Genomic DNA, 68,786 nt, shown 5'->3' with positions numbered 1-68,786 from the left:
ACATAACTGGTCCTGCACCACTTGTTTTACAGACATAAATTCTCAAATTGTGAGGCTTTTTGAGGAAAGGTTTTCTAAGTAATCAGACTAGAGGTGGGCAACGTAAATTGTAGCTCAAACTGCACATATATGTTTGTTTTGAATTTTCGTATATGACTTCTTGCTTACAGTGAATTTTATTATTGGCTTATTGCTTTCAAACTATGTGTACTTTTATGGACACAAAAAGTTGCACTCAAAAACACCAGACACATTCATTCACCGTTATCTTCACTACCCAAACTGGCCCATATCCTGTTCATTTTTCTCCGTCTATCTTGACAGCCCTCGAAAACACATCCTGTTTAGTCATTCACACACTCCTTTTTTATCAAACGTTTTTCATCCATGTCTGGCTACATCTGCACATTTGTTATTTTGAAGTGACATCTACCAAACAGCTTTTTGCATTTTTTGCATGGTGGTCACTAGTGCGTTGCTGTGCTGTTGCTAGGGTGTTGCTATGCAGATGCCAAGCTCTTCTGAGTGGTTGCTAGTGGGTTCTAAGTGGTTTCTAGAATGTTGCTATGCAGATGCTAAGCTCTTCTGGGGTTTTAGTGCGTGGCTATGTCGTTTCTAGGGGGTTGCTATATACGTGCTAATCTCTTCCAAATGGTTTTTATTGCGTTGCTATGCCATTGGGTTCTAAGTGGTTACTAGCATATTGCTAAGCAGAGTCTATGTTATTCTGAGTGGTTTTTAGTCCTAAACCATTACTAGGGGGTCTGAGTGGTTGCTAGGCTGTTTCTATGAGGATGCTAAGCATCCTAGTTTATAGTGCATTGCTATCCCATTGTTAGGGGGTTCTGGGTGGTTGCTAGGGTGTTGCTATGCAGATGCTAATCTCTTCTGGGTGTTTTTAGTTTGTTACTCTACCATTGTTTAGGTGTTGCTATGCATATGCTAAGCTCTTCTTAGTGGTATTTTTGCATTGCTATTCTGTTGCTGGTGGGTTAAAATGGTTTCTAGAGTGTTGCTATGCAGATACTAAGCCCTTCGTTTGTTTTTAGTGCGTTGCTATGTCATTGCTAGGGGGTTGCTATGTTGGTGCTAATCTCTTCCGAGTGGTTTTTATTATGTTGCTATGCCATTGGGTTCTAAGTGGTTACTAGTTTTTTGCTAAGCAGATTCTAAATTCTTCTGAGTGGTTTTTAGTGCTAAACCATTGCTAGGGGGTCTGAGTGGTTGCTAGGCTGTTTCTATCCAGATGCTAAGCTCTTCTGAGTGGCTTTTAATGCATTGCTATATCATTAGTAGGGGGTTGTTATGCAGATGCTAAGTACTTCTGAGTGGTTTATAGTGCATTCGTTGCCATGCCATTGCTAGGGGGTTCTGGGTGGTTGCTAGGGTGTTGCTATGCAGACACTAAGCTCTTCTTTGTTTTTAGTGTGTTGCTGTGTCATTGCTAGGGGGTCGCTCTGTAGGTGCTAATCTCTTCTGAGCTGTTTTTATTTTTACATTTTTAAACCCAACGGTTGGGTTTGTCCATATTTGACCAAACCATGGGTTGAAACAGCCCAGCATTTTTTTCTAAAACTGAAACAATATTCACTGCATACACTAAAGTTAAATTTTATGAGGGTGCAATTATAGGTTGCTTCCTTGTGGTATGTTCCTGAAGGCTGCGTTCTTTGCCGCCAGATCTTATGACTGATAATGTACTAATGTACTCTATACTCTCTTCACACCTTTATAAGGTCTGCCCTCTCTCTCTCTCTCTCTTTCTCCTTGTTTATTTTTCTTGGCAGAATTCCAAGTATTTTCTTCCCTCTCTTCATCCACAAAATGCATTCCCAGAGGCCCTCCCCCGACTCTGATTGTGTTGTTAGGCAACCTGAGATCTTGCGCTGACCTGACCAATCAGGAGCTTTGTTTGTTTTTAAATGTGAGATGAGTTTTTGATTCTAGTTCTAAAAAACGTTTGCTTTTGCATCTATTTTTAGAACCTTTAGAACTGTGATGAAACATTACACACCCTCTTACAATGTGATTAAGGCAGTGCTGTGATTATGTTAATGTGGTTATGCTTATAGAGTAAACATAATCACAGTGGAGTACGCATTTTACACGCATAGATACGGTGTAATCACATTTTTCCCACTCTGACCAAAGTACACATGCGCTAATGATGGATGATGTGTTACATGCATGCACAGGTTTGAAAACATGGAACAGACGAAGTCACACAAATCTAATTTTTGTTGCCTGTTTGAACAAAGCCTAATTTTAATGGGTTCCAGATGTCGCCATACATGAATGCTCTGTTGTTAGCTTTATTTGCATGCATATGTGGGATATCATGTTGGTTTTAAGGTCCTATAAGGAGAAACAAGCACTGAATGGTTTAAAAAGTGCTCAAGGAACAGGTTATGTTAGTTTAGTTGTGAATGTGCCATCAGTTTATTATTAATCAAATCACTGCACATGCCACTAGATGGTGATAACAGTTATGGGCGAAGTGTGTGGCGAGAACGAAGCTGCTGTTGCTAGGTGATCCATCTGCACCTGTTCGTCATGTTACATGGCTGTTCATCACTAATGCTCGTATCTATTAATCTAGTAAATGACCACTTTTATCAATTTTATTCAGCTTATGTGCTAGTTTATACCATTGTTTAAGTGTCTATGATTCCAAGACATGCAGTATATAGTACAGAAGCATGTTTTTTAAATGATTATCCATGATTTGTCTTGTATGCTACGTGTTTGAAAAATAGATTTACGAACAACGGATTAGGTAAAACCGAGTACAAGGATGTCTGAATCATAATTGCACCTCAAAATCAAGAAAATGATTTTAAAAAATGTTAATGTTGTTTTTTGTTTGTTTGTTTTTTTAAAGAAAATGAAGGTTATTTTAGGATTTTTAGCATTGTGATTTTTTGTGACAATTAAGGACATTATCTCATTACTTTATTGCTAATATATACTGTTTAAACTGTACAGTATTACTGTACAGATGCTTAGTATTCATTTATGCAGATTTAAACAAAATCATTTTTTGTTAGATTAATGGTGAGAATTACCATTGAAAGTAATGGGAATGCTTACAGTAATGAAAAATAATTATCATGCAAAATCATAAAAATGTTAATAGTCCTAAAAATAGGCTTGATTTTCTTTATATAAAGCATAAATCATCTTTTAAATCATCAAAGTTCTGACCTCTTTCCGTTCTCAAAACGGCATCAATTCAAACTTCTTGTTGATTTGATCTTTAAAACAGATAACAGTGCCATGACTTCTCGATCTTCACTTCTGCTTTGCATTGCAAATTTGCATGCAGGAACAGTTAAATGTTTTATAGTTACAGTTACAACATTTTTAGATTTTGGAGGATCCTTCTTATTTTAGACAATTGGGAGTTCAAACAGAGAGGCTGTTAAAACTGGTCATGAAATGGTTAACCAGAACCCAGCCCCCAAGAGCTCTAATTACTTTCATCCAGTCCTGTAAGGAAGTATGTTTGCGAAAGATTACAGGAGCCCTTCTTGACCGTGCATGTGCAGGGTTTCGTTCTGCGCCCTCATTTGAGAAGTCATAGTTGGTTTAACCACCGTGAAATTACCTCAGTGCAGATCTAAGTTCTCTGCAGAAGATGTTCCTCACTTTCTCATCTGTCTTTGTCCCTGTTTCTACATCTTTTTCGAGCTGCTGTCCCTCCCCCAGTCAGTCCTCCATGTTTCTGTCTCTTGTCTCGGCTCCGCTTGCCATGCAGATGGTTCTTTGTTGGAGCCTCACAAAGGGGCTGAGGTCAGTATGGCCTAAAACAGACGCATAAACCCCATCACATCAACTTTAGCTGCCCCATGGCTCTCTGCTTGCATACTTTTGATGTTTGCAAAAGCAAGCATCACTCAAGGTTTAAGCAAACCCCTAACCCTAACTAAACTTTGATATGTAACTCGTTCTTTTGTTCTCAAAACATGTCTTGTCGAATAATGATTCCCCTAAATGATTAACGTGATCAAAACTTTGCTGAAAACTATACACAATCTATAACATACCTTCTCTTGTCTGATCGCTAGTTACTTTTTAAGCAAGTAAAAGGCCTTTTGGTATAATTGTAAAAACGTCCACCTTCAGCTCGTGGTTCACATGTCTTTTTGCTGTGAATTTTTATTGATTTTTAGTGAACTTAAAGGGTTAGTTGACTTAGTTCACCCCAAAATGAAAATTCTGTCATTAAATACTCACCCTCATGTCGTTCCAAACCTGTAAGACCTTCGTTCACCTTCAGAACACAAATTAATATATTTTTGATAAAATCCGATGGCTTAGTGAGGCCTCCATTGACAGGAAGATAATTAACACTTTCAGATGCCCAGAAAGCTACTAAAGACATATTTAAAACAGTTCATGTGACTACAGTGGTTCAACCTTAATGTCATAAAGCGACAAGAATACTTTTTGTGTGCCATAAAAACAAAATAATGACTTTATTCAACAATATCTAGTGATCGGCGATTTCAAAACACTGCTTCATGAAGCTTTGAAGCTTTACCATTCTTTTGTTTCAAATCAGTGGATCAAACTGCCAAAGTCACGCCCCCCAGTGGTGAACCATTGAAATTTTGAAATGTTTCGAAACACTTTTGACTTGCTTGTTTACTGAAATCATGTGACTTTGGCAGTTTGATATGCGCTCCGAACCACTGATTCGAAACAAAAGATTGGTAAAGCTTCGAAGCTTCATGAAGCAGTGTTTTGAAATCGCCCATCACTAGATATTGTTAAATAAAGTCATTCTTTTGTATTTTTGGCACACAAAAAGTATTCTCATCGCTTCATAACATTAAGGTTGAACCACTGTAGTCACATTAACTGTTTTAAATATGTCTTTAGTAGCTTTCTGGGCATCTGAAAGTGTTAATTTTCTTGTTATAACAAGAACTGTTATAACATTCTCATTGATTTACATTACAAACTATCAGAATTTCATCTTACTTTTGGCCATTTAAATACACCAAATTGCATATTTTTGCTCAGTTTGGGCCTTAGAATAAAACTGAAGTGTTTCTCTCCTTGAGTATGAGCTTCATATTCTGTATGAGCCATAAAGCTTGATGCATCAAATATGATAGGCAACAAAAAACACATATGCAAACTTTTTAACTTATTTTTCTGAACATTATTTCATATGTCAGGCTTAAAAGACCTGTTTAATAAGGCTAGTTTCTAATTAATCTGACCCCAATCAGAAACATTTATTCGGGACTGTTTACATAAGACTTGAAACTTGTTCTTACGTTCATACTCAGATTGATAGATTGCCAGGGAACAGAATAGGTTTTTTAAAGATGGACTATTTATAACTTGATATACGCTTTCTTAAAACCACACTGTGGTTTTAAGAAAGCGTATATCAAGTTATAAATAGTCGAACAAGTTTCAAGTCTTATGTAAACAAAAACAGTGACAACAGTTCAAAAACAGTGACAACAATGATTTACTTACATTTTAGCATGCAAACAACTATGCACAACTGACTAGTGAGATTTGCTAGAGTTGCACATCACTGGCAAACACCATTCATTTCTTCAGAAAATGTAAACATCTAGTTTAACAGTTAACCTTGCAGCATGGATTGATGAAATGATTTGATATTGTATAGTAGGTGATGGTTGCACACTGGGCAATAACTTCTGAGCAGCTCTGGCTGTGTATAAAGACTTCTTTGTCCTCTATAAACCAATGTGTATATGGCAGCTCTTGTGGGTTGCATTTAGGATTAGCTCAACACTGCATCTGCCAGTGTTTCTCTGGAAAACTACATGTTTCAATGAGCAAATCTTGCAGTTTGCAGATAATTTAATTGGTAAAGTATGAATATCTCTTTGTATATGTTTAAACTTGCATTCGTCCCAAATCAAATCCAATGGGAAAAATGTCAGCTGCTGCTTGAAGGAAATGCTAATTTGCCATCTGGATTATTGGGCATTTGTTTAATTCCCTTGTGCAAGATCATCTGCTGCAAACGAAACAGATCTGCAAGGATGAAACCTCTCTGGTTACTTCTCAAACTGTTAAAATATCCAATGAGATGCAGAATCTAGATAACTGTACCACACTAACATACATTAGGCATGCACATGTAGGAACATGAGACCACCTTCATTTTGACTATGACCTGCTAAGACCTGCAGACCGCTGGAAAACCGTCTAGCGAGGAGTGGCTTCGCTGATGAGATCATCCTCCTGAATATGGGTGAAGCACAGCCGCATCTCATCACAGGTAAGGGGGAATTAGATGGGAGGGAACTGCTTAGAAGACCCTCCCTGTTGGGAAAGAATGGAAATTTCCACTGGAAAAGAAAGCAAGTAATCAAGTCTCTTAGACTGTAGATTATAATGCAGCAGCTTTGGTAAAACTGCATCTTTATATTCCATTCAGATAGAACTTTATTGTACTGTAAGCAATTGTATTTACACTGTTGGTCAAAAGTTTGGAATTTTTTAATGTCTTTGAAAAAAAAGACATGTCTCTTTTGCTTACTAAGGCTCAAAAATACAGTTAAAACAATAATATTGTGAAAAATTACATTTAAAAATTCTTTTCTACCTGAATATATTTTAAAGTGTAATTTATTCCTGTAATCAAAGCTGAATTTTCAGCATTGTTACTCCAGTCTTCAGTGTCACATGATCCTTCATTTTTTGTGGAAACCATTATAGATTTTTTTCAGAATTCTTTGAGTTTAAAAGAACAGCATTTATTTGAAATAGAAAACTTTTGAAACATTATAAATGTCTTTATTGTCAATTTTGAACAATTTAATGTATCCTTGTTAATTAAAAGTAAAATTAATCTTGTTAAATAATCTTTCTTACCCCAGTTCTGAATTTTATCACAGTTTCCACAAAAATATTAAGCAGCAAAAACTTGTTTCTTGAGCAGCAAATCAGCAAATTAGAATGATTTCTGAAGGTTGTGACACTGAAGACTGGAGTAATGATGCTGAAAATTCAGCAAAATATATATTTAAATAGAAAACAGTTATTTTAAATTGTAATAATATTTCACAATATTGCTGTTTTTACTGAATTTTTAATCAAATGCAGCCTTGGTGAGCAGAAGAGACTTCTTTCAAAAACATTTTTAAAAAAAAATCTTAATTATTCCAAACTATTAGCCGGTAGTGTAGGTTAAGTAATTAGAACAGCACCTAACCCAAAATATTAAACTTTAACATGCAACTCATCCTGTGCACTGGACATGACTGATTTCCTCCAATTAAGTTATTGTGAAGAGGTGTGCTATTATAATCAGACTATGACTTTAGCCTATAATAGTCAAAAAAACGTGCAACAAAAAGAAAAAAACATTACTTTAACTGCCCTTGCTCTGTAATTCATTCATCTACATCTTGTAGTCTTTGTTATGTTAACTGCCAGTCCAGTGGACACACTTACTGGAATACCCAGCATGCCTCATTGAGCGTCACTATTCAGGACGGGGAGCAAATTGGCCACATTCCACAGCATCATGCCCTATTAGAAAGTCTGTGCTTGGATAGAGGACACAAAGGACTGACCCTGGAGTTTTACAGTGTACACACTGAGGATGAATGAGAGACGCAAATAAAATTTGCTTGGACAAAAGTGCAGGTTAAATGTGACCCTGTCCAATTGTAATTGATTCATGCAGATTTGGGAGGATTTTATTTGATTTATTCACAACATTTTGTTTCCAATACATTTTTAAATATATATATATATAAACATATGTATTGTTTTTTAAGAATAGCCAATTTCATATGCAGATGCAAAACTGACCAAAAAGCTGATTTTCACCAGGTACACACACGGCTATGAGAAAGCGTTTCAGAGTGGTAAGGGTTCCCGCTGTTCAAGACAAAAGCACACAGTTGGAACACTGAGCCCTCCCTCTGATTTTTCCAATTACGGTGACCTTTTCTTCCCTAATCCTGACCCCTGATCTTTGACAAACTCCTCCTCAAACTACCCTAAAGCCCTGAAATTCCAAGAGTCAGGTTGCAGCCTTTTGTCTCGAAAATTCAGGTGCATCTGCAAATTACTTACCTCACTGACCAAAGAGGAAGTCACAGACTCAACTTTTAAAAACAGGTCTCTATAGTAACCACAGATATATGGGGGTTTCCTGAGGTTACTATGGAGGCTGGAGTTTGACCATGTGTGACTATGTCATTTCTGACTCAAATATATAATTGCTATACAAGTCAGTGAATCACATTGCAGAACTTAAAGGTGCAGTAAGCAATTTCTGAGAAACGCTATTGATATTTGAAATCAGCTAATCAAACACGCCCCTACCCAAAAGGATCACACCCATATCTTGATAGCTCCGCCCCCAAATTCATGCTATGCAACACAGGCACCTCACCCTTTTATGTGTGGACACGCCCCTTACTGCTGATTGGCTACAAGTGTGTTTTGGTGCTCAGTCTGATCCACTTTCAACTGCGTTTCTCAGAATTCACTTAATAAAATGCCATTCGCAACCCATTTTATTTTCATATCTGACATAATGAACAGGAATATTCAAATAAAGAAATGTAGGTGGGACTTGATTTTATTCATCAGAGATTTGTAACGTCATCTAAATGAAAGTCGTTTCAGAGGCGGAGCAAGTTCTTTTTTTTATTTGGAATGACATGCACTGATAAAATGTGCATAATAAGATCAGAAACATGCTTTAAGATGCTAAGTAGGGTGGATTTTGATTTTATCTCGGATTTTACTGAAAATCAAGAAAGAACTGCAGCCTTTTTGATATCCAAGAAAGTAAGAAAGAAAGAAAGAAGAAAGAGTAACCATTCACACGGCATGAAAGAAAATGTGAGGATTAGAGGACCATGTTGGTTTTTTTCTTCTTCTTCCCATCTCTGGTTATTCCGAGGCTTTCCTTCATCAAAGAGTGCACTAAAAAAACAGCAGGCAATCGCTGGAATTGTTCCAGTATCCATGGAAACAAATCTAGCTCGTGGGCAGGCTGTGGGTATACTAGAAGGGGAAAAAAAACTACAGGAAATGACCTAACAAAGACTCTCTCCTCTCCGATTGCTCCCATTTTCCAGTTGCAGGGAATGAGTAATGCTTGGACAAGAAGTGTTTTCTTTAAAAAAAAAATCGTCTGTTTCTTGTCTGGATTTCTACGGCAGACACATCGTGGGCTTCCAGCAGCAGGCTGTTTCGGTGTGTGTTACATATGGTCTTCATTTCCCCAATGAAAGAGCCTCTATGTGCATGTGTTCCACTGAGTTTATGTCCAAGGCTTTATGTGATTGAATTAATTTTCTGTCAGTCTTACGAGTCTCCACCCACTCTGACAAACTGCCAAACTGCAAATCAATCCAAACACAAGCCCTTAAGACCTCCTCAGATTAAGAATGCATGTAACTCTTTCATCTCTGGGACTAATTACATCCACCTTTCAATCTGAAGATTTTGGATAGTTGTGATATTTGGCATTGCAGTTATTATAAAAATGTTCATTTCATGTATGCATGCAGATGGGATTATGATCTGGGATTAGTGCTTGGATGCAGATGGATGAGTACATTTATTTTATATTATTTTTTAAAAAGATGGTGGGTTGAAAACTTTGCTTTGCTTGCACCAACATCTGCTCAACCAATGGCGTGAGTTTGCGGCAGGACTATCAGTTTTTCTGACCAATGGCAGACAGGGAAAGTGGTGTATTTCCATTTTTTTTTTAAATGAAATGATTGATATTTTTACATTTTCACTTTACTTTGAATGGGATAACAGTTAAAAACTGTTATTTTACCCAGAGCGATAAAAATGTTGGGTTAAAAACAACAAAGTTGGGTTGAAAATGGACAAACCCAGTGATTGGGTTGTTTTAACCCAGCAGTTGGGTTAAATGTTTGCCCAACGTGCTGGGCAGTTTTATTTAGCCCAACTATTGTTTAAAAATGACTATGGCTGGCTTAAAATGAACCCAAAATAAGTTGGGAATTAAAAATCAGACACATAATTACTAGAGGCAACAATAATAATCAAAAGGTGGACATTTATTAAAGCAGTAAACCCCAAGAAGCCGTGGTTTACAGTAAATTTATAACAGCTAAGAGAGCTATTGTTAAAAAACAAAAAACCCTTAGCTGTTATAAATTCACTGTAAACCACCGCTTCACGGGGCTTATTGCTTTTATAAAACGGTTACCACACAATACAAATATTAACGCCAAAAAAATATGTATCAATGCAATTTTCATGAAGTAAAATCATTAATCATCAATCGTCTTCCTTCCGCTGGAAAAAAATAGTCCTTGACTGTGAACAGCAACAGAAGTTACATTATTAAGCCATTAGATGGCGGCAAATATTGTCTTTATGAGTCACTCAGTCGAAAAGACTTTTATATTGAAACTAGTTAACACGGAACAAGACGCAAATGACAAATCCTTTGACTAGCACTGTCAGTGTCCGCATGGCACGGGAAAACCCATTAAATGTTAAAAGGATAAGATCACAGTGGACATTCAAACAGATTTTTATTATGAACATAGGACTGACCTGAAGGAAAATGCTAAATTTGAATGCAGGTAATACGCTCGGTCACTCTATCTCTCTCACAATACTCTTCTACATAATACAGCTTCAATGAACAAAATCAATAGAGAACAAACATATGTTTACGTTGCGAAGAGTGGTTGCTAAGACTGACGCAGCAACAATACTCACTTAGTGGCGCAGTGATACTTATGCAATGCGGTCTGTTGTATGTTTTCGGGAATTTTACAACGCGGCTCAACCAATCAGAATCAAGGGCCGGAACTATCCGTTTTATAATAATATATTAAAAAGCAATTTAATAAATGTATATTGTTTAATTATTATTTATTAAACATATTAATAAATGTTAATTTATTAAACATAAATAAATGTTAATTTCTAACATATTTTGGGTTAATTTTAAGCAAGCAATACAGTAATTTTTAAACTATAGTTGAGTTAAATAAAACTATCCAGCAGGTTGGGCAAACATTTAACCCAACCGTTGGGTTTGTCCATTTTCAACCCAACTTGGGTTGTTTTCAACCCAGCATTAAAGGCTTGTTTAGCAAAAAAGCTAATGAAATTGAATCATGCAATCAGAAGATCCACACTCAACAAGAAAATAAGTATTCAACAAAGGTCAAAATAAATGAGAAGTATATTTTGAAAATGTTATATCAGCAAAATGTTATGGGTTATAGACTTCATCAGAGTATATTTGAAAAACACTATACATTGTGTAATAATTTTTTTTGCCAAAGTTCAGATAGAAGTAAAATCACAAAGTACTTCTACAAAACAAATTTACCTCACCTCTTAATGGAAAACTAGTCTGAATGAAGCAATTAAATCACTGTTTTCAGCTTCTCATTTACATCGGAGCCAAAGCTGAGGTTTAAATCAGTGTTCTAGTACTGCATAATACTCCATCTGATAAAACAAAGACTACATGCTGACCCCTCACAGAGCACACCATAGTCCCACACCATCTGTGACCACCAAGTGGTACGGCAGGTCTGATGAGATTCAAATGGGGAGGGGGGTTTTTATCTCTGTGTGTTTGAAAGAAATCCCTGATAAAAGTTCCACCTCTATGGACATTTTTGACTAAAATTGTCTGAAGAACTATAAGATGTGTTGTTTATTGAGACAAACAGGGTTTGTAGTTTAGTATATTAGAGTACATGCTCCTTTTGAGGAATTACAGATGTGAGGCAGGGTCTGACTCATTTGACCCCTTGAAAGGGGAACATTATTAACCACAACCTGTAATCTGTTCCTTGTGCAACAGGCTACTTTCCCTGTGACAGAGAAGCCCGATGTGTGTTGGCTTATCTTTTGAGCAATAAATCAGTGGGTTATCTGTGCTGAGATGTTTGATGGTGTGGAATAGTCATGTTAGCATCTTAGTGTGACTTCTTATTATGAATGAAACAGCTGCCTGGTGCGTCTCCATCTGGGGCACAATGGCCTCTGAATACAACATGCTAATGAAACTGTGGCTGTAAACAAAGCCCCCAAAGAAGCTTGAATTCATCTATGCAAGCTTGGAGGCAGGTTCCAACCACACAAAACAACTATCAAGAGATGACGTCAAAAGAAAGGTCAAGGAAAATAGAAAAAGATTTGTGTGGTTTGCAAAGAGAATGGGAAATAATGACAACCAACACAAAATATATAACATAAAAATACACCAGCTCTTTCTCAAAAGCGAGAGAAGAAGAAAAACGTTAATTAACTTACAAATTATTTAGGCCTATATTATTGATAAACTTTTCCAGTTTACTATAACTGCAACAACTCTCTTTAAATTTACATAGTGAATGAGGAACCAAAACAAAGAATGGTGCCAGAAATTTAGATTTACATCACCAGAATGGCTTGAATTGATCATGACCTTTTCGACACACTCAAAACAGTATTTTTAAAAGACCGGGTAAAGGGTAAAATTAAATATTCCACCAATAAGACAAGACGAGCGCATTACAAGAAGGGGCGGGACTTTATGAAACAATTGACAGTGGCTTCTCCAATCACATCGAAGAAAGGATTTACGTTGCTACACTTCTGTCCAATCAAATGTCAGTGAGGTTGACGCTGCGCTCAACGCGCCTTTCAGTTCTCAGGTTCTGGCAGTTTTGATTCACTCTTCCTCCTCACGTCCGACCGTCTCCTACCTCATCCCACCACTTCTAACGCTTTTTTCGGACATTTTTCTTTAAAACATCTCTATAAACCACCATGGCTGATACCGCTGTTGACACGACCACCACCCCCGAGGTCACCGCAAAGGTAAGTTCACTTGAAAATGATGTATTTGATGTAATTGGGCTTATTTAGAAATTAAACCAGAGAAAAAAAAAAGCAAACAGCTATAGGTTATTAATAGCGGTATCTGTTATTCTTACTGTGAAAATGTTAAATTAGTATTCTCCCTACACCAGTATGATATGTTCCGTTTATTCGTGGTTCGCGCCGAGGCGTGTTTAAATGTAACGGTTAAAAGCAGAACCACTACGAACATTTAATTCAAGAGTAAGTCGTTAAAAAACAAGGCAAACCTCTGAGGACCGAATTCGACATATATTCCCATATGTAATTATATCCAATTAACGTTAAGTATGGGGTTTCGGGGGGAGTGAATTGGTGAACCATCTGCCAGTTTTTTTTTTTCTTTCCTTCTTTGAAATTTGTGTGTGTGTGTGCAAAGTCAAGGCTCTTGATCTCTGCCGCTCGAATAGGCGGGAATATCGCCGCCGCGTGCTGTAAATCGTTTGCGCCTCCCGCCCCCAGTCTCCCGAGCACGTTGTCTTGGCGCGCGCTCTGCCTCCTTTTGTTTCCAGCTCGGCTCGTGTGCGCGCATGCGCGTGCACGACCCCTATCGGGGAATAAAAGGGGCAATGGGCAAGACGGTGCGAAATAACCTTAAGTGACCTCGACATGTGTGTCTGAACAATAGATTTAATTCACGAAGGCGTGAACTTAAATTGATTGTCTATATAATAGATCTATTGTGGTGCTTTTTTCAGAGAATGAACACTGTCAACATTACAAAAAATAAAGACTTCCACTCAGTAATTCACGTTAAATTCCGATTAACGATTAGAAAGCGACCCGTTACGACAACAGAATAAATGTGTTCATACTAAGTTTTTATAAAAAAAATGATGGCATAGTTTCTGAAACTGCTTTTAAAACCAAAACCTGAGGTGGTTTTTATGACCCTGGTGTTGGTTTGCCATTTAATGTATTTTAACAGGCAGTCATCCAGCTGGTGTGTGTGGTCTGTGGCTCATCTGTGTGTGTGGGTGGGGAAGAAACTCACAGAAACAAACTTTCCCCTTTACTACCATGAGAAACGCTTATGCCATCAATGTGAAATAAGCACACGCTGCATTGTTTATGTAGTCTGAGGGGGTTTATTTATTAACCAATAAACTTCTGCTTTATTTCAGGACCTGAAAGAAAAGAAAGAGGTTGTTGAAGAGGCAGCGGAGGCCACGAAGGAAAACGGCAGCGAAGACGCACCTGCCAATGGAAATGGAACAGTAAGCGTTGAGTATTTCCCAGCAGGCCTTGTGGCTTTTGTCCCCTAGTTACCCGCTCGCCGCGCAGGTGTTGGAGGGCCCCCTCCCCCTCTTTCATCACGCTGCTCTTTGTTTAGGGTTCGAGAACTGACACAGATGCATATTCTGAGGCTGTGCACATGGTTTCTCAGCACATAACCGACCTTCCCACAAACGTTGGAAATTATCATAATGATACTTAATCGTTGACTTAGTTCATAAATCCCCAAATCATCTGGTGACATAACAAACTTGGTATCGGTTTCACTCACGGTGTTTTCTCTCTACTAGACTACTAATGGTGCTTCACATGAAGAAGAGGAAACCCATGAGGATGAAGAGGGTGGGGATGATGAGGAGGGTGAGTTTGACTTTGACTCATAAACTGTGTGCATTTTTCCACCAGTACAAAAACTGATTAATGACAAACACTTTTGGTTGTCAACAGCAGGAGAGGCAGAGGAGGAGGAAGAGAAGAACGGTGCTGAGGAAGAGGCAGATGAACATCCAGTGAAACGTCCAGCGGAAGAGGAGGTGGGTTTGAGTTTCAGTCCACACACGGACACAAACCCTGACGTTTCCAGCATGTCTAATCTTTGCTTGTCTGCTTACAGGAGGCAGTGGAAACAAAGAAACAGAAGACAGAGGAGAACGGCGACTCCACAGAGGCTGAAGTCAAAGCTTAAAGTTCTCGCTGCCCTTCAGTAGCTCTGTCTGTATGGTCAGTTCGACCTAGTAGAGTTTGTGCTTTTCTGTATATTTCACATGTTCTTTTGCCGCCACAAGATCTTTTATTATTGCACTGAGGCCCATAACATCATCATGACCCTGTCCCCTTTTTGTAAGACCTTATTTATTGGTGTAGGACCAACATTAGAACCCTGTGTTCAAAGAAACGACGGACAGTTTATTTTAGCGCACGTTTAACAAGCACACATTCTACTCTGTTATTTGACCAGCGGATGTACACACAAGCAGCTGAAAGCCTGAGGTTCTGTCATTTTTCATGGGTGACATTTTTCTGATCCACTAAAGACCAAAGATGAGTTTTAAGCAGGGGCTAATAGACAATGTTTAACCTGGTTGTGCTGCTAGAAGTTAATCCCTTGCTTTGGCAGATCAGTTAACATAACAGATGGCTCACATGAATGAGAGGGTTTTCTTAGTCATCGCATCGCCCGCCCCCTTTTCTGAACAGCCTCTAACATGTTAATTAACCCCTTTTTAAATCTTGAAGGTCTTTTGTTCCATATGCATTTAAAAGGATTATATCTTTCTATCCTTATGTACAGTTTTGGGGGTTTTTGTTTTATCATTGTGTTTTATATGGGAAGTGCAGAATGAAAACAATCTATAACAGAACTGTATGCTGGTACTGGTGTTCTTTCAGTCCTTCAAAGCAAAACCTTTTTTTATTATTGTGTTTTGGTTGCTTTTTGACCACTGCTTTGTATAGTTTGGTTCAGGATTATAAATAAAAAAACAGTCGTCTTTTTAAAATGAGTGCCTCTTGGGTCTTTTTTTAAACGTCATGTTGGGGGTTGCAAAACATTTTGAGAGCTGTTTGAAACAAGATTGAACATGCACCAAGTATTTGAAAGTGTGTTGACTTTGAAGTGGTGCTGAAATGTACTCTTGGTAAAAACTAAAAGTAGCTTTTCATACAAGGAAGTCTTGTTACTATTACTTTGGTTTGGCCAAGTTTGAACTCCATTTGTGATCTTACTGCGCCCTCTGCTGGTTAAAGTCTACAAGTTCCCCTGTGGTGAAAACCAAGTTTTTAATGTTGTGTATGTCTATGTGGTGTTTTTAATATGCTTTAAGACAAACCATGTGCAAATTCATAAGTCAACACCATAGACCCTTTTCACATTTCCAAGTTTCTCAGAAGCGGAAGTCGTCATAGTTGTGTAAAATTGGATAGTGGTGAATGAGAGAATACATTAAACATTTTTTTTTATGTTTCCATTTGCTTAAATAGCAAAAGAAAAACAACAACAGTGGTTTCACAACTTTCAAAAACGGGAAAAAATAGAGATTGATAATGGCAGTCAGAAGAGAGAAATATGTCAATTTTATCGTCACTTCCATAGCCACTATTAGAAACAACCTCACAGCAGCGTTAACTATTTTTGTAATTTGATGCAAAGGTAATATACTAAATACTAAGTATAGTCAAAGTCCCTTTAAGACAAGTCATTTCACTCGGCGGCCATCTCTGAAACGGCTCTCGGGAATTCAAGTGCAGCTCCCATCTCTTTGAATAGGGAAACATCAAATTCTCCAAAGCTGTTTGTCAAGCTTTCGAATAAATTTCATATTTGAAATCACCAATGAAATCTGACAACAACTGTCTCATAAATTTTGTTTCTAAATGCTCGAATCATGACAAAAACGGTATTTTTGCGCATGCGCAGTCCTAAACGCGCGTCTCTTCTGTCTCATTTCGGAGGCGCGCGTCTGACTGTCTTCTAACGCCCGCTGCAGTGATGCGATGACTTAACCAATCAGCGATTGGTTCTTATTTTTGAAGGCGGGACTTATTCCGCCATATTGCGTGTTGCACTTTCTCCCATTCAAAACGATATGAGTGACGCGTCTTGTGTTATTGTATAGTCTTTGGTATAGTGTCATTAATGTACATACATTTAAAAAAAAAAAAAAAAATGAAAATATAAAAAACTTTGCAAGATTTACGATGCTGATGAACGTTAAAATGCGTCATCACAAGTCCGTGAAAAGGGTCTATTGCTGAGTATTTTGACTTTAAAACTCCAGTGATCTACAGAGTTTCAAAAACGCGTTGAAATCGCTGGTGTCTTACCTCACAAACTACCTTTTAACCAATCACGTCAATGTTCCAGCGGGCTTTAGCATATCATTAACTATGACCGCTCTGAAGCAAGGTAGTCATGTAACATTACATTAGCAACACATTATTAGCTGTTTGATAATGTAATCAAGCAAAAGGCTAATCATATTAATTACCGTCATGTGTCCAACGTTGTAAAAAGCCATACCATTATATAGTGTTTACCTCAGTAAGTTGACCGAGTGGACCCTGAGCTCGTGCGAGTGAGTGGAGGCGGGGCTAATTAGCATATTCATATATCCGCGTATACTAAATGAAGCAAGGGTGTAGAATTATATTCAAGCTATTTTAAGGCACGAAGAAATTTTTTTCACAGGATTTTTTTTTTTTTTTTTTAAATATGTCATTTTGGTGATCAAAGGTGAGTTTTAAGGGATAAAATTATTAACTACAGGGGGACTTTAAACATGGACTTAATAGAAACTACACCAGTCAATTGGAACAACATCTGCAGCACAAAACCTTCATCCTGTGACATCTGTTTAATTCTCAGAGCATTTACCTGTACAATGCTACTTATTTACATCATTTTCCTTAGTGGAAGATACCATATCTGTACATGCTCGTGTAGATTAGGCAAAGAATGTAATGAATTTCAACTCATTCAGTTCTTTATTCGTCGCTTCTTGATTTGCTTGCTACCTGGTGAACATGAGTTTTTTTTAAAAGTATGAAGTGTCGCATGTATTGCAAAGCAAAACAAACAAAACAAAAAAAAGATGCTTAGCAATACAGGCACACAATTCTGAGCGCTCTGGTGGAGAGTCCATATTTGTTGTCCAGATTTGTTGTAGTCACCAAACAATACATTTGGCTTGTTCTTCCGCACAGGGCCTGTTCCCGTATTGCGATCACTCACGCCCCAGCCTCAACGTCCGCTCTGCCTGATAATGACAAGAACGACGGTCATTACAACGATCACGCCAGACCACAGGAAAGCAGGCATGAGAGCGTGCGTTCCATGACATGGCTCAGTAGGGGAACCATAAATACGTCATTTATGTTTTTCTTACAAATATGTCATTGGAGCGTCCACCAGTGTCAAGCTATGAGCCATGTTACAGTATGGCAAACATGCGAAAGGAATATTGGCACTCATAAAATGTGTGTAGTAGGTAGCTAGTGTTCAAATGATGAGCCTAATCACTTTAAAATACTATGTGCAAAACGAAGAATCAATAGAGACACAGACATTCTCTGTTTTACTGTCATACAGTTTGAAACAGAGGCCTACAGTAAGGCATCAATGCGGCTTTACATGCAAACAAACCGACAGGTGACATCTTCAAACAGTTCATGTTGACAGGATACATTGCTTTGGACATGTGAGAGGGGTTTACTTTTATTAAAAGCAATGAACTTTAACAATTAGCTGACCAAAAACAATATAAAGAGAGCTCAGAGAGCTATAAACAGTTTTGGCTTCCTCCGTTACGAGGAATTGACAGTAAAAAAAAAAAACATTTGACATATGTACACGCCAGATGAAAGTAGTCAGACATCACATGTTCACAAACAGACTTTCTCTCATACACACACTACACAAGCTTGCCTTCATGCAGTCACTGTTTGCAGCATGCTTACGTTAAGAGATCTGAGTGAGATGCATAGTCAAAAAACGCAGCTCTTTTACCCTCTCTCACATCTCCAGGACTGCGTAAAGTGAGGAAGGTTTATCTGAAGCAAGCTCAAAGAGTCTGAGCGGTTTGTTTGTGTGGACGGGGTCCAAAATTAACTTTTTACCATGTTTGCCAACGGCTGTTGACTATTTTTGCACAGTTTATATACAACAGTAGGTCTAAAAGTCTGTATTGTTTTTGCATTCTTTTCTAATTTAAACAATTAGCAAAATTTGAGTGAGATTTATCTGAAATATTTACATAGTAAACTGTATTTGGTTTGTTTATTGACAGCTGACAGCTGCACATAAGATTATTTTATGGGGAAAAAATCATGCTTTGGTAAATCATAAGATGAAAACACAAAATTATGACAATAGGTGAAATTATGACTTAAAAAGTCAAAGTTATGTCATGTAATCATTTCAACTTTTTGTCATAATTTTGACTTTTTAAGTCATAATTTCGATTTTTATGTCATAATTTCAATTTTAATCATAATTTCGACCAAGCATGTCAATTTCAACCTTTTCTCATAATCATTACTTAAGTCATAATTTCGACATAGTATGTCATAATTTAAAATTGTTAAGCATAATTTCGACTTAGTATGTCATTTTTGACTTTTTGTCATAATTTAGAATTTTTAAAGTAATAATTTCAACTAAAGATGTCAGTTATGACTTTTTATCTCATAATTATGACTTTAAGTCAGTTTCAACTTGGTATGTCATATTTTCAACTTTTTATGTCAATTTTGACTTTTTAAGTATGTCAATTTCGACTTTTTCATCTCATAATTATGACTTTTTAAATCATTTTGACTCATATTTTCAACTTTTTGTCATAGTTGCAACTTTTTAAGTCATAATTGTAACCTGTCAATTTCGATTTTTTATTTCATATTTTCGAATGTCATAATTCTGTTAGAATTTTGACTTTTTTTTCATAATTTGATTACATGATATGATTTACCATAGCATGACTTTTTTTTCCCCTTATATGGCGGAAATAGGCTTCCATATGATTTAAACAAAACCAGATGATTATGTTTATCAGGATGATTAGAAAATGACATAATTACTGTATGTATATACAGAATATATACTGTATGTATGTGTTCTAAATCTTAAAACTTTATTTTTATTTTTGTGTAAAAAAAAAAAAAAAAAAAAAATTTTTAAAAAATTTCAGTGTGGTCTCAGACTAAAGGACCCTAATGTATGTATATTTTGTACTTTTGAAAAAAGATTATCCCTTTATCCCTTACATATTTGTGTCATATATGAAAACTGTTCATGGTTCTGTTCCTCAAAAAAAAAAAAAAAAATTGGTGAAATTTGTCTGTAGTGTTGTCTATAGTGTACTGAAGTCAATCAAAAAAAAAATTGGCTTCCTATAAACATCTGACAGCAAGTTTTCCACTAGAGTATAAGTTGTTTGAAGATGCACAACAGTCACTGATCTTTTATTTAGAGGACTGTTGGAATTTCTCTGCTTTGATTCTTGGATATCAAAGAGCTTTAGACTATCGTTCTTACATCATGATTTACATTATGTTGCAAATCAAGAAAGCTACCAAACAACTGTCTGGTAACTCATGTGGTGCTGATGGAGTGTTAATTTTGGACCCGGTGTGTGTGTTCGGTGTGAGAGAACAGATCTAAATGTGCACCAGTAGTGGCTGGGTCTCACTCTGGGGAGGCTCACCCTCGGGTGCTGGCAGATGGTACACCACACACAGTGAGGAGTACAGGCACCCCACAAATGACATCAGACTCGAAAAGTACATCACGCCCTGGGCCCCACCCACCAGCGTTGTCAGTGGGCCCATCGCCACAGAAACCAGGATTTGTGCCAGGAAGTACTGACAGCTGAGCAGGGAGATGTCTACCCCCATTCCTCGCCTGGTCCCGTTCTCTGATGAGCCGCAGAACTGCGAGAAGAACATGTGGACAATCATGACTGAGATCAATGAAATCTGAAGTCACACTGAATGAAGACTAAATGCAGTCAAACAGATAAAAACATTTAGTACTGCAACTTTGAGAAGTTCAATACAAGTTAAACTCCATCATCATGCTGTCGATTTCCACTGACAATAATTTTGGGTGTGAAAACATGCAAAATACATGTGCTGTATTGTACTTACAATGAAGTCTATGGGGAAAAATATTACAGAAGGTTTAAAAGCAGAAATTTGTCACTTATATTGTTGTTAAAGCACTTAAAATAATTCTTCCATGAGCTGTAAAGTTGTATAAAATCATCATTTTATGTGTTGCCAACAAATTATTGCAAATAGTTATGTTATATTCCTATTTATATCCCTATTTGGTGTCCTGCATATTGTCTAAAAGTTACTATGTACACTATAGTCGTGAAAGGAATTTAAAGATTTTATATAATTTTGCACAAACAGGGTTAGTATAAGCAATTTGATCACTAGTCTCATGTGAACACAAATAATGTTTCATCTTGATGATATGCTTTCAAAATAATGTGTATTTTGATGTTTATACTAAAATGCATGTTTGAGTTGTCTTAACTGAAAGCAACTTGCACTGACATATCTTAAAATATGGCAATGTTTTGTCTCAAGATGCACATCAGTAATGCCTTATTTTTCAAAGCACGCTTATTAAAGCTACTTAAAAGGTTAGTTCACTTCAGAGCAGTGCTAGAGCATATGTGGTTAAAAAGAATATAAGGCACGCGTCTGACTGACCAATCGTTTCACTAGATAAGACCCTTACTCCTCGTCTGGGATTGTGTAGCTGCATTGAAACTGCAATTTGGACCTTTAACCCGTTGGTCCCTGTTGAAGTCCACTATATGGAGAAAAATCCTGGAATGTTTTCCTCAAAAACCTTCATTTCTTTTCGACTGAAAAAAGAAAGACATGAACATCTTGGATGACATGAGGGTGAGTAAATTATCAGGAAATTTGAATTCTGAAGTGAACTAATCCTTTAAATGCCCTAATTTAACTAAGCTTAATTTAACTCCTTTTTTTTGTTTGTTTTTTACATCTTATTGTTGTGTGTTTCTGTGCTGCAGATGATCTTCCTCTCACCTGTGGGCTCTGGTAGTATTCACAGAGCAGAGAGTAAGGCAGCGTACAGAGAGAAGAGAAGAGAACTCCGTAGGTGACGCAGAGAGACAGCAGCACATACAGGTTGGTGGAGAGAGTGGCCAGCCCTGTGCCCAAACCAAAGGCCAGATAGGCAAAAAAATACAGTGAACGCAATGAGAAGCGCTCCTCCAGCTTCTCAAGAATGGCTGATGACAAAAGAAAGAAATGCTATTACACAATAGTCTTTGTGCATGGTCAAGTTGTACAGCATCGGTCACACTTTCACCAACCTGAATAAAAAGCAGCACTAAATGCATAGATGCACATCCCCCAGCAGCCCATGGTGACGCCAGAATTGTAGCGCTTGTACTCCTCTGAATCGTGGTGAGCCTTTGGGTCTCCACCAAACACAACCTCCCCCATGAAGTCAGTGTAGAAGAGCAGCATCCCCTCAAACGATAACCAACCTGTGGATTGTGTTTTAGTCCAAATTTACGATGGAAGATGACATAGTTGGACACAAACACTTTTAAAAACACTCTCAAAACACTTGAAATAATTTTAGATTAGCAAGAAACCCCAAGATTATTATTCACAAAATTGTACACATCCTTTTTATAATAATTTTAATAATTTTTACCTATAAATGTATAACATTCCCAGATCTAAAACATCTGATCTTACCACATTTAAATCCATTCCAATCAGTTATTTTATTTTAAGTATTTATTAATAATTTTGTATTTTAGTATTTATATTTTTATTTATTTTCAAATTTATTTAATTTATTCATTTATTATAAGACATTTTTTTATTTTTTATTTGTTTAAATATTTCTATTTAATTTTAATTCATTTTATTTCAGTTTTAGTAGTTTTAGTACTTTAACTTAAACTTGTTTTTTTCAGTTAGTTGCAAGGAAACATTGCAAATTTTTTAATCTAACTGCAAAGTTTTTAATCTAATATTAAAATTTTATTTTAGTATATTTCAGCTTTATTTCGATTTACTTTTATTGTACTGTCAAAAATTATTTTAAAAGTTTTAATTAACAATAATAAACAAAAATAAAATTAATCAGATTTCCCTACAAATCAGTGCAAAAAAAACATGCATATTAGTTAAACATATTTGTTAGCTAATACTTCCATATTTTATTATTTTGCAGTTAAGGATTTTAATCAGCAGTAGGTCTATGCTAACACTTTAGTTTGTTATCAAGATCTTAATATCAGTGCTCTTTAAAACAACAACAAAAAATGCATATAAAATATGAGCCTCAAACATTTTGTATATGGCTAATGAAATTCACAACCTATATTACCCAGGAAATGGTTGGTGCACAGGCTTCGTAAACATGGAGGCATCCTGCAGATGGCGGTACAGAGCAGCTTGATTGACATTTGAGAGTCTGCTCCTTCATGGCTGCCACTGAGGTCACTGTCATAGCGCATTCCATTCAGCAATATGTTTGCCACCTTGGGAAAAGATCAGAGATAAAAAAAAACATGCTAAAATTCAATGCAAAGTTGTATACATACAATGTACATAGTCAAACCTACAGTGCACACTGACCTGTTGACTGAATGTGACAGTGCGTCTACGACCGTTGTCCAAGCCACCACTTGGAACAATTAGCGGGTCCTCCATTAAGGCCAGACTCTGGGGACGCTTCAGTATCCCTGAGGTACTGCCTCTCTGTGACCCCGCCACGGCCTCATTAGGCTGGTCGGCAGGTTCAATGGCTTGCTTTTGCTCATTAGCTTGCAACGCTTCAGTCGCCAGCAACTCTCCGTTAGGCTGTAAGAGTTTGTTTTGCTGTGCAACTTCATTTTCACCAGGCGTTTCACTTTGCCCTTGAGGAGGGGGCGTGTCTCCTGGTGGCAGAGGCAGAGCCACCGCCTCCGGTTCTAATGGCTGAGGAGTCTGCTGTCCGGTGTAGCATTCAATCAATACTCTGTCTATGTAGGAGGTGCCTAAAGAGGAAGCAAACTCATTAATGCCTGTGAGCGAGTTATCCCGACTGATGAAGCTGCCGTATTTGGGTGTCAGAGGACTGATAGGGGAGATGGGGCTGGTGAGGCCTGCGTAGAGACGTGCGTTGGCACTGCTTGAGCGACCCACTGGATCCTGGTAGTGGCAGTTGGAGAACTGGCTGTTATATAGGGCTTCCTCCTCGTCTTCATCGTCCTGGTCTGCAGCAGCTCCAGTAGGTGGCGGTGGGGAGGGTGGCAGAGGAAGGCTGGGGCTTTTGAGGTTTTGGCCGCTTCTCGTTTGAGGCTGGGATTGGGGTAGAGGTCGCTCAGGAATACTCGTGAGGGTCATGGCCGTGGTGGCGGCGAGGGTGATACTGGTGAACAGGTATATGACCCGGAGCTGGCCACCCATTGACCTTCCGAACTCAGTTTTGTCCCAGTTAATGCCACCCACAATGTAACCAAACCCACCTCCAAGGCCTGAGTCAAATGAAAGATGCAATAGTAATGTGATACAGTAGTGTTATTGTTAAATAAAGCTAATACTATTAAAATCATTTTGTGAAATAAAGCTGAAATAAAATAAAATAAAAATATTAGATTAAAAACAACCAAAAATTAGAAATGTTGCCTTCGCAACTATTTGAAACAAGTGTAAGTTGACGTGTAAGTTGAAGACCTAGAATTACTAAAACTAAAAGTGAAATAAAAATAAATATTAAAAATAAATTAATAAAGCTAAATGGAAATATTCAAATAAAAATTATAAAAATGACAAAAGCACAAAACAAAATGACAACTTAAACTAAAACATAAAAATAAAAGCTAATTCACAATATTAATAAATACAATAATAGTATATAAATAATACAAAAATAACACAGATTTTCAAGGAATTAATTTAAATATGTTCAATTAAAATGCGTTAAATGGGTCTATACTTTTATAAGTAACTGAAAACTTAGTAAAATTATTAGCCAAAATAATTAGAAATGTTTCCTTTGCATCTAATTGAAATAAATAAGTTAAAGGGTTAGTTCACCCAAAAATGAAAATTCTGTCATTAATTACTCACCCTCGTGCCATTTTACACCCGTAAGACCTTCGTTAATCTTCGGAACACAAATTAAGATATTTTTGTTTAAATCCGATGGCTCCGTGAGGCCTACATAGGGAGCAATGACATTTCCTCTCTCAAGATCCATAAAGGTACTAAAAACATATTTAAATCAGTTCATGTGAGTACAGTGGTTCAATATTAATATTATAAAGCGACAAGAATATTTTTGGTGCACCAAAAAAAACAAAATAACGACTTATTTAGTGATGGCCGATTTCAAAACACTGCTTCAGGAAGATTCGGAGCGTAATGAATCAGCGTGTCGAATCATGATTCGGATCGCGTGTCAAACCGTCAAACTGCTGAAATCACGTGACTTTGGCGCTCCGAACTGCGGATTTCGACACGCTGATTCATTATGCTCCGAAGCTTCCTGAAGCAGTGTTTTGAAATCGGCCATCACTAAATAATTCATTATTTTGTTTTTTTTGGTACACCAAAAATCTTCTCTTCGCTTTATAATATTAATATTGAACCACTGTACTCACATGAACTGATTTAAATATGTTTTTAGTACCTTTATGGATCTTGAGAGAGGAAATGTCATTGCTCCCTATGTAGGCCTCACGGAGCCATCGGATTTAAACAAAAATATCTCAATTTGTGTTCCGAAGATTAACGAAGGTCTTACGGGTCTGGAACGGCATGAGTGTGAGTAATAAATGACAGAATTTTCATTTTTGGGTGAACTAACCCTTTAAGGTTGAAGTACTAAAATTATTAAAACTAAAACTGGAATAAAAATAAATTAAAGCTAAATAGAAGTAAAATTACAAAAGTACAAAACAAAATTACTAAAAATGAAACAAAAATGAAATTGAAAATATAAAAATAAAAGCTAATTCAAAACTGAAAACATTAGCCAAATTAGTCAAATTAGCCAAACACTATTTGATATTTTAACACTAACGTTATTAGACATATACTGGATTACGAAAAAAAAGTCTATATGAGAAGAACCATGGCTCAACATCTTGCAGCATATGCTAGAAGTTATTTCCAAAACAAAGATATGCTTTAAATGATAATTAACCACAATTAATCTAAAAGTTGTGCTCTAACCTGCCAGAAGAGCATGTATATTTAGACCTCGGTCTTGGTCCTCTGGGCTACACACATCCATCATGTACGCATGACTGGGGTTGTCAGCTGAGTCCGCACTGAAGTCCATCAGAACCACGCCACACACCGTCAGCACGATGCCCCACTTGTGATCAAGGGTTGTGTCTGCCAGAGCTGATCCAATGTCCCTTCCATTCAGCACCAGTGTTAGACCCATCAGAGCCCCTACAAACACAGCAAAAGAACAACATTTATGATCAATTTCTCTAAATAAGAATGCAAGTTTACCAAGTAAGTATATTAAATCAATTGCAAAATAAAAATGAGATTTAAAAAAAAAAAAACTAAAATACAGTAAACTATAAACAGCAAAGAGTTCTAAACAGAAAAACAGAGAAATAGATGCTTGATTGAGCAATTAGTGAAGTTTGCAAGAACTAAATTCAGTACTGCTTACCTATCGCCAGGGCAAAAATAAAAGGTCTCCTGCGGCCAAAGCGAGACGTACATCGGTCACTCCATGCCCCAAGAATTGGTTGCAGTAGAAATCCTGACAATCAGAAAAAGAAGAGAGTGAGCAAAACGTAACTGGCTAAATGACATGCCGGAAACTGCTCGGAATGGGGCGAGTAGAACTGGAGGGGTCGCATTGGTGCCGTGACCCAGGTAAACCTCACTCCCCTAGCCTCAAGAGGCGCACTAGCAACTGATGCTAGCGGCTGCGGTCTTTAGCGTCCTTGTTAGCGTGCCCGACTCCCATGCCGGTGTCATGAGAAGTCGAGTCCCTCCCCCTCAGGAATCAGGTCTCCTTTAGGACCCAGGCAGTAATGCCTGATCAAAAGTTGTTTTCGTGATGTCTTAACTAATTATAGCCTATTTCACTATTGCATGATGTTTATTACATTAAGTGCACAAACAGCATGCTTGAAATATAAAATTAATGCCGATGTATTGCATAACAAAACAAACTGGAAACAGATATTGGAAGCCAAAAACATACCTAATATAATATAAGCTAAGCTAGCAGGCTAATCGGGAATTATAGCCTTTATTTCTTCTGTGGAACTTTTTAGGATATCCAGCTCATTCTTTTCAATATAATGAAAGCGAATGCTTTTACAAAGGCATACAATCGCTTTGTGTGAGGAACAGACCCAAAAACTTGACATCTGCTATAGCTTATGTTCAGGAGAAAAGTATATATTTTTGAGTCTGACTTGTGAACAAGTTGCTTGCTTGAGTTGAATCTTATCTATGAATGATTCATTCACAGATCTGACGGATCCAGTATTTGAAAGATTCTCAATGATCTGGGGCCGCCCGCTTTCATAAGTTGCTTAGATTAGTATTCAAAGTTATGTAGTCGTCTAATTTTTCCTTTAAGACTGCTCATAACTAAAACTAGATCTAATTTGAATCTGAAAAGTAAGACTGATTAAACCTTGACTAACTGCTAGTTGACTAGTTTCAAACACAGTGGCTATTTATGCAACTGGACTCTGGTCACTTTTTTAACTTTAGTTAGTGTGTAATGTTGCTGTTTGAGCATAAACAATGACACTCAAAAGTTCAATGCAAAGGGAGATATTTTCTTTTAACGAATTCTCTGTTTAAGGACTACAACAAATGGCTGGTAGGGACTACAACAAGCTTCTTCCTGGGTTAGTGACATCACTTCCACCGAGAACACGCAACAAAGGTGCGTGAGGCCATGTTTCTCTTTAGAGAAGAGGAAGAGTTGTTGTAGTAGAGTGTTGTCACCATGCTGTCATTTTACGCCGGACTGCTTCACAAACGAGGGTCAATTCAATGCTGGATTTGCACAAAAGATTAACATGACGGCACATGCTAGTCGATGAGTTGACTCAACTCCACAGCAATAAATTTATCCACTAACCATTCAGAAATGTCCAGTTTCATTCTAAAAGTTGTAACTTCTTCCTGAGTCTCTCCATCAGTGTCCGACTCTGGTTTGAACAATGTAAGGCTGAACGTCCACCGTTACTGACAATCCTCATTTTGGCTGCGTGAGATTCTCCAGCTTTGTTGTTGAGCAACCGAAGCGCGAGCTGTTAAAGCTCCGCCCTCTTCTGGAAAGCGGGCTTATATGCATTTAAAGGGACACACACAAAAATGGCGTGTTTTTGCTCACACCCAAATAGGGGCAAATTTGACAAGCTATAATGAATGATCTGTAGGGTATTTTGAGCTGAAACTTCACAGACACATTCTAGAGACACCAGAGACTTACATTACATCTTGTGAAAGGGGCATTATAGGTCCCCTTTAAATCTGTTTTTTATACAAAGATATAACATGGCTTCAGAGGAATTTGAATATAGTGTTATAGACCACTATTATGTACATTTATGCATTTAACAGCATAAATTTGTGGGAATCGAACCAATGTTGTTAGCACCATGATCTACTGTTTGATCTACAGGAACATTCATAATTTGCCTCATTTTTACAATCTTCATTCACTTTTAAATTTTCATATTGAAAAGAGCAGCCAGGATATTCTTCAAAAAAGTCTTCTTTTATATTCCGTAGCAGAATAAAAAGGAACGTTCATTTCTTTTAATATCTACTTACCTAAAATTGGACTGATGAACCACACAAGACTGTAGAACTGATCGGGCAGCCCCATCTGAAGTAACACAGGAGTAACATACGCCGTCTCCATCGCGTAGCTGAACTCGATACCAAACAAAATACAGCCGTTGAAGAGAAGCTCGGGGAAAGTGCGTCTCGGAGGCAGCTCACTCAGGTCGAGCTGTTCCAGGGGGCACGGAGTGTTTGGTGGCGGTGGCGGAGATGGTCTGATCAGTTTCCGTCTCTTCGGGTGCCTCTGGAAGTTGTTGGCTCTGTGACTGAGGTGCCGTGTGGTGGATGATGGGAAACTGGACGTCTTGGACAGAGTGGGTCTCCAAGTGCCATCCTGGGCAATCCCGAACTTCCCCCCTACAGGACTGGACAACAGGGGGTCGCTCGAGGTGCCCATTCCAGGAGATAACATTCTGATCACACTGCAAGGGAAAAAATGTGTTGATGCAAATTTCAAAAGACAAGGAAAAGCAGTCTATCACCAGCTGCACCGAGCGCTCTTAGGTCATGGTGACATTGAGGTAGGACAAGATAAACAACACAATTGCATAAAGCAATGGCGCAAAGCATCACAACAGCGGTTTTATACATCAAATTAGCAGAAAGGTATCGTGAAGAAGCGCCATTGCTTCAAGGAGGTCAGTGATATGACACTTCCCTCGTGCACACGACGCACTGCAACCAATGCGCAGCTCCACTGTCAAGATGCGCAGTGCACGTGTGGTTTCTCTATAGCTGAGGAAGCAAAACGCATAACTGCAGACTCGTTCCTTCACACTTCAGGTTTCTGATTATCTCTATTTTTTCATTCATGCGTGTATAAAAAGCGCACATGATCTTTTGTTTCACAGAAATGTTTAATAATGGATGACAAGGAGGATGCTTGGAGAGCAAAACATCTTTTTATTTTCAGTTGGACCAAACCAGCTGCATTTCAGCGGTGTAATAATCACCCCAATCATTTGCTTTCAAGGTAAAGATTATACAATTGAATCGACTCCACTCGTTTGTTCTTTGTGAGAGGCGTGCGGATGGAAATATTACCTTTATCTGGGATGCTCTTCATGCATTACTGGTTTGCAAACAGCAGACGGAACGGCACATCATGTTGACGCTGCTGTTTAACGTTTCGTCCTTTTTCGTCTTTTCTGGCGCAATCATTTCTCAGCTTTTATCGTGCTCCTCCGGTCTTCCCCTGTTCTCTCATCTCTCCTCGGCTCTCCCCCCGTGACGTCACGGCATCGCCCCTCCCGCGCAAATCTGCAGCATCAGCATCAACTGAAAACTGACACCTGTCAAAAACACTAAAAGACATTCGGACCTTCAAGATGTCATTTATTAATTTATTTATTTAAATTGACGATTTTAATATTAGAAATAGTATACTTTGCGTTTACAAACAAAAACAATCAGCATTTCTTTGGAAATGTTAAATTATGAAGTTTTTTTATTATTTTATTAATTTATTTACATTTTAATCTATTTTATTTTATGTGGAAAGCCCTGTTAGGGACGATATTAAGGAATGGCAAACCAACACCATTCTGAAGTTAATAATTTACTAGCTATATACCGATATTGAGTAAATAGTTTGTTTGTTTTTTCTCTCTAGGTCTGTACTGATTATTAAATGTAAATCACTACAACTTTCAAATGGAGGAAGACAGACTGAAATTATTGACCTTTGATGTAGGTCAATTAGACTAAACCCAGATAGGCTAAACCACACCCTAAATGATCTTATAGAATATGTTAACCTTGATCTTGGGCTCAAATATATATATATTGTAGACTGGAGTGATTCATAGCATACATTTACATTTACACATATAATAAAATAATTTCGGGACGTTGATTAAATATCTAACAAATAATAACAGAGTTGCCATTGTCATATTTATGTAATATGCCCCGCCCCTGGAGCGCATGGTTTGAATTCCAGAAGCTGTGATTGGTCGATACGCGTGTCACTCACGTCATGTCTTACACAAGTGGGCGTGTGTATATAACAGCGGCGCGTTTGTGCGGTTGTGTAAAGTGTGAAAAACAGCTGAAGGAGCAAGAGCGAATTTCACACCTAAAGGCAAAAAATAAACACTAAGAAAATGTCATCCGTAAATTTGACCAGCCTAGGAGCCAACCAACTAAAAAACACCACGTCTGGAGAGGTAATAATTCAACTAACGTTTCAATGTTTCTATAAGTTAGCCTATTACTAGCAGACTATAGTGATGTTCAGATGCAAACGGTCACTGACTGAATCATTTCTAAAACTTAAATAATGAGTACTAAAGTAACCTGGTTATTGAAAACAAGAAATACTACTTTATATTAAAACCATTTAAATGAATATTTCAAAGTGTTTTCATGAAAAACACTTCCTGTTCTGATGTTCACATTGTGTCATCCTTCGATCATGACTTTGTAAACAAATGTAAAGCTCTTCTCACACTGCAGCTGTTAAGATTTAGTTGATGTTTGTGAAGTGATGATCCCTAGGAGGATCAGTTTGCTCTTATTCCTGATGTGATATAAACACATTGACACTCGAGGTCTAAATGACAACTCAGTCACTGCTTGCAGGTGTCAAAAGCAATGAAAACTCATTATGAGTCTTTATAATGTAATGCAACAAAATAATGCTTCAAACCTATGCAGTTATGGGTTTCTTTTGGGGGTTCCTTGTTCTAATTGGGTATATACTTTTAGGTACCTGTACTGCCATGTCAAAATTACTGTTTAAAATACTTTTTAAAATATTAAACGTATTTAATATTATTAATATATGTAATGTTATTTGCCGTCTAAGTAGAGATGCACCGATATATCGGCCAATAATCGGTATCGGCTGATAAAAGCAAATTTTCACACTATCGGCAATCGGCTGATAAAAATGGCGTGTGTAACAATTTTAAATTAATTAGAAAATGAATTTTAAATGAACTGTAGCATGTCACGGCTTCATATGTAATGTCAACTACCCCAAAATGTAAATAAAGTTTGTTTCATCCCCTATGAATTACTGTTTATGAGCTGGAACTAATGAATGAAACTTTTATCTTTTTTGTCTCTTGTCTATTAGATGGTGGAGGTTGGCTCTCTGTGGCGGGAGCAGACAGTCATTCTCTTCTTCTTGCGGAGGTTTGGTTGTCAGGTGTGCCGGTGGATGGCAGCGGAGGTCAGTAAACTGGAGAAAGACCTGAAAGCAAATGGCATCGCTCTGATTGGCATCGGACCTGAAGAGACGGGAGTGAAGGAGTTCAAGGATGGGGGATTCTTCAAGGGCGGTGAGGATTTGACACTGATAGCTTGACTTTATTGTTTAATATTGTTCCTAATTTCTTAGTTTTACACTAATGATGCTCAAATATGCAGTGGGTTATGAAAGTCTGAGACCACAGTGAAAGATCTTGTAGTTACCTTATAAAGACCTGTTCAGACCAAAGACGATAACTATAGCGATAACGATGGGGTTCTATATCGTTCTAAATATAAAAGAATAGCACACCACGATTATAATAATAGAGAAACGATATCGTTGGAATCACTTTTAGAATGATTTTTCCCAGCTGATGAATGATAAAAACATTGACAGCCAATCAGAATCCATCCTGCTGTAAAGAGCTTGAGCATTTCGCGACAGACTACAGAACTGCAGTGCGTGCTTATAATAAACAGAACGATATCGTCCGCTGGTGTGGACGCTGATGTAGTTATAGTTATAGTTATCTTTATATAACAGTTATCTTTCTTGGATTGAACCTAAAAGCACACACTGCAGTTTTGTATAATAAAAAAAAAATAGGTAATTGCGACTTTTCTTCTCACAATTGTGAGTTTGCATCTCACAATTCTGACTTTATTTCTCAGAATTGCGAGATATAAACTCACAATTGCGAGTTATAGTCAAAATAGCATGATATAAACTCGCAATTGCATTAATTGAATTATAAAGTCGCAATTCTGACTTTTTTCTCACAATTGTGAGTTTATATCATGCAAATCTGACTTTATCTCACAATTCTGACTTTTTTTTCTCAAAATTGCAAGATATAAACTCACAATTGCGAGTTATAAAGTCAAAATTGCATGATATAAACTCGCAATTGCGTCTTATAAAGTCAGAATTGTGAGTTTATTCTGACTTTTTTCTTAAAATTGTGAGTTTATATCTTGCAGTTCTGAGGAAAGTCTGAATTGTGAGATATAAATTCAGAATTGTGTGATATAAACTCGCAATTGCAAGAAAAAAGTCAGAATAAACTCGCAATTCTGAATTTATAAGACGCAATTTTGTCTTTTGTTACAATTGACTTTTTTCTTAGAATTGTGATATAAACGTCAGTCTTTTTTCCCTCAAAATTGCACATTATATCACGCAATTGTGACTTTATATCACACAGTTCTGACTTTATTTCAGGCAATTCTGACTTTATAACTCAAAGTTGTGAGTTAAAATCTCGCAATTCTGATAAAAAGTCGCAATTATCTTTTTTTATTTTTTATATTATGGTGGAAACAAGCTTCCATACCTGCTGCTTTAAGCATTCAAGCTCTTTAAAGCAGGATGGATTCTGATTTGCTGTCAATGTTTTTATCGTTCATCAGCTGGAAAAAATCGTTCTGAAAGTGATTCCAACGACATTATTTCTCTGTGCCGTTATCGTTATAGTTGTGGTGTGGACTCTGCTATTCTTTCATATTTAGTACAATTTTTAGAACTATGTCTTTATCATTATAGTTATCCTCCTTGGTGTGAACAGGCCTTTAGAATAAACAGAACCATATTGTCCACTGGTGTGAAAGCTAATATAGTTATCGTCATCTTTATCTTTATAGTTATCTTTCTAGGTGTGAACGGGCCTTAACTCATAATGCATCCGGGTCTGTAAAATAATACATGACATAACATAAAACACAAAGTGTCTGTTTAAGTGCATGTAACTGAGTGACATTGATCATTTTCTTGCTTTCATTGAAGCACAATATGCTCAAATTCAGCTTATGCTGGATTCAGGATTTATTCGAGCATCTCCAAAGCAGGAAATAAGCAGTTTTCACAAGTGCGCTCTTGGACACCATTGAGTTAAAGAAGGATTTCAATACTCTGCATTCTTTCTTCTGAAATAAGTGATAACCTCAGGTTAAGCTCATTGCGTGGGTTTTGTTTTGAATTTATTACTGATCGAATTCCTGTCTTTTACTGTCCTTTTTACCTGTTACTATCCTTACCATGCCTGTGTTTGCCTTGGGTTTGCCTTGGATTTGCCACTGATAAAAGGTGTCTGATCCTGTGAATATTTAACTTTTTCTTTGTTTTAGACATCTACATTGACGAGAAGAAACAGTGTTACAAAGATTTAGGCTTTAAAAGGTATGAGGTTCAACTTGAGCATATTCATGATTATTTTTACTTAATGGGATAGTTTACCCAAAAATGAAAATTCTGTCATCATTTACTCACACTCAAGTTGTTCCAAACCTGTATGAATTTCTTTCTTTTTCTGAACACAAAAGAAGATGTTTTGAAGAATGTCGGTAACCAACCAGTTGATGGACCCCATTGACTTCCATAGTATTTTTTATCTTCTTTTGTGTTCAGCAGAAGAAAGACATTCATACAGGTTTGGAAAAACTTGATGGGGAGTAAATGATGACAGAATTTTTATTTTTAGGTGAACGAGTGTATGATTTTGGACCATGACACAAGCATGTCAAAATCTTTCTGGTTTCCAAACTCAGGTACAATGCCATTAATGTGGTTCCAGCTGCCATGGGAAAGAAAGTACGAGAAATTGCCTCTAAGGTATTTATAATGCATCATACATTGCTTCTAATAGTCATTTTTGAATGAAAATTATAATTCTGGTCCAGTGATAACTAGTGATTAAGTGACTTTAATTAGATACCTTATTTGTAAAAGTTTTTTTATAATGACCAAAGACCAAATTTGAGGTGTTAAATAAATAATACCTTACTTCAAGATGTGCTAAAAACTTTCAGATAAAGCTTTTGATTCATTTTTTTTCACCCTGTCTGAAGGCAAGTGCAGAAGGAATTCAAGGAAACTTTAGTGGAGATCTTCTGCAGAGTGGAGGCATGCTCATCATCGCAAAAGGTAATTTTTATCTTTTAGTTCCTCTTGTGTACTGATAAGCGTGTCATAGAAGAGAAGCAAGCTTGTAATGGAAGCAGTCTGCATTATTCTCACTAGAGGGCAGCATGACTTCACATTTAGCACATGCAAATCTGTTCTGAGCTCAGCATTGAGAAATAATGTGAAGAAATCTGCCTGTAGCAGAGATTAGCATTTTAGAATAAACCTTGATGTTTGTGGATTTGATGAGTCTCTGAACTGTTTCTGGGTCTTAGTGTCAACAGTAAGCTTAAGAGCACTAATTCAGCAATACAACTAAACATGTTTTCACACAATTCTCATTACTTGAATTCAACTGGATGTTGAGGTTCTCATTAATCTCATGATGATTCTCATTAGATTCTTATTAATGTAACAGAGTAATATTTGTCCAGTACTATTATTTTATTCTAATTAAAACTGATTAATTTTCTGTTTAAACAGTACTACCATAACATATAAATACTTTACTATTTGAATTATAGATCTTTTTTTGCATTACATTAATTAAAATTAAAATTTTCCGGCCTACAATAATGAAAATGTGCTTAACTGTCATGAAAACAATATCACAATGCACGAATGTGTCACTCTGTTCAGGTGGAGAAAAGGTTTTGCTGCATTTTGTCCAGAAAACGCCTGCAGACAACGCATCTCTTGAGGACATCACCAAAGCTCTCGGGATCTCTGCCAACGTCCAGGCTGGAGAAAAGCCACAGGTAAAACATAGGAAGTGTCAAACCTCTTTGATACTGGAGTATAGTTAGATGTCTCATAAAAAGTTAGTGGTTGTGATTATCGGGTAAACCAGTCAGGAGTTCTTCCTCTGAGTTGTTTCTGGGTATTTTATTGCAATAGGAACAACATTGCAATACAACAACAATGCAGTCATTTAAAACAACACAAAACAAGCATTAAATGAAAAATCAAGATATTTTATTTCACCCCCTCAGCAACTGTTTTTTTTTTTTTTTCAACTGTCTTGAAAAACTAGGATAAAAGAAATAGCCTAATTTTGAAAGTGTCTTTTCTAGACCTGGAAAATTTATATAAATTCATAAAAACTCTAAATGGGAATGGGATTTTTTTTTTAAACTTATGCCATTCTCTAAAACATTTTATCTGGTAGAAATTAGTAAGTGCAAGTGAGTAATAATATTTTTAAAACTTGTTGTCCTTAATCCTTAGCCAGTAAATGATGAACAACAACTGGCAAATTCATTTGTTAAAATGAGTGGGAATATTCAGCTCTTAAAACTTCTGGAATCCTGCAATTTAATTTACAGAATCTAGGAAGGTCAGGTCTTCAGATATTCTTGTGGGCAGTAGGGGGCCTTGAAGTCAAAACCAGTTGAGAACCACTGAAGTGCATTTCTTGATGCTTTAATATAGAATTAAACGTGTGCTAGAGCTGCACGATTAATAGTTAAAAGGTCACGATCTCCATTCATGATCTTATTCCTAAATGACAATGATTCTATTAATCCTTTGACAAGTACAATCACAGCAAACATTCAAGAGAGAGCAGTTGTCATGTATAGGTTACACCAGTAAGTGCCAATAAATGACTGTTAAAAAAAATTATTTAAAAATGTGTTATAAAACAATTGAAGTCTTTATGAGTGAGTCATTGAATCATTCATTCAAACCGATTAAAAAAATAAATTAAATAATAATAATAATAATAATAATAATTCAAATTAATTAAATATTTTTTTAAATAGACTGCAGCAATTAACATTTTATCAGAACCTTATTACATGCTATTTTGTTTAGTTGTCTTTTCAGAATCATGGGAGAATCGTGATCTCTAAAATAAATTGTGATTCTCAATGTATCCAGAATCATGCAGCTCTAATGTGTGCATAAATAATCTTTAAATGCAACTAATACAGAAAAGTCTGAACTATCCATTTTAGAATATAAGTGTTACTGTTTTGAGATTTGTTTTACATAACTCGAAGCTGTTTTTGCACAGACTTATAATTTATTCAATTTGCGTTCATCATGTCCCAAATAAAACACACGAGATGAAGAACCAATGTATTATATCAGAATAGGCATTACCACAGGTATTTAATATATAAGCCATTTTATAATTGATTTTCTTAGCAAGATAACAGTATTATGAAATAAAATTACTCATGATATTAGTCATATGCATAGGATTTTAGTTGTACTACCCACCTCTACTATCTGAAGTGATATTAAAATGGCTAACATTGAAGTTTTGGTTTTTAAAATAACTCTGATGTGTTTTTGAACAAGTGGTTTCAGTATTGTTCTCATGTTGATGCTTGATATTTTATTACTTATGGTCAAAGAACAAGAGTTTTTTTTTCTCCACAGACTGTCTAACATTACCCAGTTTTATAGATTTCTACTTTAATTGACTCAAAAAATGTGACTACACTATTATATTAATGTATTTTTGAGGCCAGTCTTAATATTCTTATTGTGTATTGTGTAGGGTCACTTTACAAGGACAATTTCACTGTGGTTTTTACTGCAGTAAAGTATAAGATTTTGGGTTGCATTGGTCCATGCAGCCACACAAGAACATGGTGAAACCAGGACACCAGAGGAATTTCACTGGAATAATATCTTACTTTTTCTCAGTGGCTTAAATAGACCAGAATATGAGCGCAATTAAACCCTTACAGGCCTCCACAAGACATGCTAAAGAATCTGTGTTCTGCCGCAGCGTGACCTAATTCATGTCAACGAGCAGCTTCACCAATAGCTGTTCTAGAAAGAAAGGCACGAATCTGTCTGATGTTGGAGCACAGATGCTTTGCCTTATGTAAGTGGATGTTTGAACAAGTGAAGTGATTGTGGGGTAGAACAGAGTCTTGTTGTGAGATCGATCTCCTGGTTTAGCGTGATCTTAACCACCCCGAGGCCCCATGATGCACCTGGGTGTGAGATTTCAGTGGAGCTCATCTCACAACAAAACCCACTAAAACCAGCGGATACTATTTTCACCGCTGGTTATTACAGGGGGTTTTTATGTAGACGTGCAACCCCTAATGTCACGCGTGGTCTGAGGTAAGGACTTAACCGTTGGCTTCTCTTTTCCTTGTCAAGCTCAAAATGAGGTGAAGAAGACCAAATTGCTAAGTTCAAATGGGGGATGCAGTTCATTTGGTTCCATGTGTGTTCAGTCGAGGAAGCAAAATCTTTCTTTATAGAGAAACAGAAAAAATAGAGTAATTGATTGCTAGAATAACCCTGTAAAGCCTGACATATGAAATATTTTTGGTGACACTTTAGGTTAGGTTAGGTAACTTTAGGTTATTCTACGCACAAAGATATTATATGACTTCAGAGGACTTTGAATATAGTGCACAAGTCAAGTGGACTACTTTTATGATGCTTTTATGGTGCTTTGTTGTGATTTTGGGAGCTCAACTGTCCCAGTACTCATTCACTTTCATCATACTGATTGCATGCAAGAAAGAAAGACATGCGTGAGTAAATAATGACAGAATTTTGATTTTTGGATTTCCAAAACAATCCAATTCCAACTGAGATATTTCCAAGTGCAGTCACCCCAAGAAGTATGTGGACACATAAAATAGTATAAAAGTCTTCAAATTAGATGACAAAACATGTATTCCCCTAGATTTCTGGCCTGGATGCATGAGGCTCCATTGCTCCAAAGGCATGGTTTGTTAATCAATGTCTTCGACAATTCAAAGAGTATAAGAGTTTCTTGTGATTTAATAAGGTGAATGGTAAAGGTATATAAACCAGCAAAAACACTTATAGATGTTCTGAAACATGTTTGTTCTCATTTGGACAAAACGTTTAATGCCAAAATAACAAAAATGTGCCATTATTTCATGGAATGGTTAGTAATTCTTGTAATTTATAAAAATAAATCTTATTAATCAGTGCTAGTGACACAAAACATCATGTTTAAAAGATACCACATTGATATTATAAACACTAATTATAAGGAAATTAATTACCAGATTTGCCAAAATGCAACAAGCTTGCAGCTTGTGATCATTGAAAAATATAAAATGAGTTTAGTTTGCATACTACAAACTTTGGAACAATTAAGACTTTAAAAATGTCTTATGCTCATTGAGACTGTATTTATTTGATCAAAAATACAGTAAAAACTGTAATATTGTGAAATATTATTACAATTTAAAATAACTTCTTTTTATTTTAATATCTTTTAAATTGTAATTTATTCCTGTGATGCAAAGCTGAATTTTCAGCATCATTACTCCAGTCTTCATTGTCACATGATCCTTCAGAAATCACTCTATTAGTAATAATTCTAATGTTTGAAAACTGTTTTTGCTACTTAATCAGCGATTCTGATCACAAAGGACAAAATAGAGATTCTCATTAATTTCATCAGTTTTCTCTGCGCTCATTTTGGGAAGTCACACTCCATATTTTTAGAATGTTTTATTCTGCGCTATTATTGTGGTCTCATTTGTTATGCCGAAGTCAAAAGTCTGGCTACACGAGAAACATACATTGTGTCGTACCACACCCTTAGATCTACCAAAAGACCTTTAGTCCATCTGAAGAATAAACATGGTGTCATTCAGCAGCATATCTCAGAGCAGATCGCTCCCATGGGTCTTCTGAGGAAGGAAAGGGCCCAACAGACAAGTCAAGAGCCCAAACCCAAGTGTCGTCACTGAATGACATGGGAGAGTCCCATGGGAAATTGATTGGATGATTTAAATTGTATGCATTCAATAACTGATCCGTCAAGGGCATTATGGTTTGAAAAAGCCTCCAAATAACTTTCTTACATTTAATTTCTCACAATCCAGTTTCTTGTCCTCAACCATTAGATGATGCTCAGAATGAACATTAATATTGGTTTGGCAGACAGTGTCTTTGAAATATTTCTATTAATACAACGAAGCACCACATCTGCTCTATATTAAAAACAGTTACGTTGCTTTGAAGTTCAATAACAGGACGTGTCGCAGGTCTTGTTTACCCATTAAAGACTACCGGCGTCTGTTTTGTCATTTTTGAGCCAACGATGCCATTTCCTTTGTGGGAGTGTGGGCTGTGATGGTTACTTTCACACGGCCGTAAAATGCAATGTCAGACTGACCTGTGCATCCCAGTTCTGCTTTGATTATAACTTGAAAGATTGACTTTCCTGTTATTAAAGTGATAGTTCAGCGTAAAAAAAGTTTCAATTCTGTCATTGCTCACCATTCCAAACCTGTATCAAACTCAAATAAAGATATTTCAAAAATGTGTCAGTGTTTCCATACTGTAAATGAGGTCCAATGTTATGTACTCAAGGATACTTTTAGTTATTCATTTTCACACGATCAACCAAATGATTTTATTATTTTTGTGTCCTTTACAGTGCAATGAAGATGTTTGCACAAGATAGAGGACTCGGTGTTCTTCAGGGATGAACGGACTGTGTGATTCCTGGTTATCCAGTGTTATATTCCCCCTAATCTGACTCAAATCATCTTTTACATGTATGTGACACTTTGCTTTAAATGCCAAAATATACACTGTAAAAAAAAAAAAAAAAAGAATCGTTGGTTTAACTTAAAAAAAACGAAGTTACCTTGTTGCCTTAAAATTTTGAGTTTATTGAAATAAAATATTTGAGTTAATGCAATGAAGGCGATTGGTTTAATCAACAGAAACTCAAAATATTATGTTGTTATCTGAACCACATTAATTATTGAAGTTGATTTGACAAAAAAAAATAATGTTGTAAAAACAAATCATGAAAATAATTTTTACAGTGTAATGCACTGATCATACAATTACAATAAGCATTTTTCTATGCATTGTTGTTTCTTTTGTTGATGAGTAATTAAACTCTCACAGTAGTCATGTGAATAAACACTAATACTGCTTTGATCCTCAATTTTTTCAACCGTTAAAATAAATGATTACAAGTGTGTTTTGTCATAAGCTTTGCATAGAGCTAAAAGGTACTCCTTTTAATGAGATTATTTTATAAATCTGCATTTATTGATTTTGTTTTTTTTCTAAACACATCTGACTAAATGTGACTTGTTAATTTAAGAATGTGACTGACATTTATAAAGATGTACGTATTAAAACTCTTACCAAAGTATATTTGTGGGTTTTTATGTATGAATGTGGAAAAAAAAAAACAGATGCATAAAATATGTTGCTTTATATAAGTTTATTTTTTGATGCTTACATATTTTCTCTTATATATCATAACAATATTTCAATAAGTTTAAGGTAGCTAAATAACATTTTTAAGCCATATATTTTTGCTTGAACAATCAATATAGGCAGAACAATATAATTACAAAGCATTCACTTGGAAAGTCATTAAAACATATATGGTCTCAATCAAACATGGACCCCATATAATATCAAGAGCATTTCTGTCAGTAAATATTAACTGAGATCTTTCAACAGTCAATGAGTTTATGTACAGAACAAGACCAGCCCCATAGATGAATTATTCATATAGCAGCATCTGTGGTCATGTGGCATATCTTAACATGAGGGTGAATCTCACAAAACCTGTAAAGAACACGTCCAGATCATATTTCAACCATTATATATATGCCAATTAACCATAGTTTTTCATTTTGATTTTGCGGTGTAACCTGGATATGTTTTCATGAGATTCATCCGTGAACTGAAAAGAAAAACAGAATCTGTAAAACTGAATTGTGAATCATTCTTGTGTCTGACAAGTTCTTGGCATTTTCTGTATATAATGCATTGAAAAAAGAACATAATTCCTGACTTAATATTTAGTCATCATAAGCTTATTTCTAATTAAACACCTTCAGAACCAACGACACTAAAATGCACACAAATGATATTTTACAATTCACACTTGGCAAAGTATTTTATAGATAATATGTAGTTATTTTTCCTTCACTTCAGGTTTCTTCAAGGCAGTCATATAAACAATCACAGAGGGTGATTTTGTATTCCACGAGATACAAAATAGCTGTTTTAAAATGCGATTTTCTCAAAAGCACATCAGCAATCCTTGGCACAGAGTTGTTGCTCTTTAATGCGGTATAAAGAACAGGTAGTTCACATCACACCTCATTTGATTTGTTCTCAATAGTCATAATATTAAAAGCCTCAAGGCCAGAAAAAACTGCACAAATGGGTGTCTGGGTGATGAATGCGTGCAGTCAGGGAATTGATAATGTTGTGTATGCATATGTAACATATTTTTGCCATAATGCACCTTGATAGCATTGGCGTGATTGGCAAGTAAATCAACCCAAACATTGTTAAATACTGTACATAAAACCAATATGCACATTCTCTTCCCTGACCATATTGAGACATTAAAATGCTGCACATTTCTCTTTGTACTTCATATAGCTATAGTGTATGTGCATTATTGGGTCTACTATTGTTTCTAAACCAGATCGGATTCTATCCAGCACTTTTAAATGCTCAAATCCTTCGAAATCCAATTTCAATGTTTTATTAAAAGGCAGTTATTGTCTGGCAGGTCTTGCATTGGAAAATGCATGCACTAATAATTCAGGGATTATGTTTTATTTGGCATTTCATCACCGTAACACCCGTTCCGACGCTAACAGAATCCAAAGTTTTCGTATTTAATTTGTTCTAAAGTTGCTTGCGTTCAATATATCGCTCGTCTCCCGTGCATCAAACAGTACATGCCATTACAGTGGTGTCGAGGTTTAGATTGGCTAGCAATGAAGGCAGATATGAACATTCAAATGATCAAAGTCTCTGTCGTGAGAGATAACAGTCATAATCAATAACCCAAGGCAACCCAATATCGACTCTGCTAAGCTTTCCAAGAACTCGACAATTTTTCCTGCAGTGGCCGCCTTGACGTCCGTTTGATCTTTTCCATTCTATCATTTTCCATGCGTTCTGCTCGGCTCTTTAGTTCTGCTGTCATTACGGCTTAATCAGGACAGAAAATAACAGTCACCGGCCTTGACCGGATCTCTAATGAGGGGGCTGCCTCCCAAAAGTGTCCATTTGAGAGACAACTGCTGGCTGTGGCCTCGTCCGCTTCACTCCAGCTAACACATGAACCCCTGCTGCCCCATTAGCCTGCGTCTCAGATCAATATAACTTTGCCTACTTCTCTAAAATCACAAACCCACTGGCTTACAGATCCTTAAGTGAGACCTTTGCTTAATGATTCCTCCTGTCTGTTAAGGGTAAAGGTGTTACATGGCACCTTTTATGTATAAAATTATATATTCCCTCCTGGAAAATCCAGTTTTTATAGTTGGTCCAGGCTAGTTTAGATGGTTCATCAGCTAGAATTTGACCTAGGGCCAATTGCATAATCATAGCCATTACGTTAAGACTGTGTCATAAGAACTAGTACGAACAACTAGCAGTTAGTTAGGGGTAATCAGTCTTACTTTTCTGTACCAAATTAGACTAATCTATGTTTTTATGTAACTGACTTAAAAAAGATACAAACAGTCTTAGGGAAAAAAATGTGATGTCTAACTTTTAAGACTAGTCTTAGCAGTTTATGCAACCGGCCCCTGGTAGACCAAGCTGGTTAGAGTTGGTCAACCACACTGTAAAAAATAATCGTTGGTTTAACTTAGTAAGTTACCTGGTTGCCTTAAAATTTTGAGTTCAGTGAAATTAAAAAATTGAGTTAATACAATGAAGGCGATTGGTTTAATCAACAGAAACTTGAAATATGATGTTATCTGAACCACAATAATTATCGAAGTTGATTTGACAAAAGAAAAAATGTTGTGATAAAACATGAAAATAATTTTTTACATTGCAGCAACTTATTTTTCAATGTTGTAAATAAAATGAAGATTATTAGAGTATATGCTTTACAAGAAAATACTATTTCAAAAATGTCATGTTTAATTTAATGTTACTTGCCGTTTCTTGAAACATATCACGGTTTCCACAAAAATGTGAAACTGTTTTCGTCATGGATAATCAGAAATGTTTCTTGAGCAGCAAATTATAATGATTTCTGAAGGATCATGTGACTGAAGACTGGAGTAATGATGCTGAAAATTCAGCTTTGATCACAGGAATAAATTGTGAAATTTACTGGGAATTTCCAACTTGACCACTTGACAATTTGTTTTTTGTTTGTTTTTTCAAGCAGAGTTATGTGACATGAACATTTCCACCAATTATCAAATGGCTGTAAAGTAAAAAACACAATTTCTCTATGTTTATTTGCAGAAGTTAATGCTGCAAAAAGAAAGCTGAAAGAAACCCAAACCAGGAGGACTGAACTGTTGAAGACCCCTCAATGTCTCTCTGGATCTGATTCTTGCCCCTAAACATGCCAAAACATCCATAGGTAAGTGTTAACAATAGAAACGTACAGAAGTGCTCCCTGGCAGAACGAACAGCTTGTATGAAACAAATATACAGTCTTGAGTTCTCGTTGACCTGTTGTAACTATTTTGTTCCAGTATTGCAGCGGCTTCCTGCCATTATCTGCTGGCTTTAACAGAAGTCTGTAGTGTAATTGCAAGGCAGACATGAATAGGATCTATTTATGGACAAAAACACATAAAGCTTGAAGCGATATGGTTTTAACAGTCTTAAGGTTGTCAGGTAATTGTCAACACAGGCCCGTTTACGTAACGTTAAGCCCTCGCTTTCAAAGAAATAGATATTCTCCTGTGAAACGTAGTGTAGCTAGAACATACATTAGGATTTTTTTGGGGAAAACAGCGCTCAATAGGACTCTCGCTTTTGCCTTTTACCACTGCATGCTTTAGAAAAAAAATCTTATACAATAATCAAAATATTTCAAGGCTGCTTATTATGAAACGAAACATGATGCCTTGACTGGGTTCTATTCAAACCACAATCTCGTTCGGCTTCCAAGCCTCCAGTTGTTGGCTAATTTTGGGCTCGCTCAAGCACAACGGATATCTTCTTGGAGAGCCGACAGAATCAAAAGCCAACTGAGGGATTTATCCGTTTACATAATCTGGAAAAATAATCTGATGTCAATAAGCCCTCTCGTTACAATGAAACTATTACGTTTACATGTATTTTTCGGTGCCAAAACTAATAATGTGTCAACAGAAACAGGCAAACAGGACGAAATCTTGCTTAAAAGTCTCATAAACAGACGATGAAAAAGCATGCCTCTTTTTCAGAAAAACAACACCCTCACTGTGCACGTTCACGACGCCTGAACTTGTTGGTTATATGTGCGCTTTTGAAAGTTCACAGTAGACATCTATGCAGTCACACATGTAGGTGTCTAACACCTTGATCGTGTCTGTCACATCAGACTAACAGACAGGCAGCTGCCACTGCAGAATAACAGCACAATATAATATTCTCCAAGCTCTCCTAACTGCTGCCTTGTTTGTAAAATATACACAGATTCCCGCAACTCTGAAGTGGTTACCAAACTCGACATTTCTCTTCGGGGTTCATGGGAGTTCCTCGTGCACAATGAAATGCTTCGGAAAAAGCCTCAAAGTTCTGAAGGGAACCTAGAACCCTGTTCAAAACAAAACAACATGGCATCAGTCCTTTATAAAACACCTACAGTGTCCATAAAAAGTAGTTAATTCACACTTAAAAATGTTGCATTAAACAACAAAATCACTGCAGGATCTTTTCTCTTCGCTAACATCACTTTTCTTCATCATTTTTGCTCAGTGTCTTTGAGTCAGCTTGTGTTTTGGTGATTTTTAGTGGATATAGGAAGTCAGTTATCCACAAGTTTAACCACACGTTAGAACTGTTATATTATTTACATATCTATTAAAAAATATAGTAACTGGGGTAAGGAGAAATAAAGTTGCTTCATATATATATACATTACTGTTTAAAGGTTTGTGGTCATTTAAATTTATAAGAAGAACTTGTACATTTCTATTTCAAATAAATGTTGTTCTTATGAATTTTCTATTCATCAAAGAAAATGAAAAACTTTATCATGGCTTCCACAAAAATAAACAGCACAACGGTTTTCAACATTGATAATAATCAGAAAAGTTTCTTGTGCAGCAAATCAGCATATTAGAATGATTTCTGAAGAGTAATGACTGGAGTAATGATGCTGAAAATACAGCTTTCAATCACAGGAATAAATTATATTTTATATACATATTCAAATAGAAAACAGTTAATTTAAATTGTAATAATATTTCACAATTAGTGCTGTCAAATCGATTAATCGTGATTAATCGCATCTATATATACATACATATATAATACACACACATATTTACAAACTTTTATGTGATTAATCGCAATTAATCGATTTGACAGCACTATTCACAATATTACTTTTTAAAATAAAACATAAGAAACTTCTTTTAAAAACATTTAAAAAATCGTACCGACTGCAAACTTTTGAACGGTAATGTATAAGTTTTAAGATTTTGAGTTTTTAGTGGATAGAAATTTATGTTAGTTTTGAGAATTCTTGCCAACTCATTTTTGCTTATTCTTTTTGCTTGTGTTTAATAGCATGTTCTATCTGTAACCTAATCGAATGACATTTTTAAGTGTGACATTTTTTCATTTTTAATTGACAAATCTTGTAGAAAGATCTTGCCTGTATTCCAGAGGGCTGTGTGGGTCTGTTTTGATCGACTGAATGGCATACTCAGGGCGACAGGCACCACACCAGACCTACAGAAAGCATGAGATATTTTTACATTCAATAAAATTAACCCAGTCATATTATAGTCAGCTGGACAGGATTTTAAACATATTATTTCTGACCTAGCATGCACTTTATGCTTGAATGACATTTGTAGGATTCTGCAAAACAGATCAGTTGTGTATTTTAACACATATTTTGACATCTGCCTGTCCAAATAATGACATTTCTAATCCCAGTCCTTTAAAGCAGTACTCATCCCATTGGATGACATGATTCAGCCATTGATTTCATGCCTTAAGTACATATTAGACAGCCTGTAGTCATTTATTTTCCTGAGATTAAGCAGCACCTGTATCTTCCAAAGTAATGTCAGTTTAATTTGATGCGGTCTATGTGAAACTGACCTTGCATGGGCATCAAGGTGAACAAATGCTGGCGTCTTAAAGTGCATGTAATTCATGGTCACATACCTGGGCAAAGTTCAGAAAGAAGAGCTGTTTGTGATCCATATCCAGTCCGGGAAGATGGGGCTCCTCGCCCTCCCTCTCCACCCACTTTATATACGCCTAATATCGCACACACAAAAACAGATTCACATAAACAGATTTTTCTGAAGAAAATAGTGCTTGTCATGAAGCTATAGGGTGTTTACATTTATTCATTTAGTAGACGCTTTTATCCAAAGCCACTTACAAATGAGGAACACAGCTATGTGTTTGATTAGGTGTTGAGTAGTTTTTATGAGGTAAATAGTTGGTTGTTTAACGGGAATTAATTATACAAACCTTATATGCTTGGCGTACTCCACCGTTATCAGCAATATTCTCTCCTAGTGTTGTGATGCCACTGAGCTGCAGAAACATGAATGTAACATTGTTCAGTGTTATTTAAGTATTTTATGTGCTATTATAGTAATTAAGAATATTTTGATTTAGCTTTTACTTTTACATTTTCAGTGTTCATTTTAATTTTAGTAATTTTTTTATGTACTTTTGTCATTTTTTATTAGTTTTTTTGTTAGCTTTTAATTTTAGTACTTCAACTTATTTTATTTCAATAATTTGGCAATAACTATTTTTTTTTAAGTTTAAGTATTTCATCCAGTATTTATATTTTCTTTTATTTCAACTTTATTTCGATTAATAAAAAACTTTAGTTCAAGTTTTAGTTTACAATAACAACGCTGTTTAACATATAAATTACATCCAAAGTTTAACTCAAGTATCAAGTTTGTAATGTTTGAGTTTTTATTAAAATCTTTTAATTACAGACTTTGATGTCGTGACAAATCTGAGGAGTTTGAGTACATCGCTGGTAGAGCTGCACGATTAATCGTTAAAAAAATTGCGATCTCAATTCAAACACCCAGGCGATCTTATTCCTAAATGACAACAATTCGGCTTTTGACAAGTACGATCTTTTCAAATACACAATATCATTATTTCAGTCTTACAATAATTCATATTATCATAGAAGTATTGGGATAAAAGTTTATAGTTCAGATAAAAACACTGATGTCTATGGTAGTGAAAATCAAAATAGAGCAAATCACCTTTTGAAAGTAGCTTGAAGCTTCAAATAATGATTGTATTATTTACATCATTACACTAGTAGGTGGCGACAAGTGACTGTTAAAAAAATGTATTTGTCATTGAATCATTCATTCAAGAGATTCATTCAAAAACACTGATTCATCCAGTAATGAAACAAGTGAAGTCTTTATGAGTGAGTCATTGAATCATTCAATCAAACTGTTTTTTTTTAATAAATGCCCCTTTAAAAAAAACAAATAAATATTGTTAAATACCTATCGGGTAAGCAAAAACAACATGGTAGCATGAGTACACTAAAATTTCACTAAACATTTTCAATGTTTGTAAAAAGTTAAACTTTTTAATCCAAATGTAAAAATTTCTGTCTAGTTTTAAGATCCATTCATTTTTAGAATTTTTTTTCTATATTTAAGTGTGTTGAAAATTTGTATGTCTGCAAAAGTTGTGCATTTAATTTCATTGCTGCCTTAGATCGGACCCAAAGCATGAACATTCTACAAATACTGTAAGCACAAGCTTCATATCAGTTTTATTTGTTTGTTTTCTGAAGTTCATATGCAGATTCTTTTCATTGTACTGAACTGAGGTTCAACTTACATTTTGGCCTCCTGCAAGTTTCCAGCTGAATTTGCCGTACTGTTCCACCATGCATTTAGATTGATCCTCAAACTGCTCAGCAGAGTAGTTGCTCCACCAATTGTTCATGTTCCCATCCTTGTCGAAATTCCGGCCTATGAAAATAAATATTTAATTTAGTGGAACACAGCCATATTTTAAACAGACAAGCGTTGTGGTTGCTCTTTTGCAAGCTGGTTTGGTCCAGTGGAGAACAATTTATCTGTGATATTTAAAACCCCTCCTTTAGCACAGAGTTTAATACATCACCAATAAACAAGATAATCAACAAAACAACATTGTTTATTCATCCACAGCTAACTGATAATTAGTACAATCCATCAGATGAGACCCATTTTACCGTGATCATCAAATCCATGAGTGATTTCATGTCCTATAACCATCCCAATTCCACCGAAGTTTAGAGCTTGCAGCTGTTTTTCACTGAAGAACGGAGGCTGGAGGATGCCAGCAGGAAACACTGAAGGAAAGAAAGATGAATGCATAGAAAGAGATAGAATACAGCATAATGCATGGATAATTGACCAGGAAATGCGTTTTTAAGATACTAATTGAGTCACATGAGAAAGAAACTCATTTTAATAGTTTTAGAGTGTTAAATTTGGATATTTTATGTCCCAGAGGTAGATTTTTGTTTCATTAAAACTAACAGATTTCAGTTTTTTCTAAAACTTTTTTTTTGAAGGTCAAATTAACACTAGTTTTACCATTGTCCCAGACTCAGACTTTCAAAATATTATATTTGATGATTAAAAAATAAAAAATATATACATTTCATGTTCTAAAGTATAATAAACTAGCATGATATAATAATATTATCTATTATATTGAAAATATGATATTTGAGGACAGTTCGAGTACATTCTGAAAGTCAGTAAAATATTTAAATGTCTTAAAAGAAGCAAAATATCCATATAGTAGACTTATTTTGAGAAAATGCATTTAATATAGTATCTTATTTAATGTAAAAAATCTTCTAAAATATGATAATTTAATATGATATGTTTAAATTATTTATTATATTTAAAGCTTGGTATATTTATAATAACATATATATATATATATATGTGTTCAAATTATTTATGATGCCACAGTGCTTAGTTGTGACATCAATCAACAATTTTCCCAATCAACATTTCCCCTAATAATAATGTTTTTTTTTGTTTTTTTAATGTTAGCGTTCATGTTTACCCATGAGAAAACAGTGTCTGACATGTAATGTTTGAAGAAAATCGAGGTAAATATCACTAATTATTTGTATTGTTGTCACACTGTGGCTGTAGTGATGCACACGACGCAGGAGAATATCACTAATAACGTCTTTAATTATAAATCAAACCAGGAACACGCAGGAGATAACAGAAACAATAATCATTGAAACACAACCACGTTAACATTGACAATACCAGGGCTTAATCTGGGCTTAAATACATGGGGAGAGTAATAAACATAAACTGAACAGGTGTGTAGGACTAATTAACAACCAAGGAAACTAACTAGGGAACACAGGCAAACTCAGGTAGACAGGAACAGGGAAAACAGAACCAAAATTATGTCAAAAGTTGGTGGACATCATGTTAGTGTACAAATTAGATAAATGAGAGTGTGGAAAGTGGTTTTTAAGAGACTCTAAAAGTGCTTATAGTTGAAATAATGTAATGGTAATGGTATACACTGGATAGCAGAAGCAATATTGGAAGGACAGAAAGATCTCTACTGTGTACTGTCCTCCAGCTATAGAATATAGGGCTCAAAATGCCATCGCGCCGACAGTTACAGCTGCCGCTCTTGTCTCTAAAATGGCAATTCAGCTTGAAGTGTTTCCCAGATTGTCCAAGAACATTAAAATGTGCAATCTAAGAGTAATTATGTGGAAATTTCTCCCGCTGAAAATCTGCATAATCACTTGGCTTTTGTAATCTCTGTATTAACCCAGCCTGAATAGCCAGTGCTTGGCGTCCACAGCCCATCTCTAGAAGGCACAAGCTTTGTGGGCACTGGAGCCTGAAACTAGCTTTGTTTAATCTACAAGAGAAAAGCACTACAGGCACTAGAGCCATTATGACAATGGGCTGAGAAAGCATTTATATTGAGAGCCCTCAACAGCTTAGGAGAAATCTGACCAGAACAAATACTTCACAAAAGACCTGCGTTTGGACAATGCTGCTTTTTTTAGTTTGCCTTCTCTAGTGGAAAGATCTGTTTAGGCCACCGTGAATCTCAGTGCTGGACTAGAATGGTTTGTGCTGGTCTAGCTGGTGGACTTGGAAAGGTTCTTTGCTGTAGATAGACTGGAAGGATTGTCCAGTAAAGGTGTGCATTCAGGCAAATTGTTGTTTCATTTTATATCCCAAACTTCCCAGTGGTAAATACGACTTGAGGGGCATTCATGTCCAATTTTTAACTAGGAAACTTGTATTACGATAATTCAGACAGCACGTGAAGGCAGCATATTAAATGCTGTAGAGGTATTGTTCCTTGTTGGTAACTACATGGTAACATGGTACATGTTAACTAAAATGAAAAAGGGAAATAGGTACATGTACATGGTAACTAAAATGAAACCTTATTGTAAAGCATTACCAAATTATTTATATTATAGAAGACAGGATAGAATGCGATATATTATATAATCAGGGCTTGACATTAACTTTTTTGCTCACCAGCCACTAGCCACAGTTTTCCAAAGTTACTATCCACTCAGCATTTTCACTGGCCACAATTTTGACATTGATACCATGTGGAAAAATATAGATATTTTTAATATTATTTCATAATTTGGCAGCAGGTTTATTAGTCTGCTGTCACTTTAAGACCTGACGCACAGATCCAATATACTGTTACACGTGTTTTCTTTACTGTTTACGTTCACTTAAAACATAACTGACTGTGTTTACGTGAATACTCACCTAGACCACCATTTTGACATTATTTTGTGTGTATTTGACTGTTTAAGTGGAATAAACAGCAGAAAAGAGCTAAATTTAGTACTGAGAGGCGGCTTTATGTGTGTGCACTTTGGGTGTCAGCACAAAATCTATGGGAATGAGTAAAATTATGTGCAATACATGTAGTATGATGCCGAAATTCAAGGCCTGTAATACCAACAATATTCATCCAGAGCAAATGAAACGAGGCGGGTTTGTGTGTCAACTCGCTGTCGGAGAGAGAAATCAAGAGCAGCTTGTATCGTGTATCCGTTCTGCTGAAAATGAGTATTGGAAGCGTTTCAGATATTTCAGTTCAGATATTTGGTAACACTTTACAATAAGGTTCATTAGTTAACATTAGTTAACTACATTAGATAACATGAACTAATAATAAACTGCACTTATACAGTATTTATTAATCTTTGTTAATGTTAATTTCAACATTTACTAATACACTATTAAAATCTTTATAACATTAGTTAATGCACTGTGAACTAACATGAACAAACAATGAACAACTGTGTTTTCATTAACTAACGTTAACGAAGATTAGTAAATACAGTAACAAATGTATTGCTCATGGTTAGTTCATGTTAGTTAATACATTAACCAATGTTTAACTAATGAACCTTATTGTAAAGTGTTACCAGATATTTTTTGACAACACTATTGCACTTAGTTTATTATTTCAGATGCCTTTTTAAAAGACTACAATTGAAAAATGTCTATATTATATATAAAATTCAACCCACCAAAGTGGCTAGTAGGATTGACTGCGTTACACGCCACTGCTGAAATCCACCCGCATTTGGCAGGTTGGCGGGTGTTAATGTCAAGCTCTGTATATAAAATTCTATATGACTATATGGTTATATTTCTAACTATATGAACTTACCAATCTGGTTTCTGTTGTGCGAGTAGAACGCGTTGACCACAGCTGCACCAATAATCCACCTAAAACCGGGACAGAGACAAAGAGAAAGAGAGACAAAGAGAAAAAGCAATGACTCAGTGACTGGTCAAGAAAGGAAAAACTGTCTTTCAAGCATATATTCATGTGTTTCGTACATGTCAGGATCCACGGGCTCCCTCAGCTTTTTATGACCTTTCTGGGCTGATGCTGCCAGGTTTTCCAGAATGTTCTCAAAGTAGTTCTCCTCGCTGAAATTAAGCTGTGAGCAGAAACATAATAACGCATATCATAGATCAGAGTATTTCTGTCTAAGTTGTCATAATTCTTGTATTAATGTGAATGAGACACAAGTTGGTTTGGCAAGTTATTCGGAGCTCAAGGGTTCCCATACGTGTTTGTATTCCTCGTCCAGTTTCTTATTTTCCTCCTCAAGGATGTGGTCGGGATAACCGATTTGTTCCGATATCGCCATTGCCTGCAAAACAGGAGGTTGGAAAGCGAGAATAGCTCAGACTGCAGGATATTAAGAGCAAATATTATAATAATAATAATAAACATTACTTGCAGTACATTTCATGCAAGAAATACAGCTCAAAGTGTTGTACAATAAAAAAGCATTATAGTAAACACCAAGTACTTAACATAAAAGTAAATAAAAATACCATAATTAATATAACATAAGATTAAAGATCAAGCCCACTTAATAATGATAATAACAAGATAAAATTAATATAAATGCATAGCAAAAATGGAAATTAAAACCAAATAATGTTGATATATGCTATTAACTTTTATTAAAATTGTGCTTAAAAATTAATTGGAATATTATATCATTAATTTGATTCAAATGTTTAATTTATTAACAAAGTTAATTGTGTCCTAACTGGGGTTTGTGAGGGAACTGCAGATGGTTTGTGAGTTGATGAAAAGCTAATAATTAATTAAACCAAAAACCAAATTAAACCAAATGGGTTCAGCTGACCAAAAAGTTTGGGAATAGCTGGGATTAAGGAAAGAAATAAAAGCTCTTCGGGAAGTTGTGACCATTAATGCCATCTCACCTTCTCTCTGGCCTTCTCCTTGGATTGTTCATCCATCCAGCTCAATTCTTCCAATGTTTCCACATAAGCTTCCTGAATCTTTTTGATCAGTTCACCCACCTGAACAACAGCGGAGAGACACATTTCAAGTGAACATGAAATTGCCCTTTTTCAAATAGCCGAAAAAGCTATTTGCCTATTGGTTAAATAGTTGGCATATCATGCAATTAATCTGATTAAAATGTTATAATAAATTATTTATTTAAAAAAAACATTATTTTATAAATACATTAAATAAAAATGATAATACAGTTATTATTATTAAAAATTATTAAATTAAAAATAAATATTATATAATAAATAAATAAAAATAAATAATAAATCAGCTTAAAATTAATTGATTAATAGCACTAATTGTTTACTATATAAGGGAATAATAAATTATGCTTTTCAGAAGGCCTATGTCATGTCAGACGAAAAGGAAAAGTCATTTTTCATCATTTTCATGAAAGATGATGATAATTTTGACTTTATGTTGACTTTAAAATAAATAAAACTATTAGACTGTCCTAGAAATACTATATAAAGCCACATACATCTATATTCAATGCAGAGTTACGTAAAAATCATCCCAGATTAAAAAGAAACTTAATAAACTGAGATGACTTACAGTCAAATCACTGAAACCATCATCAGAACAGTCTAAACAATCCATGTCAATCTGATAATAGCTGATTGCGTAAAGAATTGAAGAAGGATGTTCCTGTTATGTCTAGCGGTGTGTTTTTTTAGGGCCAAGTTGGTCTTTTGGTCTTACCATGCGTTTGCTGTTTCCAGAGAAGGTTTCCCGGACATACAGGGCCCCGACGGCATTCTCCATGTTGCCCTGGACGTAACGGACACAGTCTCTCCACCTCGCCTCCTCTACTGTAGTGCCATGCAAAGCCTGAGAGAACACACACACAATATGCAATAAAAAAAAAATGGGACCAAAACAAGGTTGAGAACACCCTGTAGGCTATAATGTACATCCAGCTGGTTGTTATCGCAGAATAAAACCAAACAGGGTCATCAGGATCCTGGCATGAAGTGGAGAGGTCTTGCATCACCCCGAAGGGGTTTGTTTTATGATAACAACCAGCTGGATGTACATTATCCCACTTGCAACATGGCTACTTCCCAAATAACACCTGTCTACACCGGATGCGATGGTTGAGCTTGAAGCTGTCTACACTGAACGTTACAAAGCGACAGTTGCAAATCCATTTGTTCTTCATGTCAGAAGTAGCGTGAGCGCTTTAAGTACGTCAGAAATTAAACAGGGCATCAGTTTACAGTTGGAGATTTGTTGTGCCGCCCCATATCCAGTGTAGACAGCATCACTGTTTATAATGGGTTCTGTTTGCTTTTGTCCCGTCTCGCCGCTCATGACATGGTGTAAGTAAATAATTGGACACAAAATATAGATTTTTGTTGAAATATTTCATTAGCTCACTAAACACAAAGCTTCCATCAAGAAAATAGGAGCTAACAGCTGGCTTTTAGCCAAGACGACTGAACAAGTTCAAACTAGACAAAAAATTTAAGGGATAAAATCCAGTCATACCACTTATTACACAGCTTTTCACCATATAAATAATTATGGGGACAAGAGATAGTGATCTGAGATGAAACTGTTATGAAATTACCTGTTTATTATCAGTGTACAAAACAATCATCCCGGCAAGAAGATGAACACAGCAACTATATTGCAGTACTACTAATATACTGAAATCCGTTGCTTTTGACGACGGTTGTTATCAGGGAATAACACACCTCGGAATGTCGTGACTGACCAATCAGAATCAAGTATTTCAGAGAGCCGTGTAATAAACATAAATATAACCTATAGAGGGCATAAGTGCCTGTCCCCTTTTTCAGAGAGGCCGGTTCCGGAAGTATTTTTTCCATTTATTTATCCCATATAGATTTTTAAAAAGTCTTTGTTAAAGTGTTATATGCCATGAACCAAGCCAATCAGCAACAAGGTGAATCACAACACTACAAACTTTTATTTGAGGCAAAAAAGTATTTGAAAATCAAACAAAAATATAAAGGTACAAGACTGTGACATAGCTTTATTGAGGGAAAGAACTACTGTACAATCCCATGAAGCATTGCAAACAGCATAATCGAATTAAAAACAATGGAGAAAAATAAAACAACTCATTTACAAATGTTGATTATATATATATATAAACAATATATTTAAATTTTTAATTTTAAATATACTCATATATACAAATATTTAAGTATTTTGAGAACATAGGGAGACGTCATTTGCAGTGCTTCATGGGAGTGGGCGGAGCTAAAGTGCTAATTTTGCGCATTTTGATTGTGGCGACTCTCTGATTGGTGGAATTATCTATATAGCATCATGGGTAATGTAGTTTTTCACCAGTAATTCTTGTTAGACAGGATTATTTTAACAATAAATTGAAATAATACAGGCTGACAATTTCAGCATAAGCAAATACCGTCGATTATCAACCAATTTCCCTATGGATTATTCCCTATTTCCCTTTTTTTTTTTTTTATTGGACTGAAACAGTAGCGGATCACCAAAACTGAGTTTTAAAGGCAGTTAAATGCCATGAGAGCTCTCCTCTGTTTGTGTTTGTTCAGAGTGCGACTGACCTTTCTGTAGTGCGCTCTCACGTCTTTGAAGCGACGGCTCATACTGCTGACCCTCTCCATGATGAGCATCCATGCCAGATAGTTCTGCAGAGTCCTGCGGAGATCACAAATGTGCAGATCATTTAATGCCATACAGCACAACACTATGCAACGTGCATTTTGACATTTCATTTACATTTAAATTTAACTAAAGTCTTTGTTGTGGATTATTGAAGCAGTGTTATTGTTAACCAAAAAAACTAAAACTATTAAAAACATTTTCATTAAAGGTGCAATATGTAAAAATTCTGTCCGCTAGAGGTCGCTAGAGGCCTATTCAAAACAAAGGCGTAGCTTGATGACGGCAAGTTTGAGCGTGGAATCTTGGGACATGTGGTCTTCACCTCAACGTCCGGTGGAAACAATTGGGATAGGACTCGGGAAGAAATCATGTTCATGGATGAGATTATTAACGTTACTGTTGTATGAAGCAGAGCAGGACCGAGTGTTATGGGAGCTGAACGAGGCCGCTGGAGCGATTGCGCAACACACGCCTCAGGAGCAGCGGAACTTTTATTATGCCACAGTCGCCGGCGCCGCTTCCGCTTTTCCGGTCATGAGTATTAGGTAACTAGCTCTGTTTATTATATTAGATACATTTGAGTGTGTTGAAAATGATGTTATAACGTTACTCTGTGCGTTCGCTCGGCTGCTGCTAAGATAGATCGATTTTAGAATATCATATTAAATGCTGGATGGCTTGTGTTGATAAATGGCATGCAGTTAATTTTAAAACGTATTGTATGATGGAGAAAATTCTGTATTACTGTTACTAAAAGTAAAGCTGCACCTGATTATGCTATGTTAGCCACTTGACAAAATAGTGTTTTTATGGTAAAGCATGGTACTCGCAAAAAAATCAAGAAAATTAGATTTAAACAATAAGACTTGTGTTGAGCTATATAAAACAATTAGTTTTCCGTCTATAAACATTACCAAACAGTTGTTCACTTGTCTATTAAAACATGTAATATATTAAAGCGTCTTTGGTGTTTCCATGGTTTCTACAAAATAAAACCGGAAACCGTGTGCAACGCGGGTATGACGCAATTGACAGGCGACTGCTCACACGTCCCGGAGCCTTGATTAAAATTGCAATTTTCTCACGATTTACAAATAGTTGGAAACATTTGGGATATTGTAAGTACTCAAGTGAACAAACTATATAACACTGGCCTAGTGGTTTTTGGATATTTTACTGTAAAAATCTTACATATTGCACCTTTAATTGAAATGTTTTTTTGTTTTTTTCAATTTTAGATGAAAAAACTTCAACTAAATTAAATAAAATAGTTTAAATATTAAAATTACTCAAATAAAAACTAAATAAAAATATTTAAAAAAAAAAAGAATAAAAACAACAAAAATACTAAAACTAATTTAAAATTTTAATAATATAATAGCTTCAATGCAATGTAAATCGCTTTTGATTAAAGCATCTGCCAGATGCATAAATGTATATTAATAGTGTAGAGAAATTCTAAATGAGATCTCCTTAACAATTACGTTGTGTCTCTTAGACATCAATAAGATTAAATGGAATGCAAATCTCAACGATGTCTGAAACTGTGTTCAGAAGTCAGAGATCTCAATATGAATTCTTTGAAAATCAAATGCTATGTCTCATTTTATTTCTCCCTTTTGCAATTTTAGGAGAAGCACAGGTGACAAACTTGATACTTCAGTGAGTGGAACATAACTTTCACCTTTTAAGTTTCTCATCTCTGAAACCACTGAACCTCTGAGCAATATTTATGTCTTCTGGATGACCATAATTGACATGACAATGAAGAATTAACTCACATTTTTCATGTGTCAAACAGCTAAGAACATCACCTGTGGCTATGCTTGGAAAGAACATCCCGGAGCTTCTCCAGGTAAGGTGAGCAGTACACAACAATGGGTTCTTCGGGTTGCACCGCAACTGACACGCTGGACATGATACCCTGGATGTAGCGCGTCCAATTAAAGCCCTGATATTTCATAAAGAGAAACAAAAGAAGCATGTGTGCTCTGTTGAGAAAAACACAATCTTATATCAACAGTCAGTGAACTATTGACCAAATTTGACATTATTACATTTATATTCTGGCTTCTAAAGACTGATGGGAAATCATGACATTAATCACAATTATTTTGTTCTATTAACACCCATAGTTTCTCTTCAGGTTTATACACTACTGTTCAAAAGTTTGGGGTCAGTACGATTTTTTAAAAGAAATTATTTTTTATTCAGCAAGGATGCATCAAATTGATAAAAAAAGTGACAGTAAAGACATTTATAATGTTAATGATCTGAGCATTAAATCATATTAGAATGATTTCTGAAGGATCATGTGACACTGAAGACTGGAGTAATGATACTGAAAATTTAGCTTTGCATCACAGAAATAAATTACATTTTACAATCTATTCAAATAGAAAACAGTTATTAATACCATTTCACAATATTACTGTTTTTACTGTATTTTTGATCAAATAAATGGAGCCTTGGTGAGCATAAGACTTGTTTTATTTTCATTTTTTACCAGCTTTTTCTGGTGCAGTTTTCATTGATTACACTAAATACTGAGGAGGACCAAGTGTAAAAGAAAAAAAACCCATAATGCTTTTCTGCACTTACATTGAGGTTGAAAGCTTGCTGCACTTCTCTCAGTGTCATTTTGTTGTAAAGCACGGTGATGTCATTGCGTTCTTCTGCAGGTGAGGTAGCCTGTTGAAGCACAAGGCAGAAATCAGATGCAAACGCTCACATGATTCATGCATGACATTTACAGCCTCAGAACCATTTCAGACGCTTTTGGCTAACTTCACGCATGTTATTTTTTGGTTGTTGTGTTTTACCGTCTCCAGTTAAACTCACGTTAGCGATGTCTGTCTCCAGCTCCAACACCTGAGTCATGTCCTCCCACACGCGCTCTTCATCCTGGGTCAAGTTCCTGTCTTCTCGTGCGATCCTCGCCATGGAAACCATGAACTCCAGGTAGGCCTCGCGCACCTGCCAACAAAGATACATGACGGGGGAGCTGCTGATTCATGTAATTATAACAAAAGCATTGAGGGAGAGAATGCCTCTCCCAAAATGACACAACGTACCTTCTTATAATTCCCATCGCTGAGGTAATAATCTCTTGAAGGCATTCCTAGTGCTGGTTGGTCAACCTGTGCAATCAGAAAGATGTAGTTTAATGACAAAATCGTTTGTTATGAAAAAGCATATCTGCATCGCTCTTGTTGGGAGCAGCATGCATGAGATCATCCGTTCATAATTAAACCAACATAAAATCACACATTTTGTTTTATTATCTCATGCTCCAAATGGCATTTTAATCAGGGTGTATTATTTAAAATACATTTTAATTAGCCATTGTGTGTTTTCAAAGGTGAAGCGCCACTAAAACATCCATTCAAACTTACAACACATGCAAGTACTAAGGTGATACCATGGTACAATGAGGGCATCATATGGCAATACCATGCTACTTTGATATACACTTTGATGCTGAATGATTACCATAGTTATAGACTACTCTTTAAATATATGTCCAAAAACATGGTTTTGCATATAGGTACCATAGTAGCACCATCATACGCATCCAAAAGGCTATGGTATTACCATATACATGTCTAAAATCTGTATTACTTTAAAGAATACAATGGAACTACAATCATACATGTCTAGAAAACATGGACGTACCATCATAAATGTCCAAAAACATGGTAGTAGTACCATAATATTACATACATTTAAATTATACAGTATGTTCAACAACTTACATGGATAATGTAGCGGCTGGAGTCGCGATCATCTGGCCACACAAACATCTCAAGCACGGCCTTCTTATTGTAACGCGCATTCAGAACAGCCAGTGTGTCCTCCAGGCTCCACGCTTGCTCTGTAAGATCAAAGTTTTGTGGCTTTTAGTCCATGTCTGTTCACTTTGAGGCAATCTATATGCTTTACAACTACATAAGCGTGCTCCCAAAATACATTTTGCACAGATGCGCGTTTATTATGTTTAGTTCTTATTCTATTATCAGCGGTTTTCAAACTATGAGAATGGTGCTGTGTTTATGACATTTCAGAAATATGGAAAAATAAATGTTCTCAAATACAGTCATTGGTGTGCATAACTTGTATTTACATATTTTTGACAAGTGCATTTCAGATCACAGCAGTATTTCATGCACAGCTTTGTTTTCAAAGGTGATGTTGCACAGCATTCCCCACCCCTCCTTGCAGCTGCTATCTGATTGGTTGCATTCTTTAAGGCCACACCCACCTCCACAACCCAAGACCATAATGGGGAATTCGGCATAACAACTGGGGCCGATGGATTCATTCAGTGAAGGATTCTTCAGGCTGATCCAAACAACTCTTTTCAATTGATTCATAAGAATCAACTCATTTGTTCAGACTACACAGATCTATGGCTGGGACTGGCAAACATTCAGCATGATACACTATATTGCCAAAAGTATTGGGACAATCACTTCCATGGCCACAGGTGTATAAAATCAAGCAAATAGGCATGCAGACTACTCCTAGAAACATTTGTGAAAGAATGGGTCGCTCTCAGGAGCTCAGTGAATTCAAGCGTGGTACCGTGATAGGTTGCCACCTGTGCAATAAGTCTATTCGTGAAATCTCCTCACTACTAAATATTCCACGGTCAACTGTTAGTGGTATCATAACAAAGTGGAAGCAACTGGGAACAACAGCAACTCAGCCACGAAGTGGTAGGCCACGTAAAATCACAGAGCGGGGTCAGCGCATGCTGAGGCACACAGTGCGCAGAAGTCGCCAACTTTCTGCAGAGTCAATAGCTACAGACCTCCAAACTTCATGTGGTCTTCAGATTAGCTCAAGAACAGTGCATAGAGAGCTTCATGGAATGGGTTTCCATGGCCGAGCAGCTGCATCCAAGCCTTACATCACCAAGTGCAATGCAAAGCGTCAGATGCAGTGATGTAAAGCACGCCGCCACTGGACGCCACTGGACTGGAGCAGTTGGAGACGTGTTCTCTGGAGTGATGAATCACCCTTCTCTGTCTGGCATTCTGATAAATGAGTCTGGGTTTGGCGGTTGCCAGGAGAACGGTACTTGCCTGACTGCATTGTGCCAAGTGTAAATTTGGTGGAGGGGGGATTATGGTGTGGGGTTGTTTTTCAGGGGTTGGGCTTGGCCCCTTAGTTCCAGTGAAAGGAACTCTTAATGCTTCAGCATACCAAGACATTTTGAACAATTTCATGCTCATAACTTTGTGGGAACAGTTTGGGGATGGCCCCTTTATGTTCCAACATGACTGCGCACTAGTGCACAAAGCAAGGATGAGACATGGATGAGCGAGTTTGGTGCTGAACGGAGTTGGACATAGTGGTGTTTTAGAGGTAATAAATGATATAAATACTGTTCGGTTTCTCGCACAAACCGATCGTTTCGTGTCTTAGGACATCAATGTGTCATCACGAGCCGCAGGGTTTAATTTGGATTTGTCTGTCGTGTTTATTTGACTCTTATAGATGGAGTTCCCATTTACACGCATTATTTGACTGACAGACGGTTGGAGTTAAAAATCATCATTTGTGTTCTACTGAAGAAACAAAGTCACCTACATCTTGGATGCCCTGGGGGTAAGCAGATAAACATCAAATTTTCATTTTTGGGTGAACTATCCCTTTAATGCCTTATTCTGCAGGACCATATTCTACATCCCTTAATCCCACCCAATACCTAAACTTAACTACCTTAATAATCAGTAATTGGGAAGTCGTAGTTAATAGTTAGATAATAGTAAGAATTGGACCCTAAACTAAAGTGAAACCAAAAATATATTTTACTCTGAAATGACTACTTTTCATCCAGCTTTCTCATTTGTGGTTTCATTCTCCATTTCACAATCCAGTTAATTCCCAATGGATACAATCAAGTCCTACATTTTTCTTGTTTCACCTAGAAATGCATCAAATTATAAGTAAAAATAGGTTGCGAACACTGTTCCAATAACCACAGATGATGCTAAATGAGTGTGCTGCACATCATCACTAGTCAATTTCTATATTATTAAAAATTCTGGGAAGAAACAATCTTAAACATTTCCCATAAAACCCAGTATACAAAATTTAGATGGATACTTAGTAGATAGAATAAAACATAATTACAGGTTGGTTTTCCAAAGGCCAGTTGTGGTTAAACGTCTCCAATAGCATTAATTACCTGTCCACTGCTTTAAAGACACATAATAAGTCTGTCAGCAAAGGCCAGAGTGTGTGTTTGTGTGTTTGGGTTGATGTCTGCATATGTAGATTCTATGTCAGCGATCTTCTTCTATTGCGTTTAATTATTCTGCCCTCTCTCAAGGTCTATAACGAGCCACAGTGCCAATCATCACGGTGGGTCACCGTCTCATCCTCTCACCCTCCTCGACACGGCTCTATCTCACATGACAGATGAGCAGGACGGCCACTGCTGTGTGAAACCACTGGACTTTTCCATCAGTCTAGCGCCTTATCAACACCCAGCGACAGCACGGCTGAAGCGATTGCATTTATCCCATTTAGATAAGCCCAAGATGCTGCCATTCTCTGCGAGAGTGAATTAGAGACAGCCTGCACTATCTCCAGTACCTGATGTGCCGTTCCAGACCTCAGAGGCCACGGGCCAGTCGCCAATACTGTCAATGAGCCTGAGAAGAGGCTGCGAGTCACGCTGCTCTATCAGAACTGCAGGGGGAAGCAGAGAGACGAGACAAAGTTGGTTTTGTCCACAAATCGAGCGGAACAGAAACTTAGTAGGTGGCCTGCATTTTCAGTAAAAATTAAAACCAACTAGTACTGTTTAGTATTATTTATATACTCTTATAGTTTTTATTAATAATAATAATTACATTTTTTGTTTTTGTTGCTTTTGTCATTTTTATTGTTTGTTTTAAATATTGCTTTTAACGTCCCCCTGTGGTGGAAATCAAGTTTTTAATGTTGTTTATGTGTCTATGTGGTGTTTTTAATATGATTTAGGACAAACCATGTGCAAATTCACAAATCAACACTACTGCTGAGTATTTTCTGTTTAAAACAGCAGTGATCTAAAGACAGTTTCAAAAACGCGGTTTAAAATTGCTGGTGTTTCTGACGTCACAAACTACCTTGTAACCAATCACGTCAACATGTGATTGTCAATGAGTGGATCTCAGAGCTAGTGTGAGTGAGTGGAGGCGGGGCTCATTTGCATATTCATAGAACTACATATTCTAAATGAGGCAAGGGTGTAGAGTTACATTCAAGCTATTTTAAGGCATGAAGATTTTTTTCAAGGAAAAAAACATTTAAATATGTTATATAGTGATCAAAGATTTTTAAGCTTTAAGCGATTAAAATTATTGACTACAGGGGGACTTTAGAGTTTCATTTATGTTTATTTCAGCTTTAATTTTAGTAATTTTAGTGCTTCAACTCATTTCAGTTCTTTAACGACTTTTAGATTTATATTTTATTTCAGCTTTATTTCAATTAACAAAAATCATTTTAATAGTTTTAGTTTTAGTTAACTATAATAACCCTGCAACAAATCAGCTTTCAGATCAATTAGAACATTACAATGTTTAAAAACTCATCCCATAAAGCATTGCTAATAATGTAACAGAATCAAAAATGACAATGCAATATAAAACACATTGATTTAAAGTATAAAATACAATATATTCATTAAAGGCACAATATGTAAGATTTTTTGGATTAAAATATTCAAAAGCCACTAGAACAGAGTTACATATTTTGTTGACTTGTGTACTTACATTATCCTGGATATTTCCAAGAATGTTTAAATCCAGAGAAATAAGCAATTTTAACCAGGGACACGGACCATGTTCGTGCGTCGCCTATCAATAACATCATAACCATGTTACTCCTGGTAGCAACTGTGAGCAACTGTTTGGATACATCAATCGACAGGAAACTAATCATGTTATATAGCTCAACACAGTAAGTCTTATTTTTTAAATCTCATTTTCTTGATTTACCGCGAGTACCATGTTTTACCATGGCTAATATCAGTCTAGCTCAGTCTAATATCTAGTCTTAGATGCAGTGTCTCAAGTGTCTCATATGGACAGCGAATGGACAGAGTTGTGAAGACGACACCTCCCATGATTCTGCGAAATCAGGGCATCATCAAGCTACACCTTTGTTTTGAATAAGTGACCTCTAGTGGCGAAAAATTACATATTGTGCCTTTAAGTTTATTGAAAATATAGAAGCACATCGTCAGGAAACTGAATCATGTCATGCAATGCTTTATGGGATTGCACACTATACATGTAAAACAAATAAAACAATGATTATTGGAGCATGTTTAATACAATTAAAATACAATTTCAGTCTTTCTACTGCAAAATATCATGTTTAATTCAATGTTTTACACTCCATTTCTCTGTAATTATTTGTGAAATCAGTCATTTCTGAGTGAAAACTGTTTCAGAGTAAATCCTATTTTTATGTGTAGTGGTAAATAATAACAGAAACAATATACTGCAAAGTATACATAGATCACAGTATGTGTTTTAATGTTGTGTACTCACTCTCGTTCATGCATGAGCTGTACAGCGTTTTGGCTTTCTTGAAGGCCTCTCTATCATCCTTACTTTCCATCTCCAGAACTCCTGTGAGATAATGAATCAACACCAACAGGATGAAACTGTTTAAAAAAAATCAACACAAACCCATAACACTCATCGTGATTGTGTGAAGTTGATGTAACCAACCCTTGAGCACAATCTCCAGCTCGTCTCTCAGGATATTGAATACACTGTGGAGCGAGCTGGTTTCGGGAATGACATGCCGCTCGATCCAGCCTCCGCATGCGTACTGATAGAAGTTCTGGCACGGCTCCACGCTGGGGTCCATGTTCTGGAGCAGTCGGGCCGCTATATCATTGACAAGAACCCAGACATGAGCCAAGAAATCATTTCAGATCTTGAATATAAGTTTCGAGATGGTATATAAAAGGAAAGCTTTCAGACATTACCGGCAGTGACACACTGTGGGCTTGTACAGACATTGCTGTCAGCTTTTGATCGATATTTCAGCCCTGTTGTGATGTGGTGAGATGAACAACACAATTGAGGTTAATGTCTGACTCAAACGCGGCTGAGGTCATGTGACATAATCCACTCAAAAGTCCAGCTCTATAGTGAGAGCTTATTGCTTCAGCTTAACACTGCGGGTAGTTTGTAACTTGAAAACTGGAATAATTTAATGCAATTTATTGAAATAAATCTATCGTTTGCTCACAAACCAAAAGAAATACTTTTTGTAAACCTGACATTGTGGTTGGTTTCAATTGCTAATAGTAGTGCATATGTGTAGTATATACACTGTATATAATGTGCAATAATATTGTACAGTATATGGAGTGATTACACAGAATTTATGGCAGGGCAAAACTCAAAATAAAATAAAAAAACCTCAGATTTAAATGATAAAATCTGCCAACCTTTAATATTTATGATCAACTTAACAGCATACTTTACCTTTTGAAGAATCATTTATGTTAAAACGCTCTGAAATATAAAAAGAAAATGCAAGATCTTAAAGCATATAATCAGATGCAAACCATTTGATAGATGCTTTAAGCAAATGTTACATTTTATATATTTTAAATTTATGTGCAAATTTATGAGATATTATATGAAAACTCTATAAATTTAATTTATATATATATATATATATATATATATATATATATAAGTGCTTAAATTGATTAATCGTGATTAATCGCATCTAACATAAGTTTGTAAATATACATTTAAATATATGTGTGTTTTTGTGTGTGCATACACATATATTTATACATATATTTACAAACTTTTATGTTAGATGTGATTAATCAATTTGACAGCATTTATATATATATAAACTTAAAAAGTATATATAAAAAAAATATTTATATGTTATATTTATTTATTTAATATATATATATTAAATAAAATATTATATATATAAATGTATATAAAATGACATATATATATATACAATTTTTAAATACATTTTATATATAATATTTTATTTTATATATATATATATATTAAATAAATGTATAAAAACACAAATATTACATTTTTTATATATTTCATTAATATTAATTATAAACTTTTTTTCATTCTCGTTTTCTAGAAAGTTCTTCAAAAGAAGGTTGCACAAAGCTGCTCCACGTGGGCTATAAATAAATAATTGCGGGATATTTCTTACTATATTACAAAGATCGTGAACATGTTTGATGTCTTTTTTGAGGGTTTTGAATAGCATTCGAAATGCTCGTGATTTGCAGCAGAAATCGGACGTGTTTCCCACCTCTCAGAGCTGAAGTGTAGAGCACTATGAGTCCAGCCAGAGCGCAGCTCATCAGAAGAACAATGACAGACAGTCCGATCTCCACCACAGTCCAGCGATGCTTCCTCGGTTTAGTGCTTTTCTCCATGATATCCATTTGGCTCTCTGATTTTCCCATTCTTGGAGCTGTGGAATAGAGTATTGAAGTGTTTGTGGAGAGGGCCGAGAGCGCGCGTAATTGCGCATGAACGCGCGAGTGAGCGCAGAGAGCTGGGCAGCCACAGGTGGAGCATCGGTGCATCCTGTTTTCGACTTTTTCCTCCAAAGAAACAACGATTTTTAATGTGGAAGCTGTGTAGCTACTGAACAAGAGACTCATTAAGAGATTTCACTGAGAATTAGGACTACACGTGATATATTTACACATTTCAAGCAATGACCAGAAATACACCTTTTGACCCACGAATTTCAATGACTTTTCCAGACTTTCTTGACTTTTTAATATAGGCTATACATGATTTTATGACGATTACACTCACTAAGATAAATTTAAATTTAGAGGTGAACATTTTTATATATGTAGCCTATATTTACTTTGATAATATATGATTCCTAAAAGAAACTACACATTCAGTACAGAAAGATGCGGGGCGGTTGATTTATAGCATGATTTAATGCATCGATTGATTGGATTGTAAAAAGTGGGCGTTACACACCACAATGGTGCAAATCAGAATGCGCGTTCACTACAACAGCGCCAGATTTTTGGCTATTCCATAGTCTGCGCGCACTAAATGACATCAGCTAAAATGGTGGAGCATGTTTTAATTTGTTTCTCTCCTTTGGAATAACCTGCAATGATGAATCGTTAACAGTAGGACCCAGAATGCATATTAAGAAAGAAAATTGACTTGAAGACATTAGGCAAGCAAAACATGAGGCAGTTAATGTAGCTGATAAAAAGTTAATGTAGTTGATCTATTAATCGTTATATGATTGCCGTAATGCACTCAGAATGAGAAACCGCTTTGATCTTGTTTAATTTTTAATGATGGCTAGATCCAAGCAAGGGTGTGAGTATGAACCATTCGTGAGGTGTCTTCATCCCCATCATAAAATGTTTGTAATCTGTGGTTTTAGAAATTGAGTTTTTGCTTCATGTCAGCCTCAGCACTTTTTTGTGTCTTGGAAGCTGGAAAGTGCTGATAAATTTCCTGCAAAATTTTTAATTTCCTGACTCATTTGATGTCTGAAGGCAAAACAATAATCATAGAAAATAGGCTCATAGAAATGAGTTGCTTTTCTATTACGTTTTTGTTTCACATTTGTTTTAAAGCTCTCAGCTAGTATGCACAAGGCAAAAATGCACGTTCATATGAATAAATTCAGACTAAATCATTGTAGAGACTATATGGCATTAAACTACATGGGAAAAATCATTAGAATCCAGAATGTTTATTATTCTTTTTTTTTTTTTTTTTTTTTTTTGCATATATTTGATGCTATGAAACGCACATATGTATTCTGAATATATATATCATGTATTTTGTCTGTCCTAAATATCTGCCCATATCAATAAATTGTATTGCCCACATACACCAAACAAAAGTTTAGCTTTTCTGCAGGTCAAAGGTCAACTGCATTTTTTAAAGTGCAAATATTCCATTCCAAAATGACATAAAAACTGCACATTTAGTAGTGATATACTGTTTAAAATAGTTTTAAATAAAGTGTAGCATGTCACACTCATTTCATTTTAGCTGTCATGCGTGCAATTTGCATTTATCATGGGAAGCACTTGTAAGTACAGCTCATCTGCATGTATGCATTAAGAAAATTAGCTGTTTCTTTTTCTTAGAGAGTAAATGATGGCTTATGGCTACAGAGTCACATTCAACAATGCCATTGATCAAACAGTCTAGTCAAGAAAAACCAGAAAGCAGCACAGAAAAGAATCTGCATTACTCTAAACAATGACTCAATAATTGATGTGCAAAATCAGTGAAGCGTTAATTAAAGTCCTTTTAGAAACAGCTGTTTGCATCACCTCAGCACAAAACTCCACCTGTAAACTACAGAAAAACTATTCCATTCAGTTCCAACACAAAACACCCTCATACTGAAGAATGTGAAGCTTCCGTACCTCTCTGATGATGGAGTCCTTGTTGGCCCTGTTAGGACGCCTTTCAATTTCCCAAACACCCCTTCTGAGTTTGCACCCAGAGCTGGTGTGTGGTGAAATGAAGCAGCGTCCGACAGCTGGGTGTCGGAGAAGCTGTCTGTTCTGATGTTCCTCTGACTGACTGACTGAGTGACTGAGTGAGTGAGGAAAATGCAGAACAGAGGAAGAGAGAGGGAGGGATGTAAAAGAGGAGGGGCGATCGAGGGACGCTGTTTGTGCCTGATGATGGTGGTTTTGAGGAGAAATCGAGAGGCTTCAGAGGAGGGTCAGTGGTGGGAATATATATATATATATATATATATATATATATATATATAT

The 68,786-nt window shown here is 36.1% G+C and overlaps 4 protein-coding genes and 1 long non-coding RNA gene across 9 annotated transcripts; 3 read left to right on the top strand and 2 right to left on the bottom strand.

The window, feature by feature from the left end:
- Positions 1-12,590: 12,590 nt before the first annotated feature.
- Positions 12,591-15,611, top strand: si:ch211-222l21.1 (prothymosin alpha). 2 transcript variants are annotated; one of them, XM_051912179.1, is made up of 5 exons: positions 12,591-12,837; positions 14,001-14,093; positions 14,403-14,472; positions 14,563-14,645; positions 14,726-15,611. In XM_051912179.1, exons 1-5 carry the CDS (start codon positions 12,787-12,789, stop codon positions 14,795-14,797), a joined length of 369 nt encoding a protein of 122 aa, XP_051768139.1. In that variant the 5' UTR covers positions 12,591-12,786; the 3' UTR covers positions 14,798-15,611. The 2 variants fall into 2 exon arrangements, with proteins under 2 accessions (XP_051768139.1, XP_051768138.1); XM_051912178.1 differs by having other exon boundaries at positions 14,560-14,645.
- A 1,839-nt stretch (positions 15,612-17,450) lies between these two features.
- Positions 17,451-29,716, bottom strand: slc45a1 (solute carrier family 45 member 1). Of its 3 annotated transcripts, XM_051912174.1 has the most exons (10): positions 29,488-29,713; positions 28,432-28,865; positions 26,294-26,386; positions 25,837-26,061; positions 23,254-24,134; positions 23,003-23,156; positions 21,969-22,145; positions 21,679-21,884; positions 20,313-20,538; positions 17,451-17,867 (listed from the first exon to the last, which is right to left on the bottom strand). In XM_051912174.1, the coding sequence occupies exons 2-10, from the start codon at positions 28,853-28,855 to the stop codon at positions 17,839-17,841; spliced, it is 2,415 nt and encodes an 804-aa protein (XP_051768134.1). In that variant the 5' UTR covers positions 28,856-28,865; positions 29,488-29,713; the 3' UTR covers positions 17,451-17,838. The 3 variants fall into 3 exon arrangements, with proteins under 3 accessions (XP_051768134.1, XP_051768133.1, XP_051768135.1); XM_051912173.1 differs by lacking the exon at positions 17,451-17,867 and having other exon boundaries at positions 18,159-20,538; XM_051912175.1 differs by lacking the exons at positions 17,451-17,867; positions 20,313-20,538 and adding an exon at positions 20,552-21,488 and having other exon boundaries at positions 29,488-29,716.
- Positions 29,717-30,422: 706 nt separating this feature from the next.
- Positions 30,423-40,676, top strand: prxl2b (peroxiredoxin like 2B). Its single transcript, XM_051912177.1, has 7 exons — positions 30,423-30,611; positions 31,526-31,730; positions 33,766-33,817; positions 34,186-34,249; positions 34,486-34,561; positions 35,180-35,298; positions 39,942-40,676. The coding sequence occupies exons 1-7, from the start codon at positions 30,549-30,551 to the stop codon at positions 39,966-39,968; spliced, it is 606 nt and encodes a 201-aa protein (XP_051768137.1). The 5' UTR covers positions 30,423-30,548; the 3' UTR covers positions 39,969-40,676.
- A 53-nt stretch (positions 40,677-40,729) lies between these two features.
- Positions 40,730-68,584, bottom strand: mmel1 (membrane metallo-endopeptidase-like 1). The gene is made up of 24 exons (XM_051912176.1): positions 68,430-68,584; positions 66,308-66,472; positions 65,488-65,517; positions 64,983-65,045; positions 64,720-64,881; positions 64,537-64,617; positions 62,588-62,683; positions 59,737-59,855; positions 59,056-59,121; positions 58,823-58,957; positions 58,583-58,672; positions 57,796-57,932; positions 55,921-56,014; positions 54,062-54,190; positions 53,266-53,364; positions 52,596-52,679; positions 52,360-52,463; positions 52,187-52,245; positions 48,702-48,821; positions 48,323-48,456; positions 46,958-47,023; positions 46,643-46,738; positions 46,122-46,198; positions 40,730-45,056 (listed from the first exon to the last, which is right to left on the bottom strand). The coding sequence occupies exons 2-24, from the start codon at positions 66,462-66,464 to the stop codon at positions 44,957-44,959; spliced, it is 2,298 nt and encodes a 765-aa protein (XP_051768136.1). The 5' UTR covers positions 66,465-66,472; positions 68,430-68,584; the 3' UTR covers positions 40,730-44,956.
- Positions 56,939-62,578, top strand: LOC127522341 (uncharacterized). Of its 2 annotated transcripts, XR_007932567.1 has the most exons (5): positions 56,939-57,643; positions 57,783-57,836; positions 58,844-58,942; positions 61,484-61,594; positions 62,322-62,578. It is a non-coding gene; the product is annotated as an uncharacterized LOC127522341 (long non-coding RNA). The 2 variants fall into 2 exon arrangements; XR_007932568.1 differs by lacking the exons at positions 56,939-57,643; positions 57,783-57,836; positions 58,844-58,942 and adding an exon at positions 60,172-61,351.
- Positions 68,585-68,786: the final 202 nt, after the last annotated feature.

Source organism: Ctenopharyngodon idella, chromosome 11, assembly GCF_019924925.1.
Source record: "Ctenopharyngodon idella isolate HZGC_01 chromosome 11, HZGC01, whole genome shotgun sequence".
Taxonomy (NCBI): domain Eukaryota; kingdom Metazoa; phylum Chordata; class Actinopteri; order Cypriniformes; family Xenocyprididae; genus Ctenopharyngodon; species Ctenopharyngodon idella.
The sequence above is the reverse complement of the archived record's forward strand: the minus strand, read 5'-3'. Positions and strand labels throughout refer to the sequence as shown.

Coding starts and splice junctions, on each gene's coding strand:
- slc45a1 (XM_051912173.1), bottom strand. CDS start 28,855: ATGTTATCTCCTGGAATGGGCACCTCGAGCGACCCCCTGTTGTCCAGT. Junction 22,146..23,002: donor GTGCACCAACCATTTCCTGG/GTAATATAGGTT, acceptor CACAATCCACAG/GTTGGTTATCGTTTGAGGGG. Junction 20,539..21,678: donor AATACTACCAGAGCCCACAG/GTGAGAGGAAGA, acceptor TTCTTCTCGCAG/TTCTGCGGCTCATCAGAGAA.
- prxl2b (XM_051912177.1), top strand. CDS start 30,549: ATGTCATCCGTAAATTTGACCAGCCTAGGAGCCAACCAACTAAAAAAC. Junction 33,818..34,185: donor AAAGATTTAGGCTTTAAAAG/GTATGAGGTTCA, acceptor TTCCAAACTCAG/GTACAATGCCATTAATGTGG. Junction 35,299..39,941: donor AGGCTGGAGAAAAGCCACAG/GTAAAACATAGG, acceptor TGTCCTTTACAG/TGCAATGAAGATGTTTGCAC.
- mmel1 (XM_051912176.1), bottom strand. CDS start 66,464: ATGGGAAAATCAGAGAGCCAAATGGATATCATGGAGAAAAGCACTAAA. Junction 64,618..64,719: donor GCTGGAGATTGTGCTCAAGG/GTTGGTTACATC, acceptor ATTATCTCACAG/GAGTTCTGGAGATGGAAAGT. Junction 52,246..52,359: donor GAGCCCGTGGATCCTGACAT/GTACGAAACACA, acceptor TCCCGGTTTTAG/GTGGATTATTGGTGCAGCTG.
- si:ch211-222l21.1 (XM_051912178.1), top strand. CDS start 12,787: ATGGCTGATACCGCTGTTGACACGACCACCACCCCCGAGGTCACCGCA. Junction 12,838..14,000: donor CCCCCGAGGTCACCGCAAAG/GTAAGTTCACTT, acceptor GCTTTATTTCAG/GACCTGAAAGAAAAGAAAGA. Junction 14,646..14,725: donor AACGTCCAGCGGAAGAGGAG/GTGGGTTTGAGT, acceptor GTCTGCTTACAG/GAGGCAGTGGAAACAAAGAA.